Source organism: Bos mutus, chromosome 25 (genome assembly GCF_027580195.1).
Source record: "Bos mutus isolate GX-2022 chromosome 25, NWIPB_WYAK_1.1, whole genome shotgun sequence".
Classification (NCBI taxonomy): Eukaryota; Metazoa; Chordata; class Mammalia; order Artiodactyla; family Bovidae; genus Bos; species Bos mutus.
In genome coordinates this window covers 7574082-7642072 of record NC_091641.1, presented here as the reverse complement: position 1 = coordinate 7642072, position 67991 = coordinate 7574082, and the positions used below count along the sequence as shown (strand labels likewise).

General features: G+C 55.0%; 3 protein-coding genes and 1 non-coding gene across 6 annotated transcripts in view; all 4 read left to right on the top strand.

Annotated features, from left to right (window-relative positions):
* ZP3 (zona pellucida glycoprotein 3) overlaps positions 1-5341 on the top strand; it is a 7723-nt gene extending 2382 nt beyond the window's left edge. The window contains exons 3-8 of the mRNA XM_005892821.2: positions 783-886; positions 967-1144; positions 1240-1357; positions 4005-4096; positions 4228-4355; positions 5120-5341. Coding sequence (XP_005892883.2) covers positions 783-886; positions 967-1144; positions 1240-1357; positions 4005-4096; positions 4228-4355; positions 5120-5337 — 838 coding nt within the window. The 3' untranslated portion in view covers positions 5338-5341. The remainder of the gene's footprint in view (positions 1-782; positions 887-966; positions 1145-1239; positions 1358-4004; positions 4097-4227; positions 4356-5119) is intronic.
* Positions 5342-16165: 10824 nt separating this feature from the next.
* On the top strand, positions 16166-56012 carry DTX2 (deltex E3 ubiquitin ligase 2). 2 transcript variants are annotated; one of them, XM_070362149.1, is made up of 11 exons: positions 16166-16307; positions 29716-30070; positions 32343-32979; positions 38884-38984; positions 44304-44444; positions 46972-47045; positions 48286-48444; positions 49389-49550; positions 51069-51158; positions 52069-53131; positions 55900-56012. In XM_070362149.1, the coding sequence occupies exons 2-10, from the start codon at positions 29803-29805 to the stop codon at positions 52294-52296; spliced, it is 1860 nt and encodes a 619-aa protein (XP_070218250.1). In that variant the 5' UTR covers positions 16166-16307; positions 29716-29802; the 3' UTR covers positions 52297-53131; positions 55900-56012. The 2 variants fall into 2 exon arrangements, with proteins under 2 accessions (XP_070218250.1, XP_070218251.1); XM_070362150.1 differs by lacking the exon at positions 44304-44444 and having other exon boundaries at positions 55900-56010.
* UPK3B (uroplakin 3B) lies at positions 53142-60822 on the top strand. Of its 2 annotated transcripts, XM_070362151.1 has the most exons (7): positions 53142-55738; positions 55900-56049; positions 56303-56540; positions 57636-57715; positions 58497-58626; positions 59065-59267; positions 59899-60822. In XM_070362151.1, the coding sequence occupies exons 1-6, from the start codon at positions 55657-55659 to the stop codon at positions 59222-59224; spliced, it is 840 nt and encodes a 279-aa protein (XP_070218252.1). In that variant the 5' UTR covers positions 53142-55656; the 3' UTR covers positions 59225-59267; positions 59899-60822. The 2 variants fall into 2 exon arrangements, with proteins under 2 accessions (XP_070218252.1, XP_070218253.1); XM_070362152.1 differs by lacking the exon at positions 57636-57715 and having other exon boundaries at positions 59065-60822.
* Positions 54945-55016, top strand: TRNAE-UUC (transfer RNA glutamic acid (anticodon UUC)). The gene has a single exon. It is a non-coding gene; the product is annotated as a tRNA-Glu (tRNA).
* Positions 60823-67991: the final 7169 nt, after the last annotated feature.

Sequence of the window (67991 nt, the reverse complement as noted above, 5' to 3'; positions counted from 1 at the left end):
AGCCTCCTGGCAGTGAGGCTGTGAGGACGGAGGAAAGGCTGGGGCTGTCGTCGCTGCCCTCAGTCCTGGTGGGGGTGGGCGTGGCCCTGTGGCCTCTGCTCAGAGCCCCTGAAACCGGCCAGCCCACAGCTGCCTCCTGGGGGAAGCTGCAGGGCTGCCCTGCCCCCTCAGTTCAGAAAGGCTTGCTCAGTAGAGCAGAAGTGGGTTCCAAGCTCTGACCTTGACCTTGGCCATCACAACCTGCACTCTGTAGCTGAGTGAGGATGGGAGAGGCCCCAGCACGAAGCATGAGCCTGTGACCTTGGAGCATCAAGGGTTGGGGACCGAGTGACTGGCTTACAACTACAAGGCCTGGCCCTGTGTGCTGGGTTGAGTGCAAAGTAAAAGTCGTTCAGTCATGTCCAGCTCTATGAGACCCCATGGACTGTAGCCCACCAGGCTCCTCTGTCTATGGAGTTCTCCAGGCAAGAATACTGCAGTGGGTTGCCATTCCCTTCTGCAAGAGATCTTCCCAACCCAGCAATCAAACCCAGGTCTCCCGCATTGCAGGCGGATTCTTTGAGCCATCAGGGACGTCTAGGAAGGCTTTGAACTTGACTCTGATCTGGGAGGGGAGATGGTGTTGATACGATGAAGGAACAAGGCATGTGTGGAAGGGCCTCCCCGGACAAGATCCGGGGGGGCGGTGCTCAGGCAGGTGGGCAGACACACCCAGAGGACAGTGTCTCTAGTAGGGCCCAGAGCCGCAGGCCAGGTGTGGGCAGCTGCTTGTCTCTTCCTAGGCAGGGCAATGTGAGTAGCTGGGCCATCCAGCCCACCTGGGTGCCATTCAGGACCACGGTGTTCTCGGAGGAGAAGCTGGTTTTCTCTCTGCGCCTGATGGAGGGTGAGCAAGATGGGCTGGGAGGGGTCAACTGTTGAGGGGGCAGTGCTCCGGCAGGCTCTCACCCCCGGCGTGCCTTGCAGAGAACTGGAGCGCCGAGAAGATGACGCCCACCTTCCAGCTGGGAGACAGAGCCCACCTCCAGGCCCAAGTGCACACTGGCAGCCACGTGCCCCTGCGGCTGTTTGTGGACCACTGCGTGGCCACGCTGACGCCAGACTGGAGCACCTCCCCTTACCACACCATCGTGGACTTCCATGGGTGAGGCTGGCCTGCCTCTCTGGGGGACCCTTCTGGGATGTGACCTGTGTCACCTTCCTCCATCTCTAACTGTGTTTCACTTGCTCTCTTCAAAGTTGTCTCGTCGATGGTCTCACCGATGCCTCGTCTGCTTTCAAAGCACCCAGACCCAGACCGGAGATCCTCCAGTTCACAGTGGATGTGTTCCATTTTGCTAATGACTCCAGAAACATGGTAATGGCTTAATAGCCTGGAATAAGCCTGAACTCTTAGGGTCAGGCGGACCAGCCTTCCTAAGCTGGTGCTGTCACTCATGAGCTGTTCCCTTAAGCAATGATATGATAGTTCTGCCCCATCCTAGTAACTTAGCAAGTAGATAAAGCCATGATTTCCAGCGAGATCTTTGGGAAAGCATAGGCCTTAAGAGACTGGTAGAAAATCTATGTGGGATGGAGTGAGAAAATCCACGAAGGATGGAATGAGTCAGGGATCCTGGAAACATAACAAGGTAGAGTGGGAACCCAGGAGACTCAGCTGACAATTCACATCAGATGATGGTACTGCATCAGCAATGCAGTAGCTGGTGACCAGGTCACTGACATTATCCTCAGCAAGGTCAACAGGACTGGAACCCAGATGGGCTGAGTAAAGGAGTTCATCAGAGCAGGTGCCAGCCTTTCTGGAGGGTTTCTAGAAGGGGCAAGGAAAGCAGATACGAACTTTTCATACTAGTTAGCCTCTCAATCTCGAACATAGGCTAGATCAGTGGCTGCTTGAACCCTAAGTTTACCAGCATCACCTGGTGGGTTGAACTAGATCACTGAGCCCATACCCTCCAGGATTTGGTTCAATAGACCTGGAGTGGAGCCTGGCACCTGCATTCCTAACAAGTCTTCAGGTGCCATTGATGAACCACTAAGCTAGGAAGCTCAGCTTGACACTAAGGGTGGCAAGGCGGGAGGGAGCTAAAACTTGGACCACATGTGATGACTGGCAGGAAGAATAGGTGGGACTGGCAGCTAGCCAGAAAGTGCTGGTAGAATTTTACAAACCAAGACGCTTTTATCTTTCAAATATTTATTTTTGGCTGTGCTGGGTCTTCGTTGTGGGCTCGTGGGCTCTAGAGTAGGGGGCTCGGTAGTTGCAGCACACCAGCTTAGTTGCCCTGCAGCGTGTGGGACCTTCCCCGACCAGGGATCAAACCTGTGTCCCCTGCATTATCAGGTAGATTCTTAACCGCTGCACCACCAGGGTAAGCCCTCAAGTAGCTCTTAAGTGCATTTTCCTGAGATAGGAATGGAAGGATGGGAATTCGGGATAGCTGGTCAGGAAGGAACAGTGATTAAAGCAAGGATTTCCAGCTCTGGCTCTTGTACTAACCACCTGGAAAGATCATCAAAATACTGATTTAATCAGCCCATATATTTTCACTCAACTTGGGTGGGGTCTGACATGAACTTTCCCATTCCATTAAAATCTGCAAATACGTAGAGAAAGGATTTCAAAGCAAACAGCTACATACCTACCATCTAGGTTCTGTTAGTGTTTTATGCCATGCCTAGTCACTGGTCTCTATTTACAAATGCATCAAAAACCACTTACGTTCTCTAACAAGCAGCTAGGCTTACAGAGTACTGAGCCAGAGGCCTACATGGCTGGGTGGCATTGAGAGGCAAGCAATGGGAACTTTGTAGATGAGCACACAGATGCTACTTCACCTTGCCTGAGAACAGGAGTCCTTTGCTACAGCTGGTGATGAAAGGTGCAACCGAAGCTACTGGATGTTCTCCTGAAGCTTTGTAATGGCAGGCTGTGTGTTTGAATGGGGCTGGGGAGAAAGACTAGACGAGGGAAGGGTCCTAGTCCCCATATCGATGACCTTGTGGGTCTTAAGGTAGGAGATCCTGTTGGGGTGGGGTGCTGACCTCACAGGCGGTCCAGTGGAAGGAGACGAGGCTTCACACAGGTGCTGGCCATCACGGCCGACAGCTGAGCCGGCATCTGCATTCTGAAGATGGGGTGGTACCTAAAGACCAGAGGAGGATCCTGATCAAGGGAAGGCAGCCTGAACTCTGGGAGGGCTCTCCAAGGTGGGCAGGTGGCTGGGCCAGCTGTGGCTAGAGTACAGGGGAGATGGACTCTTACTCAACAGCTAATGAGGAACCGCTCCGGGGATCTGAGGCCCCAGTTAGCATCATCTGGGAAGAAGCTGAGGCTCAAGGCAGTTCCCTTCCTGGAATAGGGATGCTAAAGGACCAGGAAGTGCTTCTCCGGGTTTCGAGAAGGGGTGGAGTCAGACAATCGGGAGTGCAGCCTGGCTGATTCAAGTTTCCGAAACGGTTTCCCTGCTGGTGCATTCAGCCACTAGGTGGTGGCCACAGCTTGTGGTTCTGTACGCCGAAGGCTTCAGGACAGGTAGCTGGTGGTCCAGTGCCTTGGCAGGGCATGTGTGGGGTGGGGGACCCCTAGAGTATGAGGGGGACCTCTGGTTGGGATCCCTCTACCAAGAGGCCCTGGGCTGACCTGAGCTCTGGTCTTGTCAAAATTCCTCCCATTCCAGCAGCCAAGTTGGATTTTGTTCCCGCTGGGCTTGAGTCCCCGTTCCTAAGGTTTTGATTTAATGAGGCCCTGGGGGTGAGACACGGCTGAGTGATTGGAGAAGTGTGAGAGAGTCTAGGAATAAAGCTGATGGGTTGGGTTCTAATTCAGAATTCAATTTGCAACTTGCTCTGGACTTGTAGGCAAGCTGATCTCTGAATATGCATTCTCTTGTCTCTAAAGTGGGCTTCCCCTCCTCAAAGGCTAAGGTTATTGACGAACTGGCTTACCAGTCACTGAACTGCCTAGAACTTTGCCTGGTAATAGCTGCTCTTATTTCCAGATATATATCACCTGCCACCTGAAGGTCACTCCGGTTGACCGAGTCCCGGACCAACTAAACAAAGCCTGTTCCTTCCGTAAGTCCTCCAACAGGTAAGGAGAGCAGACTAGGGTGGAAAACCAGCCATCCTTGCTCATGCTGATTTTTCCCCAATGTGCCCACTATTAGCAAACTGCTTCCTGCAGGCTGCAAAGCTGTCTAACTTCCTGTATTTCACTCTCAGGTGGTCCCCGGTTGAAGGCCCCACTGACATCTGTCGATGCTGTAGCAAGGGGCGCTGTGGCATTTCAGGCCGTTCCATGAGGCTGTCCCACCGGGAGGGCAGGCCTGTTCCCCGAAGTCGCAGGCACGGTAGGTCTCGGGAGGTCCCTCCCCTCAGAGGCACCAGCTGTGACCTTAGGGTGACAGTCCTTTTCTTGTTCCCCATTTAAAGCTGCTTAGCCCTAGGGGATGGCTTCCTGGGTGGCGCTAATGGTAAAGAAACTGCCTGCCAAAGCAAGAGACATAAAAGATATGGATTCTATCCCTGGGTGGGGAAAGATCCCCTGGAGAAGGGCATGGCAACCCACTCCAGTATTCTTGCCTGGAGAACCCTTGGACAGAGGAGCCTGGCGGGCTACAGTCCATGGGCTCCCAAAGAGTCAAACCCTACTGAAGGGACTTAACATGCATTTCTAGGGGATACCATCTCGGAGCTAAGTGGGAGAGGCTCCAAGCCCCCACCTGATGTTGGCCAGGGCCATTCTGCAGTCATCCTGGGATCCTGACAGGGGGTTATTGTTAAGTTGCTCAGTCATGTCCAACTCTTTGCAACCCCATGGACAATAGCCCACCAGGCTCCTCTGTCCATGGGATTTCCCAGGCAAGAATACTGGAGTGGGTAACCGTGCCTTCCTCCAGGGGATCTTCCTGACCCAAGGATTGAACCCGTGTCTCCTGCGTTGGCTAGAGATTCTTCACCGCGGAGCCACCAGGGTAGCCCATAATTCCGGGTCCGGGAGACTAATGCAGCAGCTAGAACTAAACCTACCGGTTCAGCCCGTTGAGCAGAACAAACCCCTCACCCGATTCCTGGCTTGGGGACTTGGGTAACCCTCGGATGTCTTGTCTTTCAGTGACGGAGGAAGCAGACGTCACTGTGGGGCCGTTGATCTTCCTGAGGAAGATGAATGACCGTGGTGCGGAAGGGCCCACCTCCTCTCCCCCTCTGGTGATGCTGGGCTTAGGCCTGGCTACTGTGATGACCTTGACTCTGGCTGCCATTGTCCTGGGTCTCACTGGGAGGCTTCGGGCTGCTTCTCACCCCGTGTGCCCTGTGTCTGCTTCCCAATAAAAGAAGAAAGTGAACTTGGTGTGGAGCAGTGACTAGATGGGGGTGAATTGGGAGTGGCTGTGTAGGGGCGGAGGGCAGACAATAACCGAGTCATGGGTTCAAACAGTGAAATCAAAGTACCACTGTGTCTTTAGTGAGTCTGTATGGGCTTGTCTGGCGGCTCAGTGGTAAAGACTCCGCCTGCCAGTGCAGGAGATGAGAGTTCAATCCCTGGGTTGGGAAGATCCCCTGGAGGGGAGGGTATGGCTGTCCATTCCAGTATTCTCACCTGGAGAATCCCAGAGACAGAGGAGCCTGGCGGGCTACAGTTCAAGGAGTCACAGTCTAACACAACTTGGCGAGTAAACAACAAAGAGGAGAGAGGCCAGGATTGTTGGTGAAGACAAGCCTGTTTTCCTGGCTTTGGGCAACGCGTCCTTCCTTGGGCCAAGGCTCGCTTGTTCAGGGGCAATTATAACCCCGTGTCTCTAGTGAGCCCAAAATGAGAGATGTTGGGGGCTGAAGTGGGGTGGGCCCTGCCCCACTTTTAGGCTGGCAGAGGGTCCTGGCTCTGGGCCCCGTGGATCTGGTGCAAGGAGTAGGGGCAAGGAGGAAAGGACTTCTAGTCTCTTTCTCTAGTGGCAGCTGGCAGAAAGCCTCACGTCTGTGGGCTAGAAGCTCGAAGGCCATAGTTGATGGCAGAGGGCAGAGCTCATCTTGACAGCTGAAGCTGCTGTAGAGGAGCCCCGCTGGGATGTGGCGGTGCTGTGGTCTCGGTTCACTTCAGTCACTCAGTTGTGTCCAACTCTGCGATCCCATGGACTGCGGTATACCAGGCCTCCCTGTCCATCACCAACTCCCGGAGCTTGTTCAAACTCATGTCCATTGAGTCGATGATGCCATCCAACCATCTCATCTTCTGTTGTCCCCTTCTCCTCCTGCCTTCAATCTTTCCCAGCATCAGGGTCTTTTCCAATGAGTCTGTTCCTCGCATCAGGTGGCCAAAGTATTGGAGCTTCAGCATCAGTCCTTCCAATGAATATACAGGATTGATTTCCTTTAGGATGGATTGGTTGGACCTCCTTGCAGTCCAAGGGACTCCCAAGAGTCTTCTCCAACGCCACAGTTCAAAAGCATCAATTCTTAGGTGCTCAGCTTTCTTTATAGTCCAACTCTCACATCCATACATGACCACTGGAAAAACCAAAGTTTCACTAGACGGACCTTTGTTGGCAAAGCAATGTCTCTGCTTTTTAATACGCTGTCTAGGTTGGTCATAGCTTTTCCTCCAAGGAGCAAGTATCTAGTCACTAGCTGTGGGTGCTTCAGGGCTTCCTGTGATGGACAGGAGCTGCCTCTCTGCCTCCCCTGCTTTCCTCACTCCCTTGATGGGCCACTGCCTCTAGGGCTGCTCAGCAAGAGAAGGGTGCCCAGGAAGTTTGTGGCCCCTCTCCAGGGGAGGTGGCCATGCTCTTTCTGCTGAGGGCTGTGATGTCCCTACCTTGCACTGGCCCTTAGCTGCCTCCAACCTCGTCCCCAGCTGTGACTTCTCACTGGGTGAAGATCACTGTGGAATCCCAGCCTTGCTAGTCACCTGCTGTGAGCCCTGAGCACCCTTGGGGGCCACATGGGGCTGGTTTCAGCTGGGCAGGGCTATTGAGGCATAAACTGATTGGAGCCAATGGCGCTTAAAAACATTCAGAGCAAGAGTTTGTGATTCTGGGTCTCAGAAGAGGAAGGCCTAGATCCTTGCTCCTGTCTTGTTGGTTTTCTTTCAGGGTTTTTAAAAATTTGTTTTTGGTTGCACTGGGTCTTCGCTGCTGCACACAGGCTTTCTCTAGCTGTGCCAGCGGAGGGCTACTCTGTAGTTGGAGTGCATGGGCTTCTCGTTGCACTGGCTTCTCTTTTTGTGGAGCGCAGGCTTCAGTAGCTGCAGCGTGAAGACTCAGTGGTTAGGGCACACGGGCTTAGCTGGTCCACAGCATGTGGAATCTTCTGGACCAGGGATCGAGCCCGTGTTCCCTGCATTGACACACAGATTCTTAGTGACTGTACCACCAATGAAGTCCATGTGTTTTTCTTGTTTTGTTTTTTATAAACACCACTGGGCATCACCTGGGGATTGTGGGAAAGGCAGAGTTTGGGACCCCATTCCAGACCTAAGACTCTGCGTCTCAACAAAATCCCCGGCTGATTCTGGGCCAAGGGATTTACCTCAAGAAGGAATCTGCCTCCCTTTCTATCAGGTATGCTATATAAGGGGAAAAGAGACTTGGAGTAGGAATGGTGGGCTTCCTGGAGGTGGTGATCCTGGAGTAAACCCTCAAGGATCAAGCAGGTCCTAGCTGGGCAAAATGGGGAGGTGGGTATGAAGGGAAGAGAGGACAGGGAGAGCATGGGCTCTGATGGATTGGAGGGCCTGGATGTCCAGTAAGGGGGAGAGTAGAGAGGGAGGCCATGTAGGGCTGATGACAGGAAGAAGAGCCACGGAAGGGCTGAGTGCCATGGATGGACTGTCCCTGTTGGGGAGATCAACTGAGCAGCGGAGTACGGTCCGGGGGCCGACAGAAAGCCGGCCATGGTCGGGTTGGCAGTTCCCTTCGTCTGTAGGATGGCACTGTCTGCAGATTAACAGTGCATTGCTGGAATCTTGGTCAGGACCCCTGGGCCAGGCGACCGGTCTCACATTCCACCTAGCTCCACCCCTGCCTGAGCCCGCTTCCTCCTGCTAAGCTTTATCTTGTTTCAGGTAGGGGAGCTCTCAACTTCAGGGTTATGGGAATGATTCATGTGACGCTTGGAACGCAGTGTGCATTCAGAGCTGTTCTCCAGAAAGATTACTCCCAGGACCCCTGGGGGGCTGTCCCTGCCGCAGACACCTACGGGTTACTTGTCCTCATGGTCCCGGGTATTGCAACATCTCAGGAACTCATTTCTCATCCAGCTTCGGTTGTCCTCAGAGGAAGTGGCTGGGTCTGGTGTGGGGAGGAAGTGTGCTGAGGATGTGACCGTGACTGTCAGCCCCAGGCAGTTCCCGGGGGGCCTCAGCTCAGTGAGCGGAGACACTGGCCTCCAGCAGTAATGTCAGAGGGCCCTGCCTGCCTGCCTCAAGGTGGAGCTTCCTTGGGAAAGGGAGGAGAGTGGCAGGCACGCAGGTCCCTGGTGTGTGTTTGGGGAAGCGCCCTATTATATGCTGGGAAACCCTGGGTGAATCAACAGTTTGAAGGTTTAAAACTTCACCCAAAGGCACGTGGCACATCCTGGGGGCTCCAGCTGCCCCTTGCTTGCCCTTTTGGGAAATCCCACACACTGTTGCCTGGACCAGCCTGCAGCCCCAGCCCACAGGCATTCCCTGCTGGTAAAACATTTAGAAAAATAAGACAACTTAATCTTAAATTTTTGTCTTCCTGATAGCCAGGGGGAAAAGGGAGATATGAGGTATGTTAAAGAACAATGAAGAAAAAAATCATGATACCACAAATGTAAAATAAAAAAGTGTCGAAGACCTTGTTTTAACTCATTCATTGAGGGTAAGAGCAAGATGTAAAAAAGTGGTTCAAAAGAGAATCAGGAAGAAAAGAAAACAAAGGAGAATTAAAAAAAAAAACAGATTTACAAAGGCAAGCAGGAATGCAGACATGAATTTGCTGATAGAGACAAAAATGGCTTCCACAGACAGAAGTCAATAAGATCTCTCTGGATAAGAGTTATTTGTATTACTATCGGTTTTGTAAAAGGAAAGGCACAGATTCAAAGAATCAGGTAACCGGGCGTTTTCTAACACCCTTTCAGATTAACTTTCTGCCTATTTCAAGGTCTTTTGGGGGCTTCCCTGGTGGCTCAGACAGCAAAGAATCTGCCTGTAATACAGAAGACCCAGGTTCAATCCCTGGGTTGGGGAAGATCTCCTGGAGAAGGGAATGATTACCCACTCCAGTATTCTTCCCTGAAGAATCCCATGGAGAGAGGAGCCTGGCGGGCTACAGTTCATGGGGTCGCACAGAGTGGGACACAATTGAGTGACTTTCATTTCACTTTCAAGGTCTTCTACAATTTTTCCTGACAGGTGTGAGATTTATCAGGTATTTTTTTTCCCAATAGATTCTGAGCAACTCCTAAGGGCTAATGGAAATTTTCAGGAGGAGGTAGGATATCACCAGAAAGATAATCCATTGTCTACCAAGGGACCACCTGCCCTCAGCCTTCAGGCTAGGGCACCTGAGTTTGTCCACACATCACAGTGGATCCCTTCTCTTTATCTTTTTCCCCTTTGGCTGCACTGTATGGCATGTGGAATCTTAAGTTCCCTGACCAGGGATTGAACCCATGCCCACAGAAGTGGAAGCTCAGAGTCTTAACAACTGGACTGCCAGAGAAGTCCCTGATCCCTTCTCTCGGGTAACTCAAGATCCCAAATGAATGTAAAAAACAAAATTCAACGGAGTAAATTTAAATACCTTATTGGCTTCATTCAACAGTTCATGAGTTAGGCAGCACTCTGTCTAGCAAATAGAAAGGACCTCCAAACAGCTGTACGAAATGAAAGCCTTTTATAGGCAGAAGAGGGTGGGAAGAGGAAGTTTTGAGCAGAGTGGGTTATTTCAGGGAAAGTTACCCTCCTACTATGGGGCACAAAGTGTCTATGGGGCGAATCACTTCACTGATACGTTCGTGTTCGTCATTCAGTCGTGTCCAACTCTTTGGGACCCCAAGGACTGTAGCCCACCAGGCTCCTCTGTTCATGGGATTCTCCAGGCAAGAATACTGGAGTCGGTAGCCAGTATTCTGGAGATCAATGGGAAGCCTGATCTTGCCATTCCCTTCTCCAGGGGATCTTCCCGATCCAGGGATCGAACCAGGGTCTCCTGCGTTGCAGGCAAATTCTTTACCATCTGAACCACGACTGGTACTTGCTAGGTAATTCCAGATTGACTGGTTAAAGGAGAGGCTGGTTAAAGGATTATTTTCCTGGGAGAGGCTGAAACTGCAATTAGTTATTAAGTCTTGGTTTGCTGTTGTGGGGCTTAGCACAAGTGAGTCCATTTTGGGCCTGTTCGATCTCTCTCTCTCTCTTTTTGTTTTCTTTCTCTCTTTTCTCTTTTTCTCTTTCTGACACTAGGGTGCCAGAGCATTACTTTACAATCAAAACAATAACTGTGGAGTGGGGGCCAGAGGTCAAGTGTGATTGCTTAGATTTAAAACAAACATCTCCAATGTATTAACTCTGAGTACACATTAGTTATTTCAGACTGGCAGCAAGGGAAGTAGCGAGGACAAAGCAGTTCATCAAATCGTGTTCCAAGGGACTGGGACTTACATAAGACAATGCTTTCGGTGGGGACAGCCTCCCACCTCAGGGCTGCAAAGCCGTCATGCTCTTGTGGGCTGTGTAGATCACACCTGGATCCTGAGCCAGCACCGTTGCCCAGAGATGCCAAGTGCTGCCTATTAATCAGAAATAATGAGCAAGGCAGCTGTGGCTTCTAATCACACAAGCCCTCCGGAGTATCAGATGGAGGCCAATTAGCTGAGGCACCAGGCAACGAAATTCTGCCTTCCCAAGCAAAACATCAGAAAGGGCTTGATCCCCTCAGCGGCATCCCTGGGCTCCACTGTCTTGCCTTTTCCCAGGTTTACGTTGATCTTTTCTTGCTCCAGGGTGAGCTGGAGGCTGAGTCCAGGGTTGGAGCTTTAGGAAGCAGTAAACGCTGACACCTGGAGTGGAGTTGAAGGACTTTATTTTTTTGGCCACATCACCTGACATGCGAGATCTTAGTTCCCTGCCAGGGGTTGAACTGGTTGCCTCCCAGAGTAGAGGGTCAGAGTCTTGACGATTGGACCACAAGGGAAGTCCCATTGTTAATTAATTTATTTTTAGGCTATTTTATTTCTTTTGGCCACACCCCATGGCATTGGGCTCTTAGTTCCCCAAGCAGGGATCGAACCTGCACCCCCTCCATTGGAAGGGCAAAGTCTTAACCACTGGACCACCAGGAAAGTTCCCCTTACCCCGACTTTATTTTTTAATCTAAGTTCCTTTGGCCACCACCACTCCCCCACCTATGGCCACCTCACTCATTCTCAGCTGCTTGTGTGCGTGCGTGCTGAGCTGCTTTGGTCGTGTCCGACTCTGTGCGACCCCATGGACTGTAGCCAATCTCCTCTGTCCACAGGATTCTCCAGGCAAGAATAATGGAGTGGGCTGCCATGCCTTCCTCCAGGGGATCTTCTTGACTCAGGGATCGAACCCGCATCTCTTACGTCTCCTGCATTGGCAGGCGGGTTCTTTACCACTAGTGCCGCCTGGGAAACCCCTCCGTTGCTTAGGAACCCTCAAAGGTCCGTGGGGGGCACAAATGCCGGTCTCTGAGACATTAGAAAAAAAGTCTTTCCTTCTGGGCAGATGATTAAGGACAGAGCCTCTGCCAGGAATGTTTCAGCTCCCACAGGGCATACCTAACCTACCCTACTGTGTGTGTGTGTGTTGGGGGGAAGTCTCATATTTTTGTGGTAGAAAAAATTAGCATTGAATATTGGCATTTCCATCTCCAGGGGATATTCCTAACCCAGGGATCAAACCTGTGTCTCCTGCATTACAGGCAGATTTTTTACCACTGAGCTATCAGGGAAGCCCGAATATATAGTAAATAAAATAAAAATCTTCAGCTCATCTGTTACCTTCTTGGAGCATCTTAGGTTTCCTTACAGAAAAATCTCTGCTGACAAGCCTGTGTGTGCATTTTAAACACACACATACACACACACCAGTATTCACTGCAGCACTACTTACAATAGCCAGGACAGAGAAGCAACCTAACTGTTCATTGACAGAGGAATGGATAAAGATGTGGTACCCATTTACAGTGGAATAGCCTGCTCTGTGCTCAGGCATTCAGTTGTGTCCTATCCTTTGGAGCCCTTTGGACTGTAGCCTGCCAGGCTCCTCTGTCCATGGGATTTTTCGGGTAAGATTACTGGAGTGGGTTGCCATTTTCTCCTCCAGGGGATCTTCCCAACCGAGGGATCAAACCGGCATGTCTTGCATCTCCTGCAATGCAGGCAGATTCTTTACCCACCAAGCCATTAGGAAAGCCCAGTTGAATATTACTCAGCCACAAAGAAGAATGAAATAATGCCATTTGCAATATGGATGGACCCAGAGATTGTCATACTGAGTGAGGCAGGTCAGACAAATGTATGATGTAGCTTATATGTAGAATCTAAAGAATGGCACTAAGGAACTTATTTATACAACAAAAATAGAGTCACAGATGTAGAAAACAAACACGGTTATATGGGGAGGGGTGAAGGGGGCGTAAACTGGGAGATTGGGATTGACATATACACACTAGCATATATAAAATAAATAGCTAATAACCTACTGCATAGCACAGGGAACTCAATACTCTGTAATGACCTATACGGGAAAAGACTCTGAAAAGAATGAATATATGTATATGAAGACTCTGATGCTGGGAAGGATTGGGGGCAGGAGGAGAAGGGGACGACAGAGGATGAGACGGCTGGATGATATCACTGACTCGCTGGACGTGAGTCTGAGTGAACTCTGGGAGTTGGTGATGGACAGGGAGGCCTGGTGTGCTGCAATTCATGGGGTCACAAAGAGTCGGACACGACTGAGTGACTGATCTGATCTGATATGAATAGCTGATTCACTTTGGTGTGCACCTGCAGCTAACAAAATATTGTAACTCAACTACACACCAATAAACACACACACACACAAATAAGTACCTACTCTACTATAACCCTCTGCTCTGAGAGTTCCTTTTTCACTTAACACTAGATCTCAGCTCGGAGAAGGCAATGGCACCTCACTCCAGTACTCTTGCCTGGAAAATCCCATGGGTGGAGGAGCCTGGTAGGCTGCAGTCCATGGGGTTGCTGAGGGTCAGACACGACTGAGCGACTTCACTTTCACTTTTCACTTTCATGCATTGGAGAAGGAAATGGCAACCCACTCCAGTGTTCTTGCCTGGAGAATCCCAGGGATGGGGGAATCTGGTGGGCTGCCATCTACGGGGTCTCACAGAGTTGGACACGACTGAAGTGACTTAGCAACAGCAGCAGCAGATCTCAGCTACCAGTTCCCTCAGCACCTGTGAGTCTTCCTCATCCTTTCTACCTAGCGTCCCAGGGTCATTTAACCAGCCTCCTTCTGCTGCGTGTATTGGCTTCAAATTCAGTTTGCAAGTGGTCCATCCAGTTTCCCTCATTTCCAGCTTCTTGAGGGACATCTTGCTGTGACCTCAGGACACAGCACACTCACTTTCTCCTGCCTAAAAACTCACAGTCCCTGTCCCCCCTTCTCCCTCTTGCTGCTGCCCTATTTTGCCTCTTTTCACAACCGGAACTCTTCATTTTTCCCCAAATAAAAATAGTCTTTCCTTTCAGGTTATAAAAATGGAAACTATTCATTGGGACACACTCAAATGTTACAGGAAAAGTACAAAGAAAGTGACTATCACCTGCTATTCCCGCCTTTCGGAGGTCACCGAAAGTGCAGGCGGCCACGGGCATCCTTATGGAGGTGGCGTCATCCCCCCTGTGGGGGTTTATCCTCTTCCGTCCTCTCAATCCCTCCTCCCATGTGTGGAACACAAAGATGGCTCTTGGAAGAGCCGCCTGTACTCCCAGGCGTTCCTAACCTCCATGACCTCAGTTCCTGTCTCTCAGTGGAAACCGCTGTGTGGTCACTAATGGCCTTCCTGTGCTAAGTCAGAAGTTTGGGACTTTTCTGAATGTCAGCCGGTTGACTGAAAAATGAGGGAGCCCCAGATAGGGAAGCAGGAGCCCTGGGTTCTGGATGGGCTCCCCGCCCGGGGACCAGCAGGTTGGGCCTCTAAGAACTGTCTGCCATCACTGAGCACCCCCTTCATGGGACACTTCTCTTGGATCTAAGCCATCATGCTCACCCCGTGTCCCCAAGTCCAGCTTCTTCCCCAGACATTTCTGCCTCTCATCTGTTCTTCAGAAGTCAGCATTCCTCAGGGAATACCCTGGCAGTCCAGTGGCTAGGACCCCACAGTCCTGCATGCTGTGGGGAGAGGTCCAAAAAATGGGAATAACATCCATCTCGTTGAGAGGATTCACTGAGGTGACGCATGTCCAGTGCTCAGCACCTACTAAGTGCCTTAGACGTCCTGTGGATGATTATGGCTGAGGTAACTGAGGCTCTGAGAGGGGAAGGGAAGTGTCCTATTCTAATCTGTAGCCACTTCAAGCATCTAGTATAAATCGCGGGTAAAACGCTACCCTTCATTCCTCTATGGAGAGCTGGCTCTGGGCATAACTGGGAGATCCCGACTTCGATGCCTTCCTAGGCTCAAGACCAGTGTCCTCTGAGTCAGGTCCCGGGCGGTAAGAGGTCCTGCCCTAGGGTACCAGAAACTAGGCCTGCTGCAGGCACTCCTTCTCTTCCTTCACTAGCTTTTGATTAGATTATGTAAAGATATTTCAATTAGAGTCCAAGATTCAGAGGACGCTGAACCCCCTGAAACTGTATGTAAAATGTATGTGTGTATACGTGTGAATGTATCCGAGCATTTTTCTGGGAACCACTTTCTTTAGCTTTGTAAAGGAAGTCTGTGATCCAAAATATTAGTCATTAGCCTGGTTTAAGCCTCATCACTTTTGACCTGGACTACAGCCTAAGCCTCCAAACTGGTCTCCCCACTCCTTTCTCAATCCTCCACCCACCACAAGGGTATCCTTCTAAAGTGCAATGCTGCCTCTCTTTCCTCTGCTTAAATCCTTCCATTGACTCCAGTGGACTAAATTTCTTGCGTGATATTTAGAGTCCTTCATAATCTCACCCAGCCATTTAACCATATCCTGCCACACCCTAATCCATTTTCTCTGTCCTCACCCTGTCCATGTACCTATTCTCTGCCTTGGCTACACAGAACATTTCATTGCTTCCTGAATGCATCAGGCACTTTCTCATCTCTCATCCTTTGCAAATGTTTCCCTGTATTCCATTTGACAAACCCCTACTCAGGCTTCAAATTCTAGTGTCACCTCCCGTGAAATGCCTTCCTGACATCCCCTCTTCCTGCAATTAGGCACCCCTTCTATGCTCTTACTCCTTTATCACATTTATCACACTAGATTGCAGTTGCATGTTTAAGTGTCTGTCATCCAAGTAGGTATAAAGGTCTCCTGGGATGAGCCCAAGTAGGTACAAAGCTCTTTTTTCTTGGAAGAAAACCTATGACCAACCTAGGCAGCATATTAAAAAGGAAAGACATTACTTTGCTGACAAAGGTCGGTCTAGTCAAAGCTATGGTTTTTCCAGTAGTCACGTATGGATGTGAGAATTGGACCATAAACAAAGCTGAGCGCTGAAGAATTGATGCTTTTGAGCTGTGGTGTTGGAGAAGACTCTTGAGAGTCCCTTGGGCAGCAAGGAGATCAAACCAGTCAATCCTAAAGGAAATCAGTCCTGAGTATTCATTGGAGGGACTGATGCTGAAGCTGAAGCTTCAATACTTTGGCCACCTGATGCGAAGAGCTGACTCATTGAAAAGACCCTGATGCTGGGAAAAATTGAAGGCGGGAGCAGGGGACAGAGGATGAGATGGTTGGATGGCATCACTGGCTCAGTGGACATGAGTTTGAGTAAACTCCGGGAGTTGGTGATGGACAGGGAAGCCTGGCGTGCTGCAGTCCATGGGATCGCCAAGAGTCGGACACGACTGAGCAACTGAACTGAACTGAACTGAACCGAACAGGTGCACGTCGGGCTCGGCCCCGCCCCCCTGCTGCCCCGCCGGAACTACGTTTCCCAGAAGGCCCAGCATCTTGGGCATGCGCACTGGAACCCGAGGAAGCTGCGACGCCGAGTTTCACTCAGGCTGCCTCCTCGTTAGAGTAGGAGCTACAGCCGGAGCAGTGCCCAGGCCGAAGCGGAGCTGCAGTCTGAGCGCGGCGGTGTCCTCCGCTCGCCTGCCTCGCTCTCTTCAGTCTCGGTGAGAGGGGCGGCCCGGGCCACCTGCTCCTCGCCTAGGGCTGGGGTCCCGGGGACGCGGGGGAGACCTAGCCGAGCTGGGACCGGAAGGGGGCGGGCGTGGGCGTGAGGGAGGGTTGGGCCGGGCTGGAGAGGCGCTCCGGGGTGAGGTCCCAGGGGGATTGCGGGGACAGGGCTCCGGGTGGAGGTCCCCGGGGGCGGGAGTTGAGGGCATTGAGAGACGGGGTGGGGAGCGGGAACGCCGAAGTGCTGGCAAGGGGAGGGGCGCAGACCCTGAGAGTTTGGCCCGTCGAGAGGAGAGTACCCTTTCGTACAGGATCCGGAGGAGGCGGCGGCGGGGACACCGGGCTGCCCTAGTGAGGGTGTGGGTCCTGCTGGGATCTGCCTCCCGGTGGACGGGTCCCTGGAGCCGGGGGCTGTACTTCTGAGGAGTTCGCTTAACTAACTCCGCTTTCTTCTTCTCAAGTAAGGTCCGCCTTCCAGGAAGTGCCTCTTTTCTGGGACCCTGACTCACTTTTGCGGGGTGCCAGTAGCTTACGCTGTGAAGAGGACTTAGAAGACTTCCCTCCCCCTTTGCCCCCGAAACTACCCTTTCTCAAGTCAGCTACTGTCCTCCACACTGGTTCCTCTTCCCTAAGTGCCAGTAGCAGTGGAAATACTGTGTGATAGACGCTTGGCCGCTTAAGAAACTCAAAATATTTCTGCGTGCCATCGTAGCTCGTCTAGAGTTCTAGAAGGTGGTCTTTCTGGTAATCAGGCTTTACTTAAACCATCTGGGTAACTATAGCTAGGCTTCTTGTTCATTCACTGCGTGACCTTGGCAAACTTTTATGTTCTGTGGTTTGTTGATTTCTTGGATGCTCACAGAGCAAACTGGCTTACAAAATCCTTTCAGGCCTTTCTGTGGAAGGGCTTTTTTTTTTTTTTTTCCTTCCCCTAACTAGCCCCTTGATTATTGAGTGGGCAGAGGGAGACTACTGTACCTTCTGCTGTGCCCAGGCTGTTGGAAAATAAATCTGGTGGTTTCCAGTCCCCAGCCACAGCACACAGACCCAACATCTGTGCATTCGTTTTCACTAACTGCTGTTTCCCAATTTAAAACCCGATCGTCTTCTTCCTTGTTGGCAAAGGTGCCTTGGAATTTGTGTCGCTGAGTCAGCAAGCCTTTCACATTTGCCCGGTTTTTGTTGTTTGCGTTTTCTATCAAGATGGGAATCCACACAAGTCATTCCTCCTAAGGATCTGGTATCTTCATCAATAAGGCACGGTTTGTGCCAGCTCTCCACAGAGAAAAGGTGAGAGCCACAGGGACTTCACGTCGCTGCCTTTCCAATCTGGTTTTCAGTAGAGAAAGTGCAGACTGGGAAGGGGGAAATTTGAGGTCCCCAGGATGAAAGTGAGCCCTGGGAGTGGATTGTTGATTGCCTCCTGTCTCAGATAAATTCAGGTGGCTTCTTGCCAACAGCTTCTCCTGTTTAACCAGTCTTAGAAGCTACTTTCTGTTTTCACACATGCGTTATGAGATGAAGGACACGAGTCAGGATTTCTGCATCGAAAATTTTAATTTCCTTGGTCACTTGAACCTTTACTGGGTGCTTCCTTTTGGTCAGGCCCCTGCTTGGTGCTGAGTGTGCAGTGACCAGCCATAAAAACTCTGTCTTCCAGGAGCTCATCATTCAGTGGGAAAGGTAAAGAAACCATAGATAGCAACAAAGCGTTGTCGGTGTGATACATATGGAGGAGTGGGTAATCACAGGCAGAGCCCACCCCACCCCCCACCCTTGCCCAGAAGGGAAGGTCCAGAAGGCTTTGAGAACGTGAGAGCCAAAGTGAATTGTGAAGAAGGAGTAGGACCCAGGAAGTATGGGACGAAGCCAGGCAGAGGAGTCACTAAATGCAAAGTTGTGAAGAGACCCGGCGTGTCTGGGTCACTGTAAGTGTGACTCCAGTGTGGCTGGGGCAACGGGATGGGTACAGGGCTGAGTGTGGGGGCTTTTGCGTGTCATGTCAAGACTTGGGGGATTTTAGCGGAGAATTCCAGGAAGGGCCTTGCTAAATGAGCACCCTGGCTAGAAAGCATGGAATGGGTTGGATTGGATCGTTCTCCTCGTGACTGTTTCCTTACATCACGCCAGCTTCTAGTACAGGGAGGTAGACAGGGAAGCTTGTGCTCTGGCTGTTCCTGGGCTTGTCAAAGAGATAGAATGGCCGGAGAGAACTGTAGAGGACAGATGCAATGCTGTAGAAGTTGATGAGAGGGGATTTTCTTGCAAGAGGGCACATCACGGCATCCTGGAGGTGTTTAACTGGTTGGCCAAGTGGGTGGGGTTCCAGGTAAAGTTGAAGCACAGAGTTGGGGAAACCGGATATATATGGGGTATCGGGTCATCACTTAAACTCTGTGGAAGGAGCTGGGGAGGGGGAAGAGTAGACCAGAGAGGGGTACTGAAGGGAGTGTGCCAGCGGGTAGTGTTAGGGAGGGACCAGGCTGGTGGACTTTCACCGTGAGCCACGGAATGTGAACATTGTTTCTAGACCTCGAAGGGAGGTGTGGAAGAGAGAGGGGCAGGACTGTACTCCAGGAAGCTCCGCCTCATCCCTGTCTCTGAGGTGGGTGAGAAGGAGAGACGGTGGAAGAAGCCAGGTGGGAGAGTGTGCTCATCAAGGTGAGAGGCTGACAGGTCCCAGCCGGGTGCTCACAGTGGGGGCTGAGGAGGCGAGAGCAAGCCAGGGCAGCTGCTGGGCTGTGGGGAGAAGCTGGAGGAGGGGCAGCCCGGAGCCAAGGAATCCAGGAGGAAAGAGAGAGAAGCAAGGAAGGTGAGTTTGACTTCAGACATGTTGGAGGTACCTAAGAGACAGCAGGAATGGGGCTACGGACAAAGCGTCCCTCATTCATTCCACATGTACCCAGGAAGTTGTGTGCCAGGGTTTGTGCTCAGCACCCGGAGATGAATTAAAGAGTCACCTCTGTGGGTTTGTTTTAATATTCACCTCAGATAAACAGAGAACTGGGTTGCTCCACACTGATCACCTGTTCACACATGGCCTACTTTTATTTATTTCCTAAGTTTTTTTTAATGAGTGTTGTAAGTTCCTGCGTTTCATCCATCCACAACAAAAGCCAGGATCTTGAGACAGAATACATATCCAGTTTTTGATCTTTCTTCCTGTTCCCATCCTGAGATATCCATTATCCCTTTGCTTTCGTTTTTATCTAGTTTTATGGTACCTGGGTATTCCTAAGGAACCTAAAAAAATATTGCTACAATTTGTCCGTAGTATTGCTATCACTTGGTTCATTTGTCTTGAATATTGAATAATAGTCCATGGTGTGAACAAACCAGTTTCTGCATCTGGTCTTCCATTGACGGGCGCCTGGTCGTTTCCAGGTTTTTGCTACTGAGAGAGAGCTGTTCTGAGCACTTCTATACATGCTCCCTGTTGCACCTACTCAAGAGGTTTTCTTGGGTGTGAACTGAGGGCTGGTGTTTTGCTGGATCGTAAGGTAAATAAATATTCAACTTCCATAGCTGTTGCCAGACTCTCTTCTGAAGTGGTTGTACGAGTTTGCCCTCGTACACTTCCACACTTGCTCCACACTCTTGCCAACACTTGATATAGGCTGTTTTTTTTTTTTTTTTTTTTTTGCCAATGGAATGGATATAAAATGGGATCTTTGGGATCATGGTTTCTATGTCACCAAACCCTAATGTCAGGCATCTCTACATGAGTTTATTGGCATGTGTGTTTCTGTAAATTATATCTTCTGCCAATTTTTCTGTGGGGTTCTTGGCATTAAAAAAAAAATTGATTTGTGAGAGTTTTTTTATGTATGCTTGATTTTAATCCTTTGTGTTTATTGCACATATCTTTTTCCAGCTTGTAACTTTCTGTTTTCTTTAAGGCACGTTTTGTTGAACAACCATTCTTGATTTTAACACTGTGAAATGTATCTTTTCATTTATAGTCAGCATTCTGTGTCTCCTTTGAAAAATCTTTTCCTAACCATAATCCTTGCCTGTAAGGAGCCCATGCCCCACTGGAGGGGACAAGTAGATAATCGCACTCAGGTGTCACATGGACATTGGTGGTTAGATGTGGCCACTTTTCACTGCAGGGCAGGAGTGGGTATAGGAAAGATTTCACAGGGAATTAAGAGATGAGTGAATGGACAGGTAGAGTGGACACTGTGGGTGGGAGAGGGGTGGGCATGAAACAGCCTGATCAGTCCTGGGCTGTCCCTGGGGTTGCTGATGGCTGGACCAGGGATGTGGGCAGGGTATCTGAAGAAAGATCTGGACGATCAACGTGCGTGGGATTATTGAAGCCGTGGGAACAGATAAGAGAGTCACGGGGAGTGCAGAGAGGAGAGGCAGACAGGGCCTGATTGCCCGACGCAGGAAAGGCGTGGCTCTGGGGAGCAGTTGGGCTTTCCCAGGGGACCCGGGCCGCACACCGCCTGTCGTGCTCTCGGGTGCTGTGTTTTACCCTCAGGTGTTGGGCGAAGCCCAACGTGTCTGCAGAGCGCAGGCATGCCACAGGGGAGGCTCGCCAGAGCCATAAGCACTCTCGCAGCGTTTAAAAGAGAAACGGGTTCCAAGAAGTACTTCTCAACTATCCGGACGGTGAGAGCACAGCTTGGCTGGCAAACCGTAGCTCATGGGCCAAGTCAGCCCACAGCCTGTTTTTGTAAATAAAGTTTTATTGGGACACAGCCACACGAGTTAGTTTACACGTGGCCCATTACTGTTTTCACACTGCAGAGTTGAGTAGTTGCAGCAGACACCCTATGTTCTGCCGAGCCTACAATAGGTACCTTCTGGCCCTTTACAGAAAAGGTTTGCTGGCCTCGCGCTGGGGAGTCATGGTAACTGTGGTAACCTCGAGAGCAGAACCAGCCACCACAGTGGCGCAGCTCGTTGTCGCTAGCTAGATAATGAATCTGGGTCAGGTCTGCAAACGTTGCCAGGTTTTCTGGTTTTCAAGAGAAGCTGGAAATCTGGATTGATTGACTGATTTATCCTAATTTTAAAACATTAGCTCAATCTGTAAGATTTACAAACTGTAGTAGGCTGAGCAGACACATCTGGCAGGCTGATGTACCCACATCAACTTCTCCCTCTGCAAACTGATTTGGGAAACCTGTGACTGGGTTTCCCCCATAGCTCAGCTGGTAAAGAATCCTCCTGTATTGCAGGAGACCCCGGTTCAATTCCTGAGTTGGGAAATTCCCCTGGCGAAGGGATCAGCTGCCCACTCCAGTATCTTGGGCTTCCCTTTTGGCTCAGATGGTAAAGAATCCACCTGCAGTGCGGGAGACCTGGGATCGATCACTGGGTTGGGAAGATCCCCTGGAGGAGGGCATGGCAACCCAGTCCGGTATTCTTGCCTGGAGAATCCCCATGGATGGAGGAGCCTTGTGGGCTACAGTCCGTGGGGTCACAGAGAGTCGGACGCGACTGAGCTCCTGAACACAGCACAGCACATACCTGTGACTTCTCAGGCAACTTGCTTATCTTTTGCCTCAGTTTTCTCTTTTATAAAACAGAGATAATACCCTGCCCTGTATTGTAAAGATTAAGTGAGAACACTCAGAAGATACTTAGCCAGCACTGGCCTGGTAATACATAGTAAGCTCTTGTTGCTGGCCACTGTGCCTGCCATTGCTTCCTCGGCTCCCACATTCTGGCCTCAGGGTAGGCCTGGGAACCAGGGCTCAGCCCTCTGATGACCTGTGGGTGGTCAGTTTGCTCCTGGCCAAAGAAGGGGCAGCGGGTTCTTGGTGCTGGTGAAGGAGGTTGTCCATGGAGCAACTGTCGGTCACCAGGGCCCACCCCCTGGATACTGTGTGGCTTTCTGCTCAGACCTGCCTTTGGAGGCCCCAGACAGGCACCAGCCAGGAGAGGAGTTGTCATTTCCCATCTTGCAGCCCCAGCGTGCAAGGGACAACTCAAGTGTTAGTCCTTCCATCCTTCAGAAGCCTAGTAAGGTCTGAGTGGCGCTTGATGGAGCCATCCCTTGTCTAAACCAAAGCCCTACCTTGCAGCGCTCCTGTTGTAATAATCCAGGTCCTTGGGTGGTGTGTTTTTTGCACTTTCTGGGAACTCAGGTGGGGCGTGTGTCTCTTGGCAAGGAGGCACCGTGGTGCTTTGACAGGCCTGTTAATGAAACCCCATTGGGACGGGAGTGGCTGTCTAAAGTCAGGATGGTAGGTTAACAGAGGTGGGGGTTTGGTTCCTATTTACGATCTTTTGAAAGTTGTGGGCATTGTTGAGGTTTGTTTCTGATAACAGAAGTAAAACTTTCCCACTTTAAAAAATGGGAAAAGTTCAGAAGTTAAACAAAAGGTCTCCTGCAGTTTCTCCACTCAAAGGCAGCTGTTGTTAGCATTTGGGTACATTTCTACTGAGTTTTCTCTCTGCTTCTCTTTACCAAGTTAAAGTAGTGCTGTGGGGAATAGCTTTATGTTGACGTTTTCCTCTAATCTCCTTAGATAGATTTCTTAATGATTGGGTCAAAGCAAGTGATGGCCTCACCATGGGGCATGCAGGATCTTAGTTTCCAGACCAGGGATTGAACTTGCGCCCTCTGCAGTGGAAGCAAGGAGTCTTAACCGCTGGATTGCCAGGGAAGTCCCCTGAGTGAACATTTTTAAACCTCTTGATACATATTACCAGACTGTTTTCTGGAAGGAGTTTATCCCTCCCAGCAATGTGACTTCTCAGTGTTTGTGGGACTGTGTATTGAAATTAAGTTATTTTTATGACTTTGAGAGACAGAAAAATAATACTCCATTGTGTTAAAAACAACACGTCTAGCAAAGTAGAACATTTCTTTGATATGTCTTTGCACAGGATTTGACTTTCCCAGGTCCACAGGAATGCTTTCTGACAGTGCCCGGGTGGCCAGCTGCCCATAACAGGTCTTTCAAGGTCATGCTCTAGTTACTGGTCATGCTTACCGTGTCAGCTGGTGGGGTGTGGAGTTGCAGGCCCGTGCTTCTGGGAAAGCACCTGAAAGAGAGGCAGCTTAGAAAATAGGGCTTAAGGTCACCCAGCCTCACTGGTCTCCAGCCCGTGCACCTCAGACGCCTCTGTCCTGCACAGCGGCTTCCTGGGCCTCTCGGAGTCGGAAGTAGAGGGCACCCTCTGTGGCAGAGCACCCCGCGTTTTTACATCTTGTGTTATTGATGGGAGGCGTACGGTCACATTTGGGAAAGGGTTCTGCTGTTTATAAGAAGCTCGAAAACCCATCCAACCCCCTGAGCAGTTGAGCCCAGGAGAGGGGCTGTGACTGTCCCGGGATCATTGCGTGTGGACCCTGGGGTGAACTGCCCACTCAGGCTTGGGCCAGGCCACTTCGTATTTCAGTGGGACTCAAGGGGGAGAAAATGGGTCCTCACATGTTGGCACATTGACAATCCCTCAGTCTGGGCACCAGTTTAAAACCACGTTCAGGGCCTTCTTCCTGGAGGCCTCAACTGTAAGGGGATCCGCTTGTGTGGCTCCCCGACTTGGAGGCCCACAATTAGGTGGGATGCGTCTCACTCAGATTCCTGTGTCAGCTCAGATCTTGTTCTAAAGTTTTCCTAAATCCCCTAGGAATAGAAAGACTCTCAGACACACGTAACTCTTTTGTGTCAAACACATCTCTGGTAGAACAGCAGGGTCCTGCTGTGCCTTGGGACCAGGGGCCAGGAAGGGGTTCAGAGATCAGATCAGATCAGGTCAGTCGCTCAGTCGTGTCCGACTCTATGCGACCCCATGAATCGCAGCACGCCAGGCCTCCCTGTCCATCACCAACTCCCGGAGTTCACCCAGACTCACGTCCATTGAGTCAGTGATGCCATCCAGCCATCTCATCCTCTGTCGTCCCCTTCTCCTGCCCCCAATCCCTCCCAGCATCACAGTCTTTTCCAATGAGTCAACTCTTCGCATGAGGTGGCCAAAGTACTGGAGTTTCAGCTTCAGCATCATTCCTTCCAAAGAAATCCCAGGGCTGATCTCCTTCAGAATGGACTGGTGGGATCTCCTTGCAGTCCAAGGGACTCTCAAGAGTCTTCTCCAACACCACAGTTCAAAAGCATCAATTCTTCGGCTCTCAGCCTTCTTCACAGTCCAACTCTCACATCCATACATGACCACAGGAAAAACCATAGCCTTGACTAGACGAACCTTTGTTGGCAAAGTAATGTCTCTGTTTTTCAATATGCTGTCTAGGTTGGTCATCACTTTCCTTCCAATGAGTAAGCGTCTTTTAATTTCATGGCTGCAGTCACCATCTGTAGTGATTTTGGAGCCCAAAAAAATAAAGTCCGACACTGTTTCCACTGTTTCCCCATCTATTTCCCATGAAGTGATGGGACCGGATGCCATGATCTTCGTTTTCGGAATGTTGAGCTTTAAGCCAACTTTTTCACTCTCCACTTTCACTTTCATCAAGAGGCTTTTGAGTTCCTCTTCACTTTCTGCCATAAGGGTGGTGTCATCTGCATATCTGAGGTTATTGATATTTCTCCCGGCAATATTGATTCCAGCTTGTGTTTCTTCCAGTCCAGCATTTCTCATGATGTACTCTGCATATAAGTTAAATAAGCGGGGTGACAATATACAGCCTTGACGAACTCCTTTTCCTATTTGGAACCAGTCTGTTGTTCCATGTCCAGTTGTAACTGTTGCTTCCTGACCTGCACACAGATTTCTCAAGAGGCAGATCAGGTGGTCTGGTATTCCCATCTCTTTCAGAATTTTCCACAGTTTATTGTGATCCACACAGTCAAAGGCTTTGGCATAGTCAATAAAGCAGAAATAGATGTTTTTCTGGAACTCTCTTGCTTTTTCCATGATCCAGCGGATGTTGGCAATTTGATCTCTGGTTCCTCTGCCTTTTCTAAAACCAGCTTGAACATCAGGAAGTTCACGGTTCACATATTGCTGAAGCCTGGCTTGGAGAATTTTGAGCATTACTTTACTAGCGTGTGAGATGAGTACAATTGTGCAGTAGTTTGAGCATTCTTTGGCATTGCCTTTCTTTGGGATTGGAATGAAAACTGACCTTTTCCAGTCCTGTGGCCACTGCTGAGTTTTCCAAATTTGATGGCATATTGAGTGCAGCACTTTCACAGCATCATCTTTCAGGATTTGGAATAGCTCCACTGGAATTCTATCACCTCCACTAGCTTTGTTCGTAGTGATGCTTTCTAAGGCCCATTTGACTTCACATTCCAGGATGTCTGGCTCTAGGTCAGTGATCACACCATCGTGATTATCTGGGTCGTGAAGATCTTTTTTGTACAATTCTTCTGTGTATTCTTGCCATCTCTTCTTAATATCTTCTGCTTCTGTTAGGTCCATACCATTTCTGTCCTTTATTGAGCTCATCTTTGCATGAAATGTTCCTTTGGTATCTCTGATTTTCTTGAAGAGATCCCTGGTCTTTCCCATTCTGTTGTTTTCCTCTATTTCTTTGCATTGATCTCTGAAGAAGGCTTTCTTATCTCTTCTTGCTATTCTTTGGAACTCTGCATTCAGATGTTTATATCTTTCCTTTTCTCCTTTGCTTTTTGCTTCTCTTCTTTTCACAGCTATTTGTAAGGCCTCCCCAGACAGCCATTTTGCTTTTTTTTGTTGGTTGTGGCTAAATCTGAGGGAAGAATGCAAGGGAAGGCAGGATGGTTTTTCTTGTGGTCAAGTTGTTAATACATTTTTTAAAGATAATTTTGGTCCGATCATCATAAGTAATATGATCGTTGTAGAACATCTGCCAGTATAGAGAAAAGTAAAGAACATATATCCCATACTTAACTCCATCGCCCCTAGTAACATGTCAAGAGTTGTTCCTTCCAGCCTTTTAAAAATTGGCTTATATAAGGTAGAAAGAACATGGGCTTCATGGTGTCACAGACCGGCCACCTGACCTTGAATAAATTTTTTATTTCTTTTGGCCTCAGTTCCTGCGTCTGTAAAATGGGGATAATTTCTACCTTCAGGGGCGATTGAGGGTTGAGAGAGCGGGATGACAGGAGCGCTGGGCAGAGTGCCTGCCTCGTAGTAGACGTTCAGTAAATGGTGCACCTGCCTACCTGAGATCATAGTGTGTGTGGTTACATGCCCTGTGTTTTTAATTTGGCAGGAGAGTTACCCTGGGTCTGAAAGCCTTTTAAGGACTCACGCCCCGTCACGGGAGCACCGTAATTGATCTCAGAGCCCCTTGCTCCATTATTGTGAAGTGTTTAGGTGGCCCCAGACTGAGGCTTCTGTCCCATGGCCAATTAGAATAATAGTTTTCATCATTAAGAGCACCCTAAATAGCCCCATCATTAAGAGCCAAAACAAATTAGGTTTCTGAACTGCAGCTTGGGGGTGGTTGAGGCTGTAGCAGAGAATGGGTGCCTTGACTGGCTGCTGCGTGTGCGTAATTGCTACCTTTGAGGGGAGCAGCAGTGGGCATCCTGGGCCCTGCCCCAGGCCCCTGGAGTGAAAGGTACTCCTCCCTTGTGAGTGTTTCAGCCCCTCTGGGATTTGGGGTGTTTGACGAACTGCAGCTCCAGCTTTAGGTCAGCCTCGGCTCTGCCCTCAGGGAGTTCCCTTTAGGAGGCTGTGGGAGGGAGGACAGACGCTGAAACCAATCAATGTGATCCGGTTCGGATAAGCGGGATATGCGGTGAGGACGCACAGGAGGGTGCAGTCAGCATTTTCTGGCAAGCACCTGGTCAGAGGGCTCAGAAGGGGGCTCTGGCTGAGTCTGGAAAGATGGGCAAGTTTGCTAGGGGCTCAGATGCGGAGAGGATGGGACTCGGGACATGGGCAGCAGGGTCCACGGCTGGGAGGCGGGAAACGGCTCCAGATGTTTTGGCACTTACTGGGATTTGATGCAGCTGGACAAAAAGTGCAGGCCTTGTGTTAGTGGGGACAGTGGCCGGTCATGGAGGGGCCGTGTGCTGGGTCTTTCTCATCTCTGGGTCTCCAGGACCCTGCCAGCCTGGACTGTGGTGTGCCTGCAGTCTGCAGCTCTCGCTGATGTTCTCGAGCGGAGTTCTCAGGCTGTTTGGCAGACTTCTCCAAGTCGGTTCACCTGGGGATGTGTGGACATGCCGGAGCGTACCGCGTGTGCTGGTAACTGGGAGGCTCCCCCTCCGGCTGAGAAATGAGTGATGCCTGTCAGGAGGTGCCGGGGGAAAGTCTGGGCTCAGGAGTAATTGGCCCCGAAACCAGTCCTGTGATTTGTACCTGGGTGTTGTTCCAGGGACCTCTAATTGCAGGCGCTGAGCTAATAAACCCTCCAGCCATCTCAAGGGCATCCCGGGTCTGGTTCTCCAGGGTGGGAGGTGTGGATTTGTTGAAGTGGTTGCAGCTCAGGGGCGGTCCTGGCTCCCCGAGGTGTGCTCAGAGTTATCTCTGGCCTGACTCACCGCCTGTGCTCTCAGGTAGCACGGAGCCGCCCTGGGCCACCGCTCCTGCCCCAGACTCGAGGGGTAGGCAGGGGTGGGGTGGAGGGGGCAGGGAAAGGGAGGGAGGCCCAGGCCTGCTGATATCTGCTGGGTGCCTTAGCACACCTGTCCGTCTGAGTCCCTGAGGAGTGCACTTAGAGTAGAGGGTGATGTGGCTGTGTCCACCTGAAGTCAGGCTGGCAGGGCCTGGTCACCTTCATCAGAAGACACAGTGAATGGAGCACAGTAAGCGGTGTGTGGACGCCAGAGCCCATGCCCCTTCCTTTTCACGTGCTGCTCCAGGTCTGCCTTTCTCGTGGGGCAGATGGTCTCAGCCTTCTCACGGAAACCCTGCTGGAGTGCAGTCTCGGGGACAGCAGCGAAAGCCCAGGGTCCCGGCCTCATTAGTGGCCATGTAAGCAAGTTTCTGAAACTTCCAGGGCCTCAGTTTCCTCCTCTGCAAAGTGGGAACAAAATTCGATGCCTGTGCTTAAGGGGGTTGGGTGGGAACCGGAGCAGATGCCGTAACTGCGACCCTCTTGGCACCAGGGCCCTCCGTGGACGTCACAGTTGAGGGTGCTCAGGGCATGAGATGCAGGCTCCTCTTTCCCTCCCCCTCTTGCCCCCTTCTCTCCTCCCTAAGCGGGGCCTGAAAGTGGAGCTCGAGGTAGAGCCCATTACTGAGCCTTCCCCGCTGAGGGAAGGGCATCAGCTCGGGTGACCTGGGTGTGCACTCTGTGCTGTCTCTCAGCACCATATGTGTGGCCTTCAGTAGCGCCTTGACTTCTTGGAGCTTTAGTTTCCTGTCCATAAAGTGGGAGAAATACCGCCTTGACAGTCTGTTCCACTTAACTGAGACGAGTCCCTCTGGTGTTGTCACTGAACATCGGCCCCGTTCCCCTCGCACCCCCGGAGCTGGCGCTCTGGGCACTGCCACCGTGTGAGTCCACAGCCCCCCTCTCCTTCAGACACTTGCAGGCACTGGAATCGTCATCTTCTCCTGAGTTCAGCCATGCTCAGAGCTAATCCCTGTCACACTCATGCTGCGTTCCATGGCCTGTGCTGGGGCTGGTGATGGGGCTGTCTACAAGGCCGACCTGCGGGGCGTCTGCCGTCTGAGGAGGACAGAAAGACCGGGACCGCCGTCACCCCTGCATATGTTCCGTGGTGCCGTGGGGGCGAAGTTTGTGCGACGGGTGGCCTGGGCAAACCCCGAATGATGCAACTAGGCGGGGGTGACTGGGAGGAGGCCTCGGGAGATGCATGTAAAGTCTCTGGACCTGGCTGCTGGTCATCGAGGCCCGGGACCCGAGAGCGGAGCTCAGAGAGGCCGGAGAGGGAGGAGCTCAGCGCCCAGGGATTTGAATGTCCGTCTCGGGCTCCACAGTTAATGATGTGGGAGCCCGGGGGGCCTGGAGGCCTGGGTGGGGCTGGTACCCACCCCAACTTTGAGTCCCTGCTCTGCCATTGACCCCGGGCTGCCCTTGAGCCCCTGGTCCTTTCTGAGACTCTGTTTTGGTTTTTTTCTAATCTGTAACACAGCAGGTATTGTTTTGTGTCTTAACAAACCAACTTGGGGAACTAAGTCATCCCCACACAGGTATAAAGCGTCCTCATGGCCCCCGTCCACGAAGGATTTGAGGTGACTCATGAAAATATGCTAAGTGTATCAAAAGATACACTTAGTAGCTGGGCCAGAGGGAAAGTTTTGGTAAAGGGACAGAAGCAGGGCTGATAGTTAGCACCGGGAATTCAGTCACTGTCTTCCCGGACGTTTGTGGAGGTAAGAGCACTGCCTGACTGACGCTGGATTCTGACTGCCTGCCTGAGCAGAGAGACAGGGTAAGGTATTTGGTTCATGAAGCTTTTAAGGTATTAGGGGAAAAAGTGGCTGGAAAAGCATGAGCTTTTCCCTGCACCCAGACCGACTCGGGCAGTGCCACCGTGTGTGTGGGTAACCACTTGTCTGTCTTGTTTACAGGTCTCCTGGCAGCACTGGGCAATGAACCCGAGACTCCAGCCCAGCGTGGTCTGAAGCCGTTGGGGAAGTCAGGGAGTCCTGGGAAAGATGGCCATGGCCCCAAGCCCTTCCCTGGCTCAGGTGTACACCAGCCCGGTGGCAGTGGCCGTGTGGGAATGGCAGGACGGGCTGGGCACCTGGCACCCCTACAGCGCCGCCGTCTGCAGCTACATCGAGCAGCAGTTTGTGCAGCAGAAGGGCCAGCGCTTCGGACTGGGGAGCCTGGCCCACAGCATCCCCTTAGGTCAAGCTGACCCCTCACTGGCTCCTTACATCATTGACCTCCCCAGCTGGACGCAGTTCCGCCAGGACACTGGTAAGACCCTTCCTGCCTCTAGCGTGTGTCTAGGTGCCTCCTTCGGGCCGGACATTGTGCTCTGTGTTCGGGTCACAGAGTTGACTCTCAGCGCCATCCTGCCTCTGAAACGCACAGGGCTGGGAGGCGGACGCTGAGTGGTAGCGGGCACCACACGGCGTGTGAGGTGCCGCTTCATGGTGCAGGGTGCCTTGAAACACAGCACAGAGGCCGTCCCGGCCCCTTCCCCTTGTCTCCCAAAGCAGAACTGCCTGTAGAGATTGGAAGGTCTAGCAAGCAGCAGGCCAGCAGGCCAGCCAGCGTGGGCGTGGCACACCGTGCTAGGGAGAGGGCCTGGTGATGAGTTCTGGCTCCTGAAGGACAGTCGTGTCACCTGGGCGGGTCACTTCACGTCGCTGTGCACTCATGTTTCTTTCTTTCCTACGTTTATATTAATAGTATGGGCTTCCCCAGTGGCTCAGTGGTAAAGAATCCACCTGCAATGCAGGAGACCTGGGTTCAATCCCTGGGTCGGGAAGATTCCCGGGAGGAGGGCATGGCAACCCACTCCAGTGTCCTTGCGTGGGGAATTCTATGAACAGAGGAGCCTAGTGGGCTACAGTGCATGGGGTTGCAAAGAGTTGGACACGACTGAGGCGACTGACCAGCTGCAGCAGCAGTGATCAGTGTTACCGAGAATGGGGCCGCCAGCTTCTTCCCAGAGCTGTGCCTGTCCCTCTAAATCAGTGGTTCTCAGCCGAGGGTGACTTTGTCTCCTGGTACACTGGGCAACGTGTGGGGACATTTTTGACAGTCAGGACTGTGGGGTGGGTGCTACTGGCATCTAGTGGGTAGAGGCCTGGGATGGTACAAAATAAACATCCTACAGCATACAGGACTGGCCCCACGACAAGGAACTGTTGGCCCCAAACGCACTGGTGCCCAGCCTGAAGAATCCAGCTCTGATCCCATAGCAGCCTCCTTGGGGGTGTGAGGACTCAGGCTTCCAGGCAGCAGATGCAGATAAAAGTCCCGGCCCTCATGACATTTGCAGTCACCAAGAAAGACAGCGAGCAAGATAAATAATTCGTGACCCATGTATGGTTGGGTCAGTGAGTGTTTATGAGGGTGTGTAAAGTGTAGGGAGAGGTTATTCTGAAGTTAGAGCTTTCGTGGCCTGGTCACCAGGAAGGGCCAGGCACAGGCCAGGGGGAGGGGCAGCTCATGCAGGGCTTTTCTGACCCTTGAAGGGACTTCAGCTTTTCTTCTAAAAGGAGGAGGCCCAGGAGGATTTGGGCAGAAGAGTGACGTCATCTGATTTGGGGGTTAAATGTATTGCTCTGACTGCTGAGGTCAGGAGAGTAGGTAGAGGGTAATCGCAGTGATCATCTTTTGGCAAGTACTGTTGGAAGCATGGCCCAAATCGATTTTTTCCTTTCTCCTTTCCATAATCATGCAATTTGGTTTATTCATATAAGGTAACCACAGGTGTTTCCTAATAGTTGCTACCTGAGAAGTCCAAGGGAATCCAGGTACATCCGTGTAAGAAAAGTCTGTAAAAGTTAATGAGTTTCTGGGACTTCTCTGGCTGTCCAGTGGTTAAGACTCTGCACTTCCACTTTGCAAGGGGTCACAGGTTTCATCCCTGGTGGGAGAACTAAGATCCCACATGCCGTGGGGCCAAAAAAACAAAACAAAAAAAGTTAATGAGTTTCACAGAGTCTTAGAGACCTAAGAATTACCTACAGCATAGCACATGGAAACAGGAAAGGTTTTCGCTGTGATTCTCAGCTGCACCTAAGCGTACGTGCTTAGAAGACTGGACGGGCAGGAATATATCTCAGTCTACGAAGCGTGCTTTCCTCTCGGTGCTTGGATTACAGATGGCTTCGTCTTCTTCAGACATTTTGTTTTGGTGTCTTCGGTCAGCCCACACAGGTTTCGTCATTAGGGGTGTCTTGAGAGGCCTCGTCGGGTCTGAGCCACAGCTGGTCTTTGACCCCAGCGTCCAGCGTCCCCTAGTCCAGCTGAGAAAGGCCGGTCCCCCTCTGCCACTTCACCCCTTTGGTCCGCAGTTTCTTTGCACAGAGAGTGCACTCTGCCTTTCATCCCAGATTTGGAGAGAGTCATCAGTGTCAGCCTTTAGGTCAGACAGCAGCATGACCCATGTGTGTATACTGTGACCACATTATCTTATGTTGGTTGTAGGGAACAAAGAGGACTTTAAAGCGCCTGGTTTGAGGGTGGTGAGGGCGGCAGATGAGCTGTTGACGTGCGTCCCTCCGTTTAACAGGCACCATGCGGGCCGTGCGGAGGCACCTGTTCGCGCAGCACTCGGCTCCCGGCCGGGGCATCGTCTGGGAGTGGCTGGGTGATGACAACTCCTGGACGGCCTACGAGGCCAGCGTCTGCGACTACCTGGAGCAGCAGGTGGCCCAGGGCAACCAGCTCGTGGACTTGGCGCCCCTGGGGTACAACTACACCGTCAACTATGCCACCCACACGCAGACCAACAAGACTTCCAGCTTCTGCCGGAGCGTGCGGCGCCAGGCGGGGCCCCCGTACCCAGTGACCACCGTCATCGCCCCGCCGGGCCACACGGGGGTGGCCTGCTCTTGCCATCAGTGCCTCAGCGGTGGTACCACTGGCCCCGTGTCAGGCCGCTACCGCCACTCCATGACCAACCTCCCCGCCTACCCCGTCCCCCAGCCCCCCCACAGGACCGCCATTGTTTGGGGGACCCACCAGGCCTTTGCTCCGTACAACAAGCCCTCCCTCTCGGGGGCCAGGTCTGCGCCCAGGCTGAACACCACCAACCCCTGGGCCGGGGCGCCGCCCTCCCTGGGGAGCGCGCCCCTCTGCCGCTCCAGCCTCTCCCACCTGGCGTCGCAGCACCAGCCCTCAGGACCGTCCGCCACCGGCGCAGCCAGGTATCTTGCGTTCCTGACAGCTGTTGTGTCCAGCCGTGCGCCTTGTCAGGGCCTTGGGTTTCCGCCCTTATTTAGCTGGGAAGGCTCCCCCTGTGCCGTGAAGCCCTGGCACCTGCCTCCTCCTGCCCCACCACTTGGTCATGTCCTTTGCATGCATCACGTGGTGCCAAGGGACCACGGCCATCCACAGCCTTGCGTCCCACCGACCTCCACGACCTCTGGCACGTGAGTGCTGGTAGTTGCCACGTGGGTTAAAAACCCAGTGATCCGTTCATCGGCTCAGGAGAATCGGGCTCTCTGAGCAGTTAGATTATTTGGCTGTGTGTGTGCCCACTGCTGGGTACATGAGGACATTTCACTGACGCCTGCTGTGTGCCCAGCCCTGAAATCGCAAACACGGAAGGTCCAGTCCTCTCCCCGAGCCCACGGTCTCGTCCAGGGGAAGGCTGGAGCCCAGTTTTGGAGTTTAACAGTGTCGAGGAAAGAGCACAACTGAGCGTGTGGGGGCGGCAGCAGGTGATGTAGGCTGGCTGCTGTGCGGGTCCCTGGGGTACAGTCGGGTCCCTAGGGCACCCCGACAAAGTGAGGAAATGGGCCCCATCTAAGCTAGGTGACACTTCAAAGTGGGGAAACCCTGGAGTGGCCAGTGGTGGATGCTTCTGGGGTGCTCAGACACCTGTCCCTGACCAGGGGCCTTGGCGTTGATCATTATTGAGAGTCTGGGGCCTGCAGAACGTTTTGAGGATTCACAGTGGTGGCCGGGATGGGGGCAGATTTCTGAGAGAGGGTGACCTCAGCAGGCGGTGAGTGGACGTGGGGGCCTGTGGCTGCCCTGTTCCCCAGAGAGTCAGCATCTTGGTGCCACCTCGCTCACCCAGCCCAGCCCTCCTGACCACAAGGAGGGCTGAAACTTCCCAGTGTGAGACCTCCTTGGCAGCTTCTGGGGCCTCTAGTGTTTTCTCCAGAGGACCCGTCCGGCTTCGGTAAGACAATGACAGCTTCGCTCACCAAGCACCCGTTATAGCCAGGCTCGGTTTTCCCAGATCCTCCCAACGGCCTGTGGTAGGTGGTGTCCCCAGATTCCAGGGGAGCATGTTGAGGCTGGCGGGGTTGGCAGCACAGCCAGGACGTGGCAGAACTGGGCTCAAACCCAGGCCTTGCGGGCCGCGTGGGGCACGTGGAGCTCTGGAAGCCATCTGAAAGTCGGACTGAGAGAAAGACAGGACGTCCTGACGGGTGCGTGCAGAGGCTGGCGCTGCAGAGAAGAAGGCGGGCCCACTGGGTCCTGGTGTCTTCCTGTGCGTCTTTTCCTTTCTGAAGCTGGGGCTCGTGGCTCTGAGGTCTTTCTGGAAATTGGAAGCATGGGTAAGGCTTGGGCCTTCCCCAGAGACATAAGCATGCTGGGCTCAGTGCCAACCCAGTCCCTCCCAGTGCCCTGCGAGGCCTCTTCCAGTACGTGGGTCAGTCTATTTTAGAGAAAAACACGTCACGTCTGCCAGCCCAGAAGGGTTATCAGTAAGGGTGAAGCCGCTTTTGTGACTCGGTCAGCTTTGCCCAGCCTCCTGGGGCTTGTGTGCTGACGTGTTAACTGAGGCAGGTTTCTCAAAGGTTCTAGAGCTGGGATTCTGGGAGGAGCCAGGCGACCACTTGGGCTTTGTTGCTTTCTTCTGGCATGGGGCTCCCATTGGTCTCCCCTGAGATTTCTCTGGAGTCTCCCCTCCCCAGCCTGAGGGCCCCGTCCAGGCAGGTTCCGGAAGGGAAGGCTGCGGGGCCAGGTAGCCTCACTCTGCTGCTTGGCCATGCGTGTTGCTGCTTGCCTTGCCACCCTGCCTTGTACACCAGGTGGGAACTGCGCCAGCCAGCTCTGGTAGGTGAAGCAGGGTCAGAGGGGCCTGCCTCCTGACGGGGGGTTCACCTTGACCTCTTGGACCATCTCTTCAGGAGCGGGGAGGGGCGTCTTTCACTGGCAGGGGTCAGTCTTCCCGCGTCTAACTCATTGTGCGGCCTTCTATAGTCAGCCATCTCGAACGGCTGTTGTAGAGCCAGAGGGGGTCTAATTAATCCCTGACCTCTTCACCCAGCTGGGCTGGGAGGATTTGAAAACACTTGGCACCTCAGTTCTCCAGCGGCTGTGGTGTAGTTTCTCCAGGCCAAGCGAACATCAGCAGCATCAGGTGAAAGTTACCAGCGCCACAGACTGGGGAAACCGGGAACCAGCAGCGTTTACTGGTAGCCCCTGGGAAGCACCTGTGAGTGAGCGAAATGAAAGTTTGTGGAGCCCCTGTGGGTTCTTTTTTTGGAACCCATGTAGTTTCAAATCCCTTCCTGCTCAATCCGGGTAAAACCTCAGCTGATGGACCCGCCTCTTGCCCCAGGAGCCTTTCTCTGGGTGAGTAATCTATCGGGAAGACACGTGCTTGTCACTGAGCCGCCGGGTTTAAGTAAATTTCCTGGTAGCTGAAGTTTATCCCTTTAAGCACCAAGACTTGTGTTTCAATGATGTTGGATGGAAGACTTTCCAAAATGTGTCATGCACACGTTGTTTAATAGTGGGTGTGCCATTGTTGAATAGAGGTGTTAGCTCTCTGCTGACTCGGGGTGGTGATTACAAGCAGCCCTCTGTTGCAGCTTCGCTGTAGCAAGGTCTCGGGGGTCTTTGCCCCTGCACTCACCTGGCCTAGGAAAATGGCTCTCATTTTCGTCCATCTACTCTGTTCTTGTCCCGCTGTTCTCCCAGCCTCTGAAAGTTGCACCCTGCTCCCTCCTGCTATCAGTCAGGCTCTTTAAACTTGTAGGATTGGGGTCCTGGACTCCAGTGGGACCTGACTCCTGACTCGCTCACTGTGAGCCCTCGGCTCACCTCTGTTCTCTCTCTACGTCTCTCTTTTCCCCTTGTAAGATTACCAAGTTGGCTAGGGCAGTTGCAGAAGTTTCCCTTTGCTCTGACAGGGCTGTGTTGGTCAGGATTTGGTGAGGGCCCCACGACTCTCCAGAACCGCCTTGTTCCACTGGGACCTGGGACACAGCGGGCATTTGGATCGTACTGCACACTGAGCCTGGCAGCCACCCAGGGGGGCTTGGGGGATTACTCTCATCTTACAGAGAGAGAAAGTAAAGCTCGGAAAGGGGACTCGACGTGCCCCTCAGTGGGTGCTGGCAGTGGGGTCCCCAGGCTCTGTCTGCATCTTAAGCTTCTTGTACTGCACATGCTCAGAGGGTCCCCTGTGGGGAACTGGAGGGAAGCTTTGCATGCCGTGCTCTCCTGCCTCCTAGCTCTGCCCCTTGTCCAGGACTGTCCAATCCTGTCCAAATAGACGATGAGAAATCTCTGTCTTGTGTTCTCACCTCCACTTGGAAGCTCCTGGAGATGGTTTCTTAGATGGGAAAGGCAGGGAGGGCCTAGTAGGAGACCTAGGAACCCAACAGGCAGGCAGGGGGCTGATAGGAAGGAATTCTCAGAAGGGCACTTCATGGGCAAATGGTGCCCACAGCAGAGAACATTCTGCCAGTCTGAGCTCTTAGCGGACAGCGCAGGGGGATCCGTGACCTCCGAGGCTCTGTCTGCCCTTCAGAGTCCCCGTCGTGGAAACCGCTGGATCCTTTCTCTGTCCCTTCTGATCACAGCAGAGAAACGTATGGGGGAGGAGCTGGGGAAAGTCACAGGGGAAGTGACACCGGGAGACCCCTAGGCAGATGGAACTTTGACGCTTCCTGGTCCCACTTCCTCCGTGAGCTGCCTGTTGGAAGCCTTACTGCCTGTCTGCTTTCTGCTCTCATTCTTGTGGTAGAACCTGAGCCTTGGCCTTCTCTCTCAGATATGGGCCTCTTGCCAGCAAGGGGAGACCCCGCTGCCCTGGCCCTGCTGGGCCCGTGGTGCCCAGCCCGCTGGGTCACCCCTTGGAGCAGCAGAGCCAGGCTTTGGCTTTCCCACTTTTCTGGCTCATTGCTCCCTGTTGAGTTGGCTTAGGAGGTGAAGGACGCCTCCAAGGACTGTATCTTCTCCAAGTCGTTCACTTCTAGAACCTGAGAATTGAAGAAACACACTCAGGAAGGGGGTGGGGTGTGGCTTCAAATTAAACAGCTTAGTGGGGCCAAAGCCTTAGCCCGGGTGTCGTGCATGCCCAGCCCTTCCCCCACTGCCTTAGCAGAGCATCCAGGCCTGGTTCCATTGTCCCCTTGGGGCTGACAGTAGACATGGGCAGCAGGAAGCGTAAAGTCCAGAAGTGAAAACCAGTACCAGCCAGTGTGAGATTTTGTGGACCAGAACCGGCCAGCTCCCCGTTGCGTCCGCCAGCAGCATGTGTGACCCGAGGCTGGCGGTAGGCAGGGGGCTGGAGGAGCTCCCAGAAGCATTTGCCACCAGCAGGTGGCTCCTGGGCTGTTGGCCGTTGCGAGGGTAGGACAGCAGGCTGGAGGCGTCCATCGTTTCCTGAGCACCTTTCCAGCTCCTGGCTGTGGCCTGAGCTCAGTGAACCCAGGCCCTGTCCTCGGGGAGCTCCAGTTAGGGGCTGCGGACCCTTCGTCTTGTATCATCTTGAACATGAGCAGGGCTGGAGGACACAGTCACTGGGACGAGGAGGGAGTAGCAGGCACCTCGGGCCATCTGCATCAGCCGTCTCCAGTATGGGGCTCCCCACAACCTATACTGGCATGGATTTATTACCATTTAAAAATATGATGGCTTCCCCGATGGTCTAGTAGCTAAGACCCTGAGCCCCCAGTGCAAGGGTCCCTGGTTCAGTCCCTGGTCAGGGAACTAGATCCCACATGCTGCAACTAAGACCTAGTACAGTCAGATCAATCAACAGATATTTAAAAAGTGAAAAAGTAAAAATATAATCACACACACATATATAATGGCTTAAAGCCAAGTGAGAGAGTTGGAATTAGTCACTGTGGGAAGCAAGACCTTCATTAAAAAAATTTTTTTTTCCTTTATTTTAAATAGATTTACAGGAAAGTTACAAAAATAGTGGAGTTTCCATCTCTCTTACTTGGACTTCTTGTGTTAACATCTTTCATGATAACCGTAGTGCAGTTGCCAGAACCAAAGACTCACCATTGGTGTGGGACTATTAGCTAAGGACTTTTCTGATTTTCATCAGTTTTTTCTGTGGTGTTCTCTTCTCGATCCATGAACCCACTCTGCATCCAGTTGTCATTCCTCCTCTCCTCCTCCTCTGGATAAAACCGCTCCTCAGTCTTTCTTCATCTTCCATAACCTTGACACTTTGGAAGAGTTACTTTTGTCAAATGGTCTTAATTTGGTTTCATCAAATGTTTTCTCATGATTGGACTGAGGCTATGCTGTTTTGGCAGAAACCACAAAAAGGGTGTTAATTTCCTTCTCAGAACATCTTTTCTTGGAGTTCCTGATGATGTTTGGCCCGTTACTGGTGGTGCTGGGCTTGACCACTAGGAGTGGTTTCTATTGGACTTCCGCTCTCTGGCTACCACAGAGCCCTCATTTCGGTGAAGCTGGTGAGCTCATAGTTCTTTTAGGATTTGTCTTCAGAGTCTTGGGATTGTCCAGGAGAGCATTTTGTGACAGCCAACGCTTCGTTATCCATACCATGTAAAAAGATGAGTCTTGTCCCCAGCCGTGTTCTTCCCTGCCCAGTGTTCCCTCCCCTCCCCAGTGCCCCACCTGGAGTCTGACTTTTATTGGTTGATTTTCACGGAGGAAGTGCTTTCGAGAGTCATGACCATCAGACTTCTTCGCCCGTCCTTTGAGATATTCTTCGTGGGGATCTTTTCTCTTAAAAAGAAAAACCAGAAGCCCTCAGTGCAGAGGCTGCTGCGGGGAAGTGAAACCGCAAAGGGGCCTCGGCAGCACCAGGGTCTTCCTCACTTTCTGCCAAGTCAGCTCCTCACATTGAGCTCTGTCCCCTTCTTCTCCCCAAGTGCCTCCCTGCCCAGCGGTCCAGTGAGCAGCCCCCGGAGTGTCCCCGCCACGGTGCCCGTGAAGATGCCGAAGCCCAGCCGGGTCCAGCAAGCCCTCGCAGGTAGGCAGGTGGTCTCCGGTCCAGTCATGTCTGCCGGGGTGGGACTTGCGGGTGGGGAATGTGTGGGGCAGGGGGAGGAGATTGTGGGGAGGGGGTCTGCTGACCCTCTGTGTTCTTGTGGAAACCCACAGGGGCTCCTTGGGGGGGCAGCGCCTTTTTTCATTGATGGTGACCTGTCCCCCCGTGAGTGAGCCTGGGTGCCCCCTCATTTGTCTCAGTGTGGAGGGGATCGTACCTGATGATGTGGGTGCACAGTTCCAACTTTCTCCATCTTTTACGTTTTCACGTCACCTTGAATTATGGTTCAGGAGTCGCTTTTCTGTTCCGACATGCTTTAGGCATTTCCCTACAGGGGCCCTTTGGGGAGTTCCTCCACCTTTTTTGGCTGGAGTTCACGTTTTGAGCAAGTGGCTTTTGTGTCTCACTAGGTCGTTTGTTAACCCTGCCCCTTTGAACGGTTTTCAGAATTCCTTCTGTGGGTGTTGGGAAGCCACTGAGAGTTGTTTTTTAACTTAGGGGGAATGTAGACTGTGGCATGAAGGTACACCGAGGCGTCTGGTGAACTGCCGTCATTTAGAGGTGGAGGTAGGGGAGGAAGCTGGCCAGTCCGTGTGCTGGGTGAGTCACTGTGATAGCACAGGGCGGGCTGGAGAGGCCCAGGCTGGAGGCAGAGAGGCCGTGTGGACCCAGGCTTCGTGCCCCAGGCCGGCTGACCACTGACTAGGGCCTTGGCAGTGGATGGAGGTAAGGGCTTCTGACTCAGTGATTGGACTGGTTGTGAGATGGAAGGAATAGAATGAGGCCTGGTGTGTGCTGCCGACAGCGAAGTCCTCGTGACTAAGGACGAGACTCATTTCATCCCAATAGCAGCTCTGTGCGGGAGGAACTTTGATTCTCATTTTACATTTGAGGAAACTGATGCGCTAAGAATTCCAGAAACCTCCCAAGGCCAGGCAGCCAGTCCTGGACAGAGTGGGATTCAGCCCCAGGCCTTGTTGGCCTCAGAATCTGGGCTTTTCACTATGACACTGTGCTGCTCTCGAGTCTGGTGGGTCCATGTCTGTGGCCGGTGGAGCTGTCCTGGAGGCGGGGGAGTTTGGATGGGCAGCTCAGAAGAGCAGTGTGGGGTGGAGTAGGGGGGCGTCTGCCCGCCCAGGAGTGTGTGAACTTACAGAGACTGGGTGGATCACCAGGAAGAAGAGCACTTGAAGGACATGGAAGGACCAGTCAGAGATGTAGTGGAGACAAGAGAGTGGGGCCAGGAAGGGCCCAGGAGGGGACATGCTAACCAGCAAGCCCTCCGGAACACACTCACCTGCTCAGCCATCAGCCCTCTGCTGCAGCAGAGAGAACAGTGAGCAAAGATGACTAGATAGTTCCTGCCCAGTTTAGGTCTTCTCGTGGCATCACATAGCCCAGGTACTTCGGAGTGTGTGTGTGTGTGTGTATGTGCGCACGTGTGTACATGTACTGCTGGGGTGTGTGTGTGGGTGTGCGTGTGCGCGCGCACGTGTGTGTACATGTGCTGCTGGGGTGTGCGTGTGCGCGCACGTGTGTACATGTACTGCTGGGGTGTGCGTGTGTGCGCGTGCGTGTATGCGTACACATACTGCTGGGGTGTGCGTGTGTGCGCGCATGCACATGCATACATGTACTGCTGGGGTGTGTGTGCGTGTGTGCACGTGTGTACATGTACTGCTGGGGTGTGTGTGTGCATGCACGTGTGTACATGTACTTCTGGGGGTGTGTGCGCGTGCGCGTGCGTACATGTACTGCTGGTGTGTGTGTGTATGCGCGCGTGCACGTGCGTAAATGTACTGCTGGGGTGTGTGCGTGTGTGTGCGTGCACATGCATACGTGTACTGCTGGGGTGTGTGTGTGTGTGTGCGCACGCGTGCGTACATGTACTGCTGGGGTGTGTGCGTGTGTGCATGCACGTGCATACATGTACTGGGGTGTGTGTGTGTGCGCGCGTGTGCATACATGTACTGCTGAGGTATGTGTGTGTGTGTGCGTGCACATGCGTACATGTACTGCTGGGGTGTGCGTGTGTGCGCGCATGCACGTGCATACATGTACTGCTGGGGTGTGTGCATGTGCGTGCGTGCACATGCGTACATGTACTGCTGGGGTGTGTGTGTGTGTGCGCACGCGTGCATACATGTACTGCTGGGGTGTGTGCGTGTGCGCGCGCGCGTGCGTACATGTACTGGGGTGTGTGTGTATGCGCGCGTGTGCATACATGTACTGCTGAGGTATGTGTGTGTGTGTGCGCGCGTGTGTACATGTACTGCTGGAGAGAGGTTGTGGGAGCAAGCCCAGCCTGCAGGTGCCTGGCTCCATTCAGCCCTGCAGTCGCTGAGGGCCTAATACCAGCATGGTCCCCTCTACCCGCAGCTCAGCAGTGGTCTGGGTGCTGAGGCACTCTCGGGGCCGGGATCCTCTCCTGGCCTTGTTCTCTGTGTCCCCTGCCACCTTTGCTCTCAGAGCGATCCTGGGGCGTTTTAACCTCCCATATGCTTGTCAGGGAGACAGACCCTGAAGCTCAGGAGTGGGTCCTGGCGAGGAAAGAGTAGACAAGTCAGTGGCCGAACACCGCCTCCCCTGAACGCAGGGCTCTGGCTTGTACTGTTGCTGGGTCAGCTGTGTGGGGCGCCAGGGAACCAGGGACCCTGGGCCCACCCCCAGGTAGCAGGGGCTGGAGAGACGTCTCAGCTGGGCAGTGGTTGTGGATTTGGTCATGGATCTGGGAGTACTCGTGCCTCACTGAGGTGAGCACCTGGGCCCAGGGGTTCTCAGGCAGGCTCCTGGCCAGCAGCCGCGCTGCCGAAGGGCTGCGTGCACCCTGCGCTGGAGGAGGGGCCGCCTCTCCGTCAGCCAGGCGCCTCGGGGGATGGCTTTACTGCCTGCCGCCTGGCCAGGGCCCCTCCCTAAGGGGTGTGGGGAGGAGTGGGTCCCCCAGGCTGGGGCCAGGCTCCCAACCAGCAAGGGAGGAGGAGTGTCTGCATTTTACGCTGCCAGGACCTGCCCAAGGCCGGTCAGCCCCAGGGGAGGGGTAACAGCCTCAAAGCCAGGTTAGTAAGGCCAGGGCAGGAGGAGGGTAGGCTGGCATCTGAGCCCAGGCACTAGACGAAAGGCCAACGCTGGGCTTCAGAAAGGGGGAGTTCGCACGTGTGACCAGGTATGGGACCTGCCGGGGGCTCTGGCAGACCAAGATGAGAGTGGGAAAGGCTGTGCTTGTCTGCCCTGTTACAGTTGTTTGGGGATGTTGGGAGTTTGTGGGGGGGCACATCCCTGAGCCCTTGCTCTTGGGGAAGTTGTCATGGCCCCTCGTGTCCCTCCCCCATCCTCTCCACTGGATGCCGCTTTTGTGACGTATTGGCTGCGGGATGACCTTCACACTTTTTCACGAGAAGGCAGACCGGCAGAGCCAGGGGCTGCTTCTCCGCAGGCGTGTAAACTGAGACTTACTGTCTGTGGCTGGAATGAGGAGGAGCGGGTCCTTCGTTAGAAGCAGCAGCAGCGCTGTCCATGCCAGCCTCTTGCGGGGCTGATGGCGTGGCCTCAGGGATGTCCGCTCCCCAGCAGGCAGAGACTGGGTCTCCCCTGTGACCAGGCCCTGCCCTGTGTGGTCAGATCAAGTGAAGACAGTCACAAAGACAGAAGCCCATGTTACGTCTGGTGCTGAGAATGGAGTGGAGTGAAGGAGATGAGCTGGAGGGGAACGTGGCCGTTCTAGATGGGTGGTCAAGGAGGGGCAGCTGGGAGATGGGTCTGGTTGATGGGCAGGGTCCGGTGGCTTCTGGGAGAATAAATCACAGTCAGCACACACAACTCCTGGGTTCCCATCAGGAATTGTTCTCTTTCCATCTGTCTGCACCCCCTGCCTGCTTGTCATCCAGTCCACCCAATGTTTAGTTCCCAGGGGAGCCACATTGGAGCCCAGGAACAGCCTTGGGATGCTGTGGCATCGCACTGCCTGCTGGACGAGTGCCCAGCGTCCAGCCTCGGTGTTCTGATGGGCACTCTGGCACAGTGCACCCAGCGCTGCCTGGGCCGCCAGACTCTGCTGCTGTCCTGCGCTGGGCACGTGGGCTGTGCTGAGAACCTCTGTTCTCCAGTGGGGGCCACGGTGGGGCCTGATGGAGCCCAGGGCCAGCTCCCCCCTGGCTGCTGTGGATCACCTCTGGAGAGGGCAGCAGGTCCGCCTGTCCTGTCCACGGTGCCCAGACTGCAGGCCAGATTCTGAACACCTGTTAACTCCCTAAGGGGGTGGCAGAGAGGAAGCCCAGAGCCCCTCTTCACGGCAGGAGGTGCTTAAGGGACGGGGAGGGGAGGGTGGAGGCCGGTGTGGACCACAGAGTAGCTGAGAGCATGGCAGGAGCGGTGCCTCCAGCAGGAGGATGTGCTCGGTTCCAGGTCCTTAGGGAGCATGGGTCAGGGTCAGCTAGGGCACGGGCGGAGCACCAGACTGAGGAGTGGGGCATCCGCTCTGCAGGCATCACGGAAGGAGTGACAAGATTGGACAGTCCATTCGGGGTGGCTGCTTGCTGCCGCCCCTCCCGCTGTGGGCTGCCCCGTGTTCCCACCACGGCCAGAGGAGCTGTCTGAGCCTCGGCTGAGGGACCAGAGAAGGGAGCTCTGGGCTGGGACCTTAGCTGCTCCCGAGGAGTGGTCCTGGGGCCATAGGGACACCTCGGTGAGGAGGCAGACCCTGGGGCAGGATTCCTGCCTGTTTCCCCCAGTAATGGCTCTGAAGGCACCTAGACAGGCTGGGTGGTGCACGGAGAACAGGCAGCACCCCACGGGGGGCCAGGCGACCGGGGGCCGCGGGGGCTCGGCTGCGGGGGCACAGAGGGAGACCCGCAAGCTCCGGACCATCCGCCTTTCCATGGCTTGGCTGCACCCTCCTGTGTTGCCCTCTGCTCTCCTTCCTCACGCTGGCATGGAGAGGCGGCCCCCCCAGATCCGCTCTGGACGCGTCTTGGGGTGGTGTTCTGCCCTCTGCCCTCCTGAAGCCACGGCCTCCCCATCTGCATGCTCCGGGCACAGGCTGATGGGGTGCTTGTTCAGACCCTCCTGGAACTTGGGGCCAGGGCTCTCACAAACTGGCATTTCACTGATTGTCGAGCTCAGCCCTGCCGGTCTGGGTGGGCCCTGGCAGCCTCGAGCAGCTAGATTCCCCGGGGAGATGGGCGAGTCCTGATGGCCATCGACAGTGCCACCTGGGTGCAGCTGGGGTTTGTGGCGGTCACGAGCCGGACAGCTCCTTCTAACGTTTCTCCCCTCTCTGCATGTCTGATCTTGCACCCCGTGTAGGCATGACGAGTATTCTGATGTCAGCCATTGGACTCCCTGTGTGTCTTAGCCGCGCACCCCAGCCCGCCAGCCCTCCCGCCTCCTGTATGGCCTCTAAAAGTCACAGCTCAGTTAAGAGATTGAGGAAAATGTCCATGAAAGGTAGTTCCTGCTCACAAATACTCTCTGGCCTCTGCTCAGCCTCCTCCGAGCCTCGCTGCCTCTGACTCTCCCGCACCGGCCTCTCTCCTCTGACCACCTCGGCCCTTCGCCCTCCCCTCGCCTGCGGGGGTGGTGATGGGCTCGGTGGCCCATCCTGCCCTTGGCAGCAAGCCTGGCCCCTGGGAATCCACTCCCCTGTGAGACCCAGAGTTCAGTGCTGCAGTGGAAGCGTGAGGGGCCTGTGCTTGAAGACTCAGTGACTGTAAACACAAGTTCGAGGCAAGACGAGGCTTAGGAGGGGGGACAGCTCTGTCCCTTCCACTGGGGCCACCATGTGTCTCAGGAGGGGCCAGCCCACGTGGGGCTGCTTCAGAGGGGCCCCCAACGACCATGCCATTCCCGTCACATGGCTAGGGGAGAAGGGGTTTCAGAACTGTTAGAAGGTGCTGTGTGAGTCTGAAGAGAATTCAAGAGGAGGGGCTGCTGCATAGTAAGTTCTACGCCTGTCATTTCTAAAACCGTGGCTCTGCTGCCCTCACTGGGCCAGAGAAGTGACTGCTTCGGGGACCTTCAGGATGGCGTGAGCAGGGCTCTGGCCCTGCCAGTCTGGGTTTGCCGTGCTCGCTCACCAGCTTTGTGATCTCATGCCAGCTTCCGCATTCACGAGCAGTGGGCCTCCTACCCAGCAGACCGGTGTGGGAAGAAGAGGAAGTACACACACACGGGCAGTGCCTGGCACATGGTGATCGAGTTCGCTGCCTCTCTGACCGTCGGGAGGAGGGGAGGAGGGAAGCCAGGGACGGGCGGCCCTGAGAGCCCAGCTGCCATCACCACCCCTAGCCTTGCTCCCTCTTACTCTGCCTCAGGGCTGGATCTGTGGGCAGGGCCGCTTCCTGCGACACTCGGGGTTTGCTCTGAAAACACGGCGTTCAGCAGACCCTCTGGCCTTCCTGGGCTCAGATGTCCTTTCGTGGGGTAGGCGGTCACCTGGCTGGCCCTCTTTTGAGAAAAGTGGATCATGGAGAGTTACTGTCAGTTTCGAAAGGCTGCCTGGACGCGGGGAGGCGGGAGAGGAAGGGGTGCTCAGACAGGCCTTGCCGGAGGGGTTCTGGGGTTCAGCTGGAGACTGGCCTGTCACCAAAGTGGCCTTCTAGACCAGCCTTTTCTAGAAGGTCTCTCCCCTGAGTAGAGTCCCAGGTACTAGGCTGGCCACCTGGTGCTGGTGGGGATCGTGCTTTGGTCTGGCTTTCTCTCCAGTGAGCAGAGTCAGGGTCCTTGAGGTCTGTGTCTGGGGATGTGTATGCGTGTGGATGGGGGTGCCTGGTCTGCATTGGCTTCTAGCTGCCTCTCAGGTCATAGCAGCTAATGTCTTTTCAGTGCTCACCTCTTGGGCTGGCGTCAGATCCACTTTTTAGATGAGTGACCTGAGACTCAGAGGTGACCTGATCTGGTCCCAGCCTAAGAGCCAGACTCCATCCTGGCCTCACCCAGCCCCGACCCCTCCACTCCCTCCTGCTTGTCACCGGGCCTCCTCTGGTCTAGAGGGGGCTCCTGTTGTTGAGCCCTCAGACTTGTAAGGCTCTGTAGCCACAGGCTGATGGCTGGGAGCTTGGGCTTACGCCAGAGCCCCTCTGGTCTCAGAGGCTGGGACCAGGAGCTCCCCCGGACTTGAGGCAGGCAGGCCTCCCCGCGTCGCCCTCCCAGACTGGGCCGGTCTCCCCATCCCTCCCTCTGCTCCTGTTTTGCTGCCACTCTGTGACTCTGCTGATTGACTCTCTGGCTGCAGCGGGAGGTGGGGAGGGGGTGCTTGTCCTTGGGGTGGGGCTTGTTCGGTGCAGGGCCTCCCCTCCCAGCTTCACGCCCAGGTGCACACGGAGGCGTGGGAGGTTTCGAGAGGAAGAGGCGGGGCGATAGAGCTGTGGGCAGCTGAGGAATCGAGGAGGCGGGTCACTGGCACCCCAGTCCAGGGACAAGCCCAAGAGCACCGTGGTTGGCTGTGGCTGTGTGGCCGTCTCTGCGGTCGTGTGCACACGGATGTCCCCGCAGGGCGGGCGTGCACTGTACACACAACTCAGAACACTTACTTCTCTTACCCAGACTCTCTTCTGAGAGTAATGAAAGTTGAGTAAAATCACCTGGCCAGAACACACTCCAGGGCATTTGTTTAGAAGCTGCTCTTTAGCCCTCCTGCATGTCCTCTGAAGCCTGGGTCTGGGCTCCTGAGTGAAGGTGCGGGGCCATGGCTGAGGCCCCGCCTGTGGCTCCTGAAGGCCGTGGCCAGCTGCCATCTCTGCTTCTCTTCCTCCAGTGCTCCTGGGGCCACCCCCCACCCCCCGCCCCGGCCCCCGGTGGAGCTCTGGACTGTTCTGCGCCTGGCCTGTTCTCTCCTCTCCTGCACACTAAACCTTCCCATCTGAGCCATCCTAACCTCCCTCCCGGCAGCTTGGACCGCTCCCTGTCCTCCTCTCTCATCCCAGCATCTCCAGTTTGTTCTCCTCAGGATACCATTTATGTTCTTCTCTCCTAGGAGGGTCCCCAAAGCCAGAGCCAGAGCAGGTGATCAGAAACTACACTGAAGAGCTGAAGACGGCCCCGGAGGAGGTGTGTGTCGTGGGGGCCGTGCTGCTTTTGCTTTTGTTTGGTAACGGGGTGGCTCAGACGAGGCCCCCAGCCTGTCCTCTGCCAGAAGGTGCCTCGTCCAGAGACCAGTCCTGCCCTGCTGGCTTCGGGCAGGGCCAGCTGGGGTTCCTGCTTTTAACCCCGTCACGGCTTCACCTGACCCGTCTCTGCTGAGTCTCATTTTGGGGCTGTGATGCCACTGTTCTCCAGTTTGAATGGAGAGCCCTGGAGAATCCTGAGGGGTGGGTTCAAGGTCACGTGTGCCGGTTCAGAGCTGGGGACTCTCTGGCCGCCTTCTCCTGCAAGTCGAGAACATAGGAAGCATCTGGTTGGTAAAGGTTTGGACAGAAACTTGGAAGTCCTTCTCACCTTGGGCTTCCCCTCCTGCCCACCCCCTTCACAGGAGTCTGTCCATCTCTCTGCCCTTGTGCTCACCTGACACAGCTGGGCTGTTTGGCCCCCGGCAGCCTCCCCGCCAGCTGCTGCTGATCACACAGCCAATGTGTGGCTGTGATGGTTTAGTACCCACTGCTCATGCCACCTGCCTGTTGCCATGTTGCTGTGCTTACAGAAGCAAAGAGATGGCCCCAGCCTTTTCTTGAACCAGGGAGGGCTTCCTGGAGGCGGAGGCATCTTATACTGGGCAGAATGCCCACAGGAGTCTAAGCAGGAGGAATGCTTCTGCTTACCCTGATGTGTAAGACAAAGCCCCACCCCCAGTCATGGCCTTCAGGGCCTCCCGGGACCTGGTCCCCTCCCCTTTGTTCCCCTGCACCCAGGTCACCCCTGCCCTGCAGGTGCACTGGCCCCCAACAGCAATGCTGGCTCCTGCTTCAGTACGCTCTCTTCTCTCTCCTGCCTGCCTGTTGCTGTGCTTGTGCTTCTGACAGGTTCCCTTTCCCTTGGAAAGCCCAGTGCTGTGGGCCCCTCCTGTCCTTTCCTCTCTGCCTGGCTCTTCTGCCGCCTTCTCAGCCTGGGCTCCAGGCGTCACAGCAGCCCCCAGGCTCAGTGCCACCTGCCATCCCCTCTGCCACGGTGACAGTGACTGCTCAGGCTGCAGACACCAGTGACCCCTTGGTGCTCCCAGCCTCCAGAATGGAGAGCTGTGGGGTTGACTTAGATTGGGGTCCAGCATTTCCGCAGATGACGGCTGGTCCTCAGGACTTGCCCTTGTGGCACAGGGGCAGTGGGTGAGCCTGCCCCGTGTGGGGTCTCCCTCCAGGACTGCATCATCTGTATGGAGAAGCTGTCCGTGGCGTCTGGGTACAGCGACGTGACCGACAGCAAGACCTTCGGGCCCATGGCCGTGGGCTGCTTGGCCAAGTGCAGCCACACCTTCCACCTGCTCTGCCTGCTGGCCATGTACTGCAACGGGAACAAGGTACCCATGGCCCCCGGCCGGGGTGGGGGGATCGGGGTCACCTGCCCGTCCTGGTAGTGCCGCACCTGAGCAGGCGACTGGGGCTTGCCCAGAGACCGCCTTGAGACGTCCGCAGTCCTGGCCTTGCAGTGGAGGGGGCTGGGGGTGGCAGGTGACGCCAGGCTGCCCTGCCTTTGGTGTGATTTAGCCAGAGTGGACAGAGGTCGGGGAGCAGAGAGAGCCAAGGCCTGTGGGGCGTTGTGCCTGGGCTGTCCTCTGTGCAGCATCCTTCTGCCACGCGTACCGGCCAGGGCTCCAGCCTCGCAGTCCTTCCGTCACAGGGTTTTCTGTTCCATTTTAAACATGACTCAGCTGTGTAGCAGAGAAGGCGATGGCACCCCACTCCAGTACTCTTGCCTGGAAAATCCCATGGACGGAGGAGCCTGGTGGGCTGCAGTCCATGGGGTCGCGAAGAGTTGGACACGACTGAGCGACTTCACCTTCACTTTTCTCTTTCATGCACTGGAGAAGGAAATGGCAACCCACTCCAGTGTTCTTGCCTGGAGAATCCCAGGGATGGGGGAGCCTGGTGGGCTGCCGCCTCTGGGGTCCCACAGAGTCGGACACGACTGAAGCGACTTAGCAGCAGCAGCAACTGTGTAGACTTTGGTTTATAAACCTAATTTCTCTAATTGATGCCAGTCTCTTGGTACTTTGACTCTTTAATGAAAATTGCATAATGAGTTTCTGGGGTAAAACTTACCTTTCCAAGAGCATTGCCAAAATTGAATTTCTTTGCAAGGAGTCTGCCAGGGAGCTGGGCGACTGGCCCAGGACCCGCTGGGTGACCAGGGAACCAAACCCGTGTCCCTGCAGGTCTCTTTCCCATCTAGTCAGCGGGGTGGCTGGCCTGGGTGCTCTCTCAGGGCCACCAGCTCAGTCCACAACCTTCTGCCCTGTTCCAGGATGGAAGCTTGCAATGTCCCTCCTGCAAAACGATCTACGGGGAGAAGACTGGGACCCAGCCCCGGGGGAAGATGGAGGTGTTCACGTTTCAGATGTCCCTCCCTGGCCACGAGGACTGTGGGACGATCCTCATAGTCTACAACATTCCCCACGGCATTCAGGTGAGGGGCACGGCACAAGAGGAGCCTCCTTGGATCTTTCTGGAATCGGCCCCTCTCTGGGGCTCTTCCTGTCCCACTCTGTCCCCCGGGGTCACTGAGGGGGCCCGGCTGCCCAGTCAGACTCCCAGCAATCAGGAGGCACTCGTGCTGGGGGCTCCATCCAGCCCTTAGGGTTGTGGAAGCAAAGAGATGGCCCCTGCCTTTTCTTGAACCAGGGAGGGCTTCCTGGAGGCGGAGGCATCTTAGCTGGACTTGTACTGGGCAGAAGGCCCACAGGAATCTAACCAGGAAAAACAAGAGCTTCTGTTGGGCTAGCTGGCTGGCTGGGGAGCCCACAAGCAGGAACCTTCCCAAGGGGCAGAGTGCAGAGCAGAGAGGTGCCTGCAGTGAGGCCTGACCACTCCTGAGGGACCAGCTCAGTGGGCTGACCCAGACCTGTGTGGGGTGTGGGGGAGCGGGAGCCTCAGCTGCAGGTCCCAGTGGAGACCCAGCAAGAGTCTGGGCTCCTCAGGTTTCTGCCTTGGACCGGGGGATCTCAGCATCCCCCCAGAGCCTCGTTGGCTAGGGAAGATACAGGAGGACAGGATGTCCCTTGCTTTTGTCCAATTATGTGCTTTCCCCTGGTTGTCCTCCAAAGTGACATTGTGCTCAAAGTGAAACTGGAAAAATTAGAAACATTCTAGACAGCAGTAGAGCCACAAAGCAGGAGGGGGATTTGGAGTTGTACATGGTGTGTCTCCCGAAGAAGGCAATGACACCCCACTCCAGTACTCTTGCCTGGGAAACCCCATGGATGGAGGAGCCTGGTAGGCTGAAGTCCATGGGGTCGCGAAGAGTCGGACACGACTGAGTGACTTCACTTTCACTTTTCACTTTCATGCATTGGAGAAGGAAATGGCGACCCACTCTAGTGTTCTTGCCTGGAGAGTCCCAGGGACAGGGGAGCCTGGTGGGCTACCGTCTATGGGGTCGCACAGAGTCGGACACGACTGAAGCGACTTAGCAGCAGCAGCAGCAGCATGGTGTGTCTCCATGGGCTGAGGGCAGAGCAAGGGCTGAGCGTGGTTCCAGCCCTCGCCCTCTGGGTAGCCTGCTGCCATGGTCTTGGGGCCCTGCTCCATCCGGAGAGAGCAGTGGAGGTGCTGTGCGCCCCAGGGATGGTGAAGCAGGCCCTGCCATCCAGTCCAGAGAGCCCTGTGCCCAGAGGGTTGCCAGTGAAGTAGGAGCTTCCGGTCTGGCCTCTGACAGGTCTGGTTTCCTCAGGGACGTGGAGGCCGTAGGGTGTGTGGTGCCCAGCAGAGCAGCATGGGTTCAGGGAGGGCAGGTGTGGGCAGGCCATGTGCACGGTGGGTCGTTAGAGCGAGGCAGGAGACAGCGGTTGATTTGGTCACTTGCGTGCAGGAGGAGCCCCGCCTGGAAGGTGTCGGGGTGCGGCTGGGGAGAGGGGCCCTGTCCCAGCAGCTCTGCAGCCCGCGAGCCCCTCAGCTCCCACTCTCACCATCTGTGTTCCTCCTGCAGGGCCCTGAACACCCCAACCCTGGAAAGCCCTTCACTGCCAGAGGGTTTCCCCGCCAGTGCTACCTTCCCGACAACGCCCAGGGCCGCAAGGTAAAGGCCCGGCTGCCACCCCTGGGAGCAGCCTCCATGCCCCTGCCCCGCAGCTGGCAAGTCCGGCCTGGCTGCCCCTGAGCAGCGGGTGGCTGTTGGGTCGGGAGAGCTAGCTCGGTGGCCGCACTGGCTCTGCCTCTGCCCATCTTACTGCAACAGGAGGAGGGGATGAAGCCTGCGGGCTGGCTGGGGTGTGGGCTGCCCCTTCCTGGGGACCTGCTGCAGGTTAGGCGTCCGGGTATGGGGCATCCAGGCAGAGACGACCTGACCACAGGTGCTCTGGGGGGAGGACAGGGGTCTTCCTGCGGCCTAGTGTGATGGGATGGGGCGGAACCAGGGCCTCTTCACCCTGGGTGATGGGGGTGGCCTGTGGAGCCGCCTCTGCACTGAGTCCTGATTTGGGGCTTCCCAGCTCAGAGGAGGGGCTTCCCAGGTGGCTCAGCAGTAGAGAACCTCCCTGTTAAGGCAGGAGACGTGAGTTCGATCCCTGGGTCAGGAAGATCTCCTGGAAAAGGAAGTGGCGTCCCACTCCAGTATTCTTGCCTAGATCTCATGGACAGAGGAACCTGGGGGCTACAATCTATGAGTTCGCAAAGAGTTGGACACAACTAAACAGCTATGAGAAGGCTGGGGAAGAGCATTCCAGGCAGACAGAACAGCCAGGGTGGTGGCTTTGGGTGGGGACAGCCCCAAGGGTGCGGAGAGGCTGAGGGAGTTGAGGGGGTTGTCAGGAGTGTCTGCCCTCCAGGCCAGCCCCTGCAGCCAGGGTTTGTTCTGAGCACTCCTTCATAGCCTTCTCCTGCTCCTTCCCCACTGCCCCTTCCCCCCTACCCCCCACCCCCCCTACACATCATCCCTTTCCCCTCCTCCATCCCCTCCCCTCCCCGCCCCATCCCCTCCCCTCGGGCAGGTCCTGGAGCTGCTGAAGGTGGCCTGGAAGAGGCGCCTTATCTTCACAGTAGGGACATCCAGCACCACCGGGGAGACCGACACAGTGGTGTGGAACGAGATCCACCACAAGACCGAGATGGACCGTAACGTGACAGGCCACGGCTACCCCGACCCCAACTACCTTCAGAATGTGCTGGCTGAGCTGGCCGCCCAGGGGGTGACCGAGGACTGCCTGGAGCAGCAGTGACCTGCGGCCTGGCTGGCCCCATTCGTCCACCACAACGGCGGGCTCCATGTGGAGTGCAGGCTCCCCATGCCCACCCGTCCCCTTCCCTGTGCCTGCCAGGCCTGGTTATCTGTGGAAACCGGGCGAGCGGCTGGGAGTCGTACGTGTGGAGGCTTCGGATGCCGCTACCTCAGTGTGTGGGCCCCTCTGTCCTCCGTAGGCTGTGTGGGGCCCCCAGTGTCCGGGGTGAGGAGAGGCTGCCTGCCGTGTGCGCCGCCGGGGCAGGCCTGAGTCTGGGTCAGCTTTTCATACCTCAGATGTTCTGTTTGCAATAAATGCCCTAAAGCCAAAGACCGTGGGCCCTGTGGGTTTGCCATTGGAGAGACTGCGTATGTACACGGGTGTGTATGTGTGAAGGCCAGCCCACACACGTCTTGCTGCATCAGAGAAGGAATGGACCTGCCAGGCTTCCTGTCCAACCTTTGTTTCTTCCTAAATGAGACACAGGCTGCGGGGAGGCCAGGAGCCAGGCGCTGACCCGAGCAGCTCCTCTGGCCCCACCCAGCTCTCCTTGCAGTGGGCCTTCAGCAGCTCTGCCAGGGAGACCCCGCAGCTCCTCCCATTTACTTCCTCAGGGGTTCTGACTTTCTAAGCGGGTTCTGACTTTCTAAGTGCTGCTCATGTGGGGGCGTGTACTGCTGTGTCCACTTTACAGATGAGGAAACGGAGGTTTAAGGGCACAGTAGTAGAGCTGGGACTGAATCCCAGCCAAGTCTGGTCTGATCCCCGCCCTCAAGGTTCCAGTTCTTCCCAGTCTTCTTAGAAAGAGGATCCAATACTCCTAGGCCTCCTGAAGGTGAGCGGGGGTGGGGGTGGGGGGGGGTGTGCTTGTGGCCTTCACAAGCCCTTTTCTCCCTAAGAAAGAAACTTAAATTCTGTTTTATGATTTGTTGTTACAAAGATCAGTGTATGTTAGAGTATTTACTTTCACCTAGAAGTTACTTTCTTTCCTCTTCTGATTGTGAAAAGAAAGTAAGGCAGCTTGGTGAGCCCCTGGCATCGTGCCCCCTGCCCTGTGGAGAAGTTGGTTTGGGGAGGGCCAGGAGGCCCCGATAGAGAAGCTGGAGCCCAACGCTGTTAGGTTCCACAGCGAGACTCGCTCCAGGGCTCACAGGGCAGAGGGGTGGTATGGGTACCTGAGTGCCACACCCTCACCCTCGGCTCCCACCCCCACAGCGCAGTCAGAGAGCAGGAACAAAATGTTTGCACATCTTTTGCCTGATCAGAGTCTTGTATTCACAGTATATCAAGAACTGTCACAATGATAAAAAAAATTTTCAATTTTAACGGGCAAAGGACTTGAACACACATTTCTCTGAAAAAGCTACACAGATGGTGGACAAGCAACATCATTAGGGGAGTGCAGATCAAAACCGCAAAGTGCTGCCACTCAATACCCACTAGGGTGGTTATTATAAAATATATAGGAAATAAATACTGGTGAGGATGTGGAGAGAGTGGAACCGTTGTCCAGCGCTTGTGGGAATGTAAAATGCAGCTGCTTTGGAAAGCTGGCGACCAGTGCCACAAGAAGCAGTTACCATATGACTCAGCAGTAAACTGCTAGATAAATATCCAAGAACTGGAAACATGGCCACGGTAGCGTTCATAATAGCCAAGAAGTGGGACGACCCAAAGAGCCATCAGCCGATGAATGGATGAACAAAATATGATCTGTCCGTGCAATGGGATGCTATCCAGCTAGAAAAAAGAACGAAATGCTAACACATACAACATGGATGAGCCTTAACATTATATCAAATGAAAGAAGCCAGGCAGAAAATGACACATTGTGTGATTCTGTCTATATGAAATATCCCGCAGAGGCAAGTCCACTGAGACAGAAAGTACATCAGTGGTTGTCAGGGGGGAAGGGGGATGGGAAGTGACCATTTTAATGGGTACAGTGTTTCTTTTTGGGGTGATAAGGTTCTAGAATCTGGTGATTTATGGCAATGAAGTTTAAAAGGAAGTCTACAGGGCTTATGTTATATGGAAAGTATAAGGTTTTCTGATAAAAGAGTTTGAGCAACACCTCCCTGCTCCTCCCTTCTTCCTACCTTGAGTGAGAACACGATGCCTGGAGCCACAGCAGCCACCTTGCTGCAATGAGAAAAAAATGCCAAGAGAGGGAGTTCCCTGGTTGTCTAGTGGTTAGGACTCTGCTTTCACTGACCTGGCCTGGGTTCAGTCCCTGGTTGGAAACAAGAATCCTGCGAGCTGTCAGGTATGGCAAAAAAAAAGGTCAAGAGAATCTTAGAGGCATGGACCCTAATGTCATTTGACCAAACCCATACCAGCAGCCATCTTTCTCCAGAATTCCTGTAAATGAAAATCCCTTCTTGTTTAAAACAAAAACAGCCTCCCCAAAAAACAACCCCACCAAAACAAAACCCTCTAAACTGTACATTTTAAAGGGACATCTTAGGTTATGTGAATAATATCTTAATTTTAAAAATACATATAGGGAATTACCTGGAGAAGGAAATGGCAACCCACTCCAGTGTTCTTGCCCAGAGAATTCCATGGATGGAGGAGCCTGGTGGACTGTGGTCCGTGAGGTCGCAAAGAGTTGGACGAGACTGAGCGACTAACCCACTATAGGGAATTCCCTGGTGGTCCAGTGGTTAGGACTTGGCACTTTCACTGCCAGGGCCTGGGTTCAATCCCTGGTCAGGGAACTAAAATTCCTCAAGCTGAGTAGTGTGGCCAAAAAAATTAATGAAAATTTAAAAGGATTCTAAAAAGTAAAAAAAAAAAAGCATATATAGTGAGAACCCAAGGGAGTGATGTCAGCAGGGCACTTGCCAGCTGTCTGGGCTCTATGATCACAGGAACTAAGGGAGGATGTGGCCTTGTGAAGGGAGGGCAGGACCACTGGGCCCTGAGGGAGCTAGAGCTGGCCCCTTCCTCCTCTGGGTGGGGATGGAAGGCCAGAGGGAGGCTCCTGGTACTCGGGGTGCAGGAATCCCTGGCATGTGGCCCTCCTCCCCAAGGCTGGGGGTCTGGGTGGGACCCAAACTCAGACGTGGGCCTCTGGGGTGACCTGGCCAGCACCCGGGGGTCCAGGGGCCTCTCTCAGCCCTGGCCTGCCCCTGCCCAGAGCCCTGCCCAGCTCCCTCCCTGGGGTGGGCTGGGCTGGGAGGCGGAGTGGGGTGCTTTTACATTTTCAGGTCTTTCCAGCCCTTGGCCAGCTGGGCAGCCTGACTAACCAGCTCCTCCAGGCCCACGGTGTGCGGGGGAGGGGCGCGGCCCGGGCTGGCCAGACCAGCCCCAGGCTGTGGGTGTGGAAGCAGGCTGGTGGGTGCGCTGCAGGCCATTATGGGGCTCCCCTCCAGGCAGCCTCGCCTCTGGCTGCTGCTCTTGGTGGTGCTGGGCTGGCCCCAGCCCTGCCTCACCCTGGGTAAGTAGGGGTCCCGGGAGGGGTGCACCTGGCCAGACCCTAGGGGCTGGGGCACCTGCTGGAGTGATTAGACCCTGGGACCCCCCACCCCCCACCAACCGGGAGAGGCAGCCCCAAGGGCAGTGGGCCCTGGACCCTCACGCCTATCTCCACGGCCCCAGACCTCATCCCCTACACGCCGCGGATAACCTCCTGGGACCTGGAAGGGAAGGTCACGGCCACCACGTTCTCCCTGGAGCAGCCGCGCTGTGTCCTGGACAGGCACTCCAGCGCTGCCGACACTGTCTGGCTGGTGGTGGCCTTCAGCAACGGTAGGTCATGGTGCAGGTCTGGGGCCTGGGGTGACGGGTGGGTCTGAGGACAGCTCCAGGGCCCTGGGAGCCCCGCTCAACTCGGTGTGAATGGGGAGTTCGGGCTTTATCCTGTGGTGGATCTGAGTGGTGGCGTCTGATTTGTGTCTGGAGGGGCACTCTGGGCTCTCAGGCATGGAGGGCGCAGGGCTATGGGAGTGGACCACCTGTCTTCTGCCCTCTGGCCCCAGCTGCCTGTGCCTCCCTCCTGCAGCCTCTAGGGTCTTCCAGAACCCCCAGACACTGGCTGAAATCCCAGCCTCCCCACGGCTGCTGACCGATGGCCACTACATGACACTGCCCCTGACCATGGACCAGCTGCCCTGTGAGGACCCTGCGGACGGCAGTGGGCGCGCCCCCGTGCTTAGGGTGGGCAATGACGCCGGCTGCCTTGCTGACCTCCATCAGCCTCGCTACTGCAATGCCCCCCTCCCGGGCCCGGGGCCTTACAGGTGAGTCGCCTGACCTGAAACCTGGAAGGGAGCTGCACTGGGAAAGGGAGGGTGGGGGTTGGGTTCTGAGACCAGGGCTGCCCCCAACCCTACCCCCGCCCCAGTCTCCGCCCAGGCCTCTGGCTGCAGGCCAAGCCAGCCCCTCCCCTTCTCCAGCTTTGGTATCTTCCTGTGTGCGGTAGGATCTCCTGGAGGGGCAGGTGGCCTCCACGAGGAGGTGGGCATCACAGAGCCGGTAGGGGATGGGCCAAGCATGTGGGGAGGGGAATGCTGGAGACCGCTCCCCCCCAACCACAATTTGGGTCTGGCAGGAAAGTCAGCCTGGGGCTGAGGGTGGAACCTGGGTGGGAGAGCAGGGGTCCAGCAAGCAAGGGGACAAGGCCAGACATCCTCAGGGTGACCAAGTGCGGCTGGGGGAACTGGCAGGTGCCACAGGGACGGCGGGGCAGAGTGTAGCCGCCTTCCACGCCCACGCCCCTCACCCTCTGACCCAGTGGCCACTCCCTGACTCAGCCTCCCGCCCTGTCCCTAGAGACCACGAGAGCCGGCTCCCGTCAGTAGCAGGTGCCAGCCTGCCTGGATCCCAGAGCGCCCACCCCGAACAGAGATGCAACTCAAGTTCTGGGCGGTGCCCTCGGAGCTCAGCCTGCCCACTCCCCTGATCCTGGTCTCTGAGCACGCCCTGAGCACACCTCTCCCTCCTGGCCTTTGCCAGGAGGGGTGCCCCCTCCTATTGGGGGGCCTTCCAAAGCCTCGCAGACTCCACACAGCCAGCAGTTTTCCTCCGGAGAAGAGGGGCTGGGGCCTCACACACCCTTGTGAGCCACCCTGAAGCCCCCGTATGTGGCATTTAGTCACGGGGACCCCTGAACCAGAGAGGGTGTCTGAAGAGTGACGGTTCAGATGGCTGAGGGCTGGTGGCAGAGGTTGCTGTGGCCAGAGAGGTCTCGGGGTGCTTAGCACAGGGTGCCCCCCTCCCCTGAACATGACAGGCCCACAGCCTGGCCGTCATGAGCTGCCTGGGGCCTGGCTGAGGTGGGGGCCTTGCCCAGAGCAGTCGAGGCGCAGAGCCTCACCCCTGGTCCTCTCCCCCAGGGTGAAGTTCCTGCTGACGAACTCCAGGGGCTCACCCCAGGCCGAGACGAGGTGGTCCGACCTCATCGCTCTCCGCCAAGGTAGCGTGGAGGGCCGGGCGCTCCAACTCCAGTGTGCCCTGTGGACCAGCCAACTTTGGCACCCTGGTCGTGCTCAGCCGGCCCCTCCCCTGGCTACCATGGGACTGGGGCCCCCGAGTCAGAATCCAAGTCCTGGCCACCCCCTAAATAGAACCTCCCACTAGAGGGTGAGATACTGGGTCAGCCCCCTGGGCAGAGGCACCAGCTCTGTCCACCCCAAAATGTTTGCCAACCCTTGGGTGCCCTAGGCTGAAGCCCCATCTTGGACAGAAATAGTCTGCCCTTCCTTCAGGGAGCCAGCCCTGTGCTGGGCACTGCTGGGTAGAAAAGAGGGGCCAGGGCAAGAAAGAGGCTGGAGCCGTGGTCCTGGGAATTCTGCTCTCAGCAGAGCGCCAAGGACCAGCGGTTCAGCAGACCAAGAAAACTGCACGTCAAAGGCCGAGTGTCCCATGGAAGGGTGCCTGGGAGACAGGCTGCAGAGACGGGTCAGGAGGGGAGGGGGCGTGGGTCTCGTTACGTGAAGGCCTTGAATGCCAGGCTCCAGGGAACAGGGCAGCACCTGGTCGGCCCTGAGCTCCGCTGCCTCTCTGCCTGCCACGGGAGGTGGGAATAGTCCGGCCGGTGAGACCATGGCGGAGGCTGGCAGAGCGCAAGTGCCGTGGCAGAGAGGGGCAGATGAGCGGGCTCAGGGTGCCAGCTGGGGACGTGAGGCAGTCAGCATGGCGGGGAGGTGACTGCCCTGGGGTCCGAGGGCAGCCTCTGAAAGCCGCTGTGTGTGCAGGGAAGTCCCCAGGCTCCATCGACACGTGGCCCGGGCGGCGGAGTGGAGACATGATCGTCATCACCTCCATCCTGTCTTCTCTGGCCGGCCTCTTGCTCCTGGCCTTCCTGGCAGCCTCCAGCGTGCGCTTGTGAGTGGCGACCCCCGGAGGGCCCCTTGCCCCCCCCATAGCCCCTGCTCTCTCTCTGGCCCAGCACCTTCTGGAAGCCCTGTAGTTTTGAGTTGGGTGGTTCCCCTTCCAGCAATGTGCAGGGAATTTCCACCCTGAGTGTCTCTCATCTAGGAGCTCAGGGAGGCAGTCCAGCAGGTCCTCTGATGATGGGTTCATAGACGGGGCCACCTTGCTCTGCCTGGGCCCTTCTCCCTGACAGTGAGCCCTCAGTTGTTTCAATGAACTGATACCCAGGGAGCCAGGGTGGCCACCTGGAGGAGGTAGGCCTCCAGCTGGTCTTCCCAGGGAGGAAAGGGACATCAGAGGCTGCAGGAGGAGGGCTATGGGAGCTCGGCAGCCCGCTCCACCCAGCAGGGAGACACTCCACCCACAGCCCGTCTCCCTGTCGCCATCCAGCTCCAGCCTGTGGTGGCCGGAGGAGGCCCCGGAGCAGCTGCGGATCGGCTCCTTCATGGGAAAGCGCTACATGACCCACCACATCCCGCCCAGCGAGGCAGCCACCCTGCCGGTGGGCTGCGAGCCTGGCCTGGAACGCTTCCCCAGCCTCAGCCCCTAGCTTGGCCCACCTGGCTGGGGCTGGGGCAGTGGGGACCTGGGGGGTGAGTGCACAGTGCACGTGTGTGTGTGTGGGTGTGTGTCCCGCATCGCACCTCCTGCCCTGCCTGAAATCCCACTGCTAGCAGCCCTGCCTTGGGCTTTCTCATTTCCCCCGTCTCCAGGCAGTTGGGGGAGGGCCTCAGTCAGACCAGGCATCCAGCCCCCAAAGCCATCTGCCTCTGATCTGCCTGCTTCAAGCGAGGCTGGAGGTCATGTAGACACACTGCCCGAAAGGAGGCTTCCAGGCCCCAGGAGGAGGCCTGCAGCGGGCTGGGCTGGGCTGGGCCATATTGGGGTACATGAGGCCCCTGTCTGTCCCTCCGTCTGTCCCTCACTGGCGGCCGGAGCTGCAGTGAGGCCTTCAAAGGTGCCTCCATCTTCCCTGCACGTGGGTCCTTTCTGAGGGTGGCCCTCACTGGCTGGAAGGTCAGACCGTGTAGATCTCTGTGACGATCCGGCTACCACATCTAACCTCCTTGCACATGCAGATGGCACACACACTCATGCACTCACTCCCATTCCACAAGCATTTGTTGAGCGCCTGCTGCATGCCACACACACAGTGTTAGGCATGGCCCTCACGCAGGGCTCGCTGCTGTTCTTGGGGCGCTCACTCACTGCTCTGGGCCTCAGATGACCACGTGTCCTGATGTGACCTGTTACTGTTGGGGGGGCTATCACCCCCTCGGACTGTCACGCACCCTCGAGCTCACACTTCTGAGACGATCTGCCCCCGATGGACTCTGCTGTCCAGTAGCCAGCGCCCGCATCACCCAGCAGGAGCCACTTGACTCTCCAGCGTCCGTCTCCCTGCAAGACCGGTGATTCCCACCGTGGACACAAGAGGGCGCCGTGGCGCCGCGGTTGCCGAGTCCCGCGCATGCGCACGTCTGTGCACTGCCGAGCGTCCTGCCGCTGGACCTGATGTCTCACAGCGGCAGCCACGCAGCTGGGTCTCTGGAGGTCACGGCTCCAGTTTCCACCTCAGCCAAGCCAGAGGATGAGCAGTCACACTCTAGTTTGAGGATCAACGGTGTGTCGTCCCACTGCACAGCTGTCACCGTTTTCTGGATGGAAAAACATGCTCAGTGATCTGCCCACGATCCACTGTCCCCAACCCCGTGTCCCCCGGCCGCTCCCAGGCCCTTCTAAGCCTGACTGCGGCTCCCAGCATACAGGCCGCCCCGAGGAGGGCGCCAAGCGGGGAAATCTACCCCCCTTCCCTGACTTTGGAGATGAATAAATGCAATCTGGCTCCTCCATCCCCGTGGTGCCCGCGCTGGATCTGCAAGAGGGGCAGTTACACGCGTTGCCCAGCCTGGCTCCGCCCTGTGCAGCCTGCCCCTGACACCAGCCCGGGCGCTGCCCCGAGCCTGTCGTCTAGATTGCTAGCCCTAGCTATGCATTGGGGTACCCCCATCTCCTGATGGCCGCAGGGAAACCCACCCCCAATGGGGTGGGAGGCAGGGCCAGGAAACCCACCACTAATGCAGGTGGATTTAGCAGTGCTCCTTCCAGGTACACGCTTCACGGGAGTCTGCTTTCAAAACCCATGCACCCCTGGCCTCTGTGGTCTCCCTCCCACCCTGCCTGCACCCTCACCAGCCACAAGAGCTGCTCTCGGTGCAGTTGGGAGCTCACGCCCTGGTGTCCTGGGTGACACCTGGCCGTGAGAACCAGGCCTGTCAGACTGCCACTTTTGGAATTCCGCTGCCGTAGAGCCCAGGATCCTCTTGGATTCTTGGAATTGTTGTTGTTTAGTCGCTCAGTTGTGTCTGACTCTTTGCAACTCTATGGACTGTAGCCCGCCAGGCTCCTCCGTCCATGGGATTCTCCAGGCAAGAATACTGGAGTGGGTTGCCATTTCCTTCTCCAGGGGATCTTCCTGATCCAGGAATTGAACCTGTGTCTCCTGCTTTGGCAGTCGATTCTTCACCTCCGAGCCATCTGAGAGTCTCATTCTTAGAATTGGAGGAGGGTTAAAAGTTGGCCCTGCGCTATGCCAGCTACCACCAGTGGAGCCTGGCCCACGCTGTCCCTCCCAGGCCTGGCCCCAGTACCAGACAACAAGGCCCTTAAGACCCAGAATGCCTGGCTTGGGGCCTGCCCAGGAAGGAAGTGATAGTGAGAAATAGGGATCTACTGGTGTTTGCTGAGTGAAAAGATGAACAAACCTGCCCAAAGATGGAGGATCAGCCAGGAGCAGGAATTGCCCCTGGCTCTGGCGTGTCCCGGGGTCCTGTGGTGGCTTGTTAGTGCCAGAATCTTTGTGCATTCTGAGTCCTGTGATGTGCGTCCCTGGGGCTGCCCCTCCCAAACATCTTCAAGCCCCTCTGAGGAGCTGCTCTCATCGTGGCCACCTGAGGCTTGACCGTGGAGATGAGCTCTAAACAGATATTGCAACATGGTGAGTGAAGCCTGGGCAGGGGAGGCAACTGACCCCACCTGATGGTCAAGGGGACTAACTAGGGGTGAGAGGTGTCTCAGGAGGCAAATGTAAGTCAAGTCAGAGGAAAGGAGGGACGGAGAAAGAGTGGAACTCGGGGAGATCAGACTTAAATAGTCTTGCCTTATGGTGACACAGGTGGTTCCTGGGACCACAGCAGCAGGGATGGGGGGCCGGGAACCCGGTAAGAGCAAGGGTGACCTGGTCTTCCAGGCACGTGGAATCAGCCCTGAGCCAGGGCAGACGAAGCAGGTTGGGGAGGAAGAGGTGGATTCTAGAAATATTTGGGAGGTGATTGGAGGAATCTGGCACTTCTTAGACATGGGAGACAAGCCAAAAGGGAGAGGCTGTGCTTGGGTATCTTTCCTTCATTAAAAAAAAAAAAAAATTATTTATTTATTTGGCTGTGTCAGATCTTAGCTGGGGCTTAGTTGCCCTATGGCATGTGGAATCTTAGTTCCTCAACTAGGGTTCAAACCCATGTCCCCTGCATTAGAAGGCAGATTTGTTTTTTTAATCTTTTTTAATTTTTAAATTATGAAAACATAGTAACACTTTTACGGGAGGCATGGAAAGTACAGAACAAAGTTACATGTAGTTCCAATTAATTACAGTTGTTTTAGGTAGATAAGATATTTAGTTGGAATTTCAATATCAAACTCTCAGAAATTAATAGAATAGAATGTACAGAGAAGCAGAAGCATACAGTAGACCTGAAAATCACTGTGAACCAATTCGACATTATTAAGATTTATACAAGAAGGTGGATTCTTAACCACTGGACCACCAGGGAGGTCCCTCCTGTGCCCAGGTTTCTGATGTGGGGATGGATATGAATGCAAAATGGGGCCCCTTATGTTCTGAAAGTGGTCCTATCACCCCAGCCTTGGAGCCGATCCCCAGGAAAAGGGGGTTCTGGGAACGTCATCGTAGGTGAGTGAATCCACACGAACGCTAACAAATTGTTAGTATTTTACAAAGATGGAAGCCAGTCCTGGTCAGCGGAAGGCTGCCCAGTGAGCCTGCTGGGCTCCGGGCGTGCTGCCCCAGAGCAGGCGTTCCCCGGGCGCCACAGAGTCCACACGGAGTTGGGGTGGCAGGCCCGGTCATCACCAGCCCAGGCATCGCCACGCTGGGCCCTGGGGAGCTGTGCTGGGGCCTTCCGCCTCAGAGTCACGCTCGAGAGGGTCACCAGCTAGACCCAAGCTCCGAGAGGGCCAGCTCGTGACAGCCTGGAGCAGGGCGCCTAGTGAGAACCGCATTGCGGAGAACCTCTTTATTAAATGTTTTCCATGTTCTCCAGGGCTGTCCTTGGGGAAGTACCTCCAAACCCATTGGCCCATCACATCATGGCTCAGTGTTTAAAAACAAGTTCACTGTGAAGAAGGAAAAAACAGCAGTGATTGTGGGGGCGATGACTCACAGATGACTCATTGGGCCAAAAATCAAAGGCAGCAGAATGACAGCAGGTAGAAACCGGCCAGCACCCCTCCCTCTCTCTCACCCTCGGGGTTCACTTTATTCCTCTCATCTCTGAAGCGTCCGTTTCTCTCCATCTTCCCTGCAGTCCCCCAGGCCTGCCACCCTGGTTTCTCGATGGGGTGTCAGCAGTCGCCCCTTTGCTGGTCTCCGCACGTCTGCATCCCTGCTCCCCACCCCCATTCTTCCCGTGGCATCCAGAGGAACTCAATGATACACCTAATGTGTCTCACCTTTGCCCCCCCTCAGAGGTTTCCTCCCCGTGAGAGCAGGTCTTCTCATTTGCGAGGCGCCAGGATCCATCCCTTGCTCCCTGAATTCGTGCCTCTGTTAGCCCCTCCACCCCATCCCGCCACTGGGCCTTTGCACCTGCTTTTCCCTCGATAGAGACCATGCCTCCATTCCATGCCCCTTCCTCTAGGTCGTTCCTCAGCTCCACTCACACTTCTTCAGAAGCCCTTCCTGACCCCTCAGCTCTCCTAGAGCCGTGTTGTTTTCCTCCTCAGCACCTTTTGTTTCCTTGTTGTAATCAGACATTTAAAACGACGAGCTTTTGCATCTCCTCTGCTAAACTCTCAACTCCAGCGGGGCAGGGACCACATGTGCTTTGCTCACCAGAGCGCCCCCTAGAGCTAGCACAGTGCCCAGCTCCCAGTAGGTGTTTAATACATATTTGTTGCCTGACTGTTTTATAAAAAACCCCCTCACACTGGCCAGAATGGGCTGATGTGGGTGCCCTAGGAGCCTGGCACGTTCCACCCTCTGGGTGATGCAGGGGGAGGTGCAGATACAGGCTCCGCACCCCCCACCATGGTCGGGGGGTCCTGGGTGGGGGTGAGGGGACCCAGTCCGAGCAGAGACATCATTTGGGTAGTGCTGGCTGGTGGGGGCTGTGTCCCGGACATAAGAAGGGCGTTGCAGGAGGCAGTCAGAATAGCAACCATCTGTCATGCCCGGGAAGGTGGCCAGGCCCCAGGTGCTGGGGGAACACGAGGAGCTCCTGATGGCTTTGTGGTGCGTGTGTGCTAAGTCGCTTCACTTCTGTCTGACTCTTTGTGACCTCATGGACTGTAGCCCGCCAGGCTCCTCTGTCCATGGGGATTCTCCAGGCAAGAATGCTGGAGTCGGTTACCATGCCCTCCTCCAGGGGATCTTCCCAACCCAGGGATTGAACCCGTGTCTCCAGCAGCTCCTGCATTGCAGGTGGATTCTTTACCACTGAGCCACTGGGGAAGCCCGTTCCTGTTTGGCTTTGTGCTCACGGAAAGAATTTCCTTTCATGTTGGAGTTCCTCAGAGCCTTGTTGGGGTTTGTGACTCTCTGCCTCCTAGGAAGGGCCCCAGGGCCGGTGTCCCAGCCTGAGGCGCTGCCCCGCCCTGCTGTCCTTAGCAGGAAGCTGGAAGGCAGGGAGGGCCAGTCCAGCTCCTGGCCCCCCCAGCCCGCTGCCTCCTGGGTTCCCTGGGGCCCCTCCCGTCCTGCCCACAGCAGCCTGGGGAGCTGCCAGGCCCCTGGCAGAGGGTGGGGCGGGCACCACCTTCTCGGGAGGGGCCGACGTGAGACAGGAGCAGATGGACAGAGCCACACCCCGCTGCTCACTCTGCAGCCTGGCCACCCCACCCACCCCCACCTGTCCCCTCAGAAGGGGGAGGGGCAGCTGCTGGGCAGGACAACAGGTCAAGGGACCCAGCCCAGAGACCCTGCAGGCGCCTCAGAGGGAGGGTCAGATCCAGTCCCACTCACGGAGGGGGCCGGGGAGCCGACCGCTACAGACGGAACCGTGTTCCTCCAAATTCCTATGTTGAAGCCTCAGCGCATGACTGTTTAGTTAGTTCCCTCGACTGGCATGGAACCTGTGCCCCCTGCAGTGAAAGTGCCCAGTCCTCAGCGCTGGGCCTTCAGGGGCCTTCCAGAGTGTGGCCGTATTTGGAGAGAGGGTCTTTAAAGAGATAATGAAGTTAAGAGGTAATTAAGTCCTTGAGGGTGAGGATGTGACCCCATCAGACTGGTGCCCTTATAAGAAGAGATTAGGACACAGAGACACCGGGGTGCTGCAGGGGACAGACCAGGTGAAGAGGCAGGAAGGGGACGATCCAAGGAGACAGGTCCAGAAGACACCACTCCTGCCCACGTGATCTTGGCCTTCCAGCCTCCAGAACTGGGAGAATGTAAAGGTCTGCTGTTAAGCCGTCTGGTCTGGGGCGTTCTGCCCTGGCGGGTGGAGCAGACTGATCCACCCACCCTCACAGTGTTGGGGACATGAGCAGGGATGGGGTAGAGTACGCAGGGCAGGGGGCCATGGTGAGAGCTGCCGGAACAGTGTGTGCAGAGGCTTGGAGGCAGGAAGGGCCGGTCTCACGCTGGCCCCTTGGCCCAGCTTTCCCTGCCTCCTCTCCTCCCCAGGGCCCACTGCAGCCGTGTCCTGGCCCCCTCCCCACCGACCACCACTACTCCCAGCCTGACCCCAGGAGCCCAGGGGTCACCCTTGATTCCTCCTCCTCTAGGTGAGCCCGGCAGGCAGCCCTGCCCCCTTCTGCTGGCCTCAGTCTCCCCTCCCCCGTCAGATGAGTGACCATCTCTAAGCTCCTTCAGCACAGACACTCGAGTCCCCACCTCCCCGAAACCCCACTGCCTGTGGGGTGACGCAGGCTGGAGTTATTCCCAGGAAGAATGTGTCGCCCTTGACAACCATTCTTCTCCCTGACTTCCGACCTCTCCCCGCTGAGGGACAGACAGGAATGCCCCATTAATCATCTTGGCCTCTCCCTCCAAGTCCTCAGCCCCCCTTCCTCCGCTCCCCAGTGGAGATGTTGCTGCATGGAACCGTCAGGCTCAGCTTCGCCCTCCAGTCCCTGTGCCTTGTCCGAGCCCTGAATCTAGGCGCCTAGGGCAGTGGGAGAGCCCTCGGGGCAGGGGGTGGGGAATGGGCTGAGAGTGGGCTCGGGTCAGGCCCTACCCTGTCCCATAAGTGACCCCAGGTATAGAGCCAGGTAGGTCCCTGGGAATAGACTATTCCCCAGGGCTCGGTGTGTCCCACCTGTCCCTGCAGCCCTCCCTGGCTCCCCCAGGCATTCTGGCCCCTTCACACTGGCTCCCCTGCAGAAGCCCCAGTTTGAATGCAGGACCAGGGGTTCTCCTCACGCCCTGTGGGTCTGGGAAGGAGCACTGGGCCTGGGGGGAGAGACGGAGCCGGCTGGCGCTCCAGGGTGGGCCGTGGGGAGGATCGCCCTGCGGACATATGGGACCTTGACCTGGATCAAGTGAAAAGGGCATCGAGGGTTGCCCCCCCCTGTGACTTGTGATTAAAAATAGAACATTTCAGGGACTTCCCTGGTGGGCCAGGGGTGAAGAATCTGCCTTGCAATGCGAGAGCCGTGGGTTTGATCCCTGGTTGGAAAACTAAAGTCCCACATGCTGTGGAGCAGCTAAGCCCGCTTGCTGCAACTAAGGCCCGTGTGTCTCAGCTACTGAGCCCACGAGCCGCAGCTAGAGAGTCTCTGGGATGCAATGGAAGATCCCGCATGAGTCAATGAAGACCTGACACAGCTAAACAGAGAAAATTTTTTGAAAATAGCATTTCAAATCAGTAGAAATAGAGCTGATTTTTCACTATTTTAGTTTTTTTTTTTCAATATTTGAGGTTTTTTTTTTTTAGGTTTCATTACATAGGCATGATTGATTAAACCTTCGGCAGCTGATGATAAATCTAACCTCCAGCCCCTCCCCCCTCTCCAGAGGTCGGGGGATGAAGCTGCAAATTCTTGATCACGTGGCTGGTTCCCTTGGCAACCAGCCCCCCTCCTGTGATTATCTAGGGGCTTTCCAAAATCATAGCAACATAAACTCAGGTGTGGTTGAAAGGGGCTTGTTACAGAAAACAAAACAAAACAGCCATTTCACCTTTATCACTCCGGGGCTATTTCAGGGAACCAAGGATGTTCCTTTGTGAGCTGCGTGCTGGGGACCACAGACAAAGACCTTAATGCACGTCACTGCAGCCATAGGTAACTGATGCAAAGACACACACCGAACTGAGGAGAGTCGATGCCTCGGGGAGCACAGAAATAGGATAGAGAAGGCCGGAAGAGATTAGAAAAAAAAAAAAGCAAGACCTTGTGCAGAGCAGTAATGAGGGGCCCACAGACTGAGAGAGATGCATGGTCCTTTGCTCCTACAGCCCCTGGGTTAAACAGATGAAAAGGGGGCCGGTTTCCAACCCCACCACTGACCGTCCACAGGGCCGAGAAAGCTCCTCTCCCTGGGGGGCCCGGTGTTCTCATCTGTATGATGAGATTAATAGTCAGGCCTGCCTGCCTGCTTCTGGGATCTGAGATGAGTCGATGGGCAAGAATGTACTTTCGAAAGGTTAAAGCCGGCTCCTCCCATGTTCAGATGGCTGCTTTCAGCTGCCTTTCAGAAGAGTAAAAAAAGAAGAAAAAAGTAAATCTATATACTTTTATTACTGTACATTATATTAAAATATATGTAAGTGTAATATATACAGTATACATATATATTTATACATACTTTTTGTAAGTATACATATATATGTTTTATATACATGTAAGTATGGCAGCCCACTCCAGTACTTTTGCCTGGAAAATCCCATGGATGGAGGAGCCTGGTAGGCTCCAGTCCATGAGGTCACTAAGAGTCGGACACGACTGAGCGACTTCACTTTCACTTTTCACTTTCATGCATTGGAGAAGGAAATGGCAACCCACTCCAGTGTTCTTGCCTGGAGAATCTCAGAGACAGGGGAGCCTGGTGGGCTGCCATCTCTGGGGTTGCACAGAGTCAGACA

Excerpts from the sequence above, each read along its gene's own strand:
- DTX2 (XM_070362149.1), top strand. The coding sequence starts at position 29,803 with ATGGCCATGGCCCCAAGCCCTTCCCTGGCTCAGGTGTACACCAGCCCG. Across the intron at positions 30,071-32,342 it reads GCAGTTCCGCCAGGACACTG|GCACCATGCGGGCCGTGCGG; the intron begins GTAAGACCCTTC and ends TCCGTTTAACAG. Across the intron at positions 38,985-44,303 it reads GGTCCAGCAAGCCCTCGCAG|GCATGACGAGTATTCTGATG; the intron begins GTAGGCAGGTGG and ends CACCCCGTGTAG.
- UPK3B (XM_070362151.1), top strand. The coding sequence starts at position 55,657 with ATGGGGCTCCCCTCCAGGCAGCCTCGCCTCTGGCTGCTGCTCTTGGTG. Across the intron at positions 55,739-55,899 it reads CCAGCCCTGCCTCACCCTGG|ACCTCATCCCCTACACGCCG; the intron begins GTAAGTAGGGGT and ends CCACGGCCCCAG. Across the intron at positions 56,541-57,635 it reads CCGGGCCCGGGGCCTTACAG|GGTGAAGTTCCTGCTGACGA; the intron begins GTGAGTCGCCTG and ends CCTCTCCCCCAG.